The sequence below is a fragment of the Euprymna scolopes genome, chromosome 7 (genome assembly GCF_053919585.1).
Source record: "Euprymna scolopes isolate OS-2025 chromosome 7, ASM5391958v1, whole genome shotgun sequence".
Taxonomy (NCBI): Eukaryota; Metazoa; Mollusca; class Cephalopoda; order Sepiida; family Sepiolidae; genus Euprymna; species Euprymna scolopes.
This window is the reverse complement of record NC_136488.1, coordinates 163,530,354-163,602,442: the sequence shown is the minus strand read 5'-3', so window position 1 is coordinate 163,602,442 and position 72,089 is coordinate 163,530,354. Positions and strand designations below refer to the sequence as shown.

At 33.8% G+C, this 72,089-nt stretch overlaps 1 protein-coding gene across 1 annotated transcript; it reads right to left on the bottom strand.

Annotated features, from left to right (window-relative positions):
• Nucleotides 1-18,723: 18,723 nt before the first annotated feature.
• Nucleotides 18,724-60,495, bottom strand: LOC145280122 (cilia- and flagella-associated protein 299-like). Its single transcript, XM_080131879.1, has 6 exons — nt 60,172-60,495; nt 50,892-51,022; nt 47,051-47,141; nt 31,967-32,109; nt 24,249-24,375; nt 18,724-18,875 (listed from the first exon to the last, which is right to left on the bottom strand). Exons 1-6 carry the CDS (start codon nt 60,277-60,279, stop codon nt 18,780-18,782), a joined length of 696 nt encoding a protein of 231 aa, XP_079988005.1. The 5' UTR covers nt 60,280-60,495; the 3' UTR covers nt 18,724-18,779.
• Between the last annotated feature and the right edge of the window lie 11,594 nt (nt 60,496-72,089).

The window sequence follows — 72,089 nt, the reverse complement described above, 5'->3', positions numbered from 1 at the left end:
CAAGAGGCAATGTATACCCGATGAACACATGCCTATATGAATAGGTCTTGGCAGTTGGTTTAATTTGCTAACGTAAAAAAATGTCAATATTGGTTAAAATGTATCATCATCAGCATCAACAGCATCATCGGCATCATCATCATCATGTTTAACACCTTATTTACTTGTAACAATCATTGGATATTTTGGTAATATCTCCCAATGTATCTTTCTGGAGCGTTCGTTCCATTCCGATAATACGACTTAGCCAAGGTTCGATGATTTTATATTTTTCCAGATCGTACAATCCCCAATGGCCGCGATTTGTGTATATCAGTGTGTACATGATGGAACGATAAATTTGTCGCCCTGTTCGTTTTTTTTTTTTTTTTTTTTTTTTTTTTTTGCATGACCTGGTTCAAAGTCCGCACGTAAATTTCTAAATTTTTTTCACGAACTGCAAATAATTTTATAAGACTATAAAATTTACGTGTTTTTTTATTTATCTATTTTCCATGACGTGGTCTGTAGGTTCAAACTCCGCAAGTAACTTTCTTAATGTTTTTTTTTTCGTTAACTGGAAAGAAGATTATATAAAATAAATTTATGAAAGAAACTGTAAGTACAATATAGAAACTGGTGTGCAATGTAGAATCATGTATTTCGAAATAAGCTACTGCATGGAAGCATGTGAAGCTTCCCCCCGGGCGATTTCACGGATTCCGATCACAATAAAAATATAGGAGTGTAAATATTTTATCAACATTCAATCCCTGGGAATGTCGGGTCTCCCTGCTAGTTTTCTTATAAGTATCCAAAAAATAGTGAGTTTTTTTAATGAAAATATTGAAATTTTGTTTCTTATTTTTTAAACTTGTTGAACAAACAGTCTGTCCTATTAACGATAAATTAAATATGTCACAGTATTATTCATACTTTTTGGAGAGATCTTTAGTTTTCTATATCAAGAATCAATGAAAGTGGCGTTTAGTCTTGACCGTATATGTAATAACTTGTTGATTTCTCGCTTTCAAATCCATCAAATTTCATTAAAACTTATTTTATATCAAAAGAATATTCAGGAAGATTTTTTGTATGGTCCCAAAATTTTTGTATGATCCCAAATTTTTTGTATGGTCCCCAGATTTTTGTCAGATCCCAAATTTTTTGCATGGTCCCAAAATTTTTGTATGATCCCAAATTTTTTGTATGGTCCGAAGATTTTTGTCAGATCCCAAATTTTTGCATGGTCCCAAGATTTTTGTATGATCCCAAATTTTTTGTATGGTCCCAAAATTTTTGTATGATCCCAAATTTTTTGTATGGTCCCAAGATTTTTGTATGATCCCAAATTTTTTGTATGGTCCCAAAATTTTTGTATGATCCCAAATTTTTTGTATGATCCCAAATTTTTTGTATGATCCCAAATTTTTTGTATGATCCCAAATTTTTTGTATGGTCCCAAAATTTTGTATGGTTCCAAATTTTTGTATGATCCCAAATTTTTGTATGATCCCAAATTAGAGTTTGTGTTAACGTACAGTGTAATCCGGATATTAGAACCCCGAGTATAAGTGTGACCCGGATATAAGAGCGCTGTAGCCACCCTGGATAAGTTTCTTATATCCGGGTTACAGTTTTATCGAAGGTTTTTACATCCGGTTACACTATACATTAACACAGGCTCTAATTTGGGACCAGATAAAAAATCTCTCTTATATCCGGGTTATACTGTACTAATATTTTTTAAGTTTATCCTCGTCTAAAAGTATAAGAAACAAAGGTAATCTCATAATAAAAATGTGTAAACTAAAATCGTCTACATATTTATTCACAAATAGCTTTGAATTTTTACATCAACAAGTTTTATAGCACTTACCCAATTTATCAATTAATCAGTTTTTTATTACTTATGCAGAATATGGACCGTGTTTAAATAATATCCTTATTATTTCAAAACTCGTTCTTAGCTAATTTTCTAACAGATCTTTCTCTAAGTTTGATTTAAAAGACATATTCTATTTAAATTGTTTGTTTGAATTTAAATCGTTTTAATTTTTTATATTATTTATTGTTTAATACTCATTTTCGTTTTTAGAATTATTTATTGTTCGCTTTTGATTATAAGAAATATTTATCTCGCGATCTTAATTTGTTTCTATAATTAATATTTGTTTATATATATATATATATATATTTCTGTGAAAATATACTTTATTTCCTTATAATATATACCAATATTTATTTAAGAAGCTAAATGTAATTACAGAGCAATATAATGAATACTTGATAGTATGATTGATTTTGTTCTACGAAACATATACTGTCAAGAATTGTAAATGTCAACTGAATTAGAGAAATAAATTGTAAGATGGTCAACATCCTGAACTTTGGAATGTAAACTTGTTATTCATTCATTATATATATATATATATATATATATATATATATATATATATATATATATATATATATGAAGTAGGCGACATTGACCCTGGTCAATACTAAATGGGTGACCATTTGGTAATGTCAGGCGCTGTATATGTGCGGAGCATGAAGAGGGATTGTCGCTGCCAAGCTATTCTTGCCCAAGACACGCTGCATGAAATAATGCAGTGTTCCCACGACCCCGGGGTATTAAGGGACACATCCCCATTTAAAGAACCGCTTCCGAAATTGATCCATGCCCTCGAAGAAATCAAAACATTTAAAAGTAATCCTATATTTATTATCTATGACCAGCCTGTGACGAATAACCTACGATTAAGAGAGAGAGAATAAGTTGTTTGTGGCCATTTCAGCAGACTATAAGAAAGTTAGGAATTGTGTCTCGACCGCCTTAGTATCATTGTTAGAATTATGATTGATATACTTTTTCCATTGTACGTGTTGTAGTCGGAATAAAAGGGCAGCGTTTCTTGGGGGGAGGGGGTGGTCATTGTTTTTTGCCACAGTTTACATTAATGTGAGTTGCCCTTTCATCCACGGGTCGTAAAACGATATAAGTCACGTTAGGGCGGGCGAAAAAGCTCCGTAAAAAGCCCAACGTACAGATGACCTTAAGATGCACTGAGTTTGGTGCACGCACACACAGACACAGGCAAAGCAGCTGTGCACTCGCCTTACCCCGCTTGCCACCCGCTAACGCACAAAGGGAAAGAGAAAAAAAAAAAAGAACGAGAGAAGATGAGAGGGTGGAGTTATAATTAACCGCAACAGCAACAACCTGCTACCCGTATAACACATTTATTTGACTGCCGCAAATTTCCATTCATAAAAAAATGAGAGGGAAAAAAACAGAAAGTAAAATGTTTTATCTCTTCTTCTTCTTCTTCTTCTTCTTCTTCTTCTTCTTCTTCTTCTTCTTCTTCTTCTTCTTCCCGCTGACGTGCACTCACCTGCACGTGGCCTTACCGCCATTCAGAAAAAACATGTTCTACTACTGCGACCAGATTCAAAATAGCGAAGCGTGGCTCTATTTATTTATCGCGAATAGTGTTTCACAGAGAGGGTCAAATAAAAATAAGCGACACTCACTCAGCTTAAGCATCTCAAAATCAATACGTGTCAGTGTTCAATTCCTTACTATTATTGAGTGCTTGTGTTTGTACACTGAAAAACAAAATAAACAAAATCTCGGACTATTATTAAAAATGAACGCGATATTAAATTACATCGATCATTACACATGCAAGATGACTTCAATAAGTTTCCAGACGTTTTTGTATGGGCACTTTTAATGATAGTACACACATGAAAGTTTAGTCCCCTTCGAAGTAATCGCTTCCGGTTGCAATGCACTTGCTGCACCGTTCCAAATCTTCTGGAAGGTCTCATGCAAGTCCTCTCGTGGGAGCATGTCGATGACCCTTGTCACAGCCTCTTTCATTCATCTCAATTGTCTCATAATCACAGCCTCTAAGGTTTACCTTGAGCTTAAGGAATTGCCGAAAGTCACAAGGAACAAGGTCTGAACTATAGGGAGGGTAGGGAACTGTCTTGGTGCCCATCTTAGTTAAATAGTCTGTGACAATTATGGATTTGTGGACTGGTGCATTCGCGCAAATCTTCCACGTCTTCAGTTACTAGCGAATAATTGTGTGTACAGTTCCCACACCGACATTAAACTGTGCACTTGTCTCTATAAGTACGCTAAAGTCCTTATCCATGAAATTCTTTATTTGGCCAATCAACTCTGGTGTTCTGACTTCCTTTCTTCTCTCACACCTTTCATCATCCCTCACAAACTCCCTGCCTTCTTTGAATATCTTATACCACTCAAAAACTGATGCTTGATTAATGCAAGATTGTCCAAGAGCAGTCTGAAGTATTCCATGCGTTTCTGTTGTATTTTTCCCGATTTTAAAAACGGAATTTTATTGCATATCATTCTTCTAAAGTGTCCTCACGTCCAGATTGTATTTTCGAAATTTACCAGCTGTGACAATCAGGCTTTAGTAGGGTGTATTCTAATTTCCGCAGTAGCTGTTCATTTGAATCTGAAATCGTAAAAACTGATCAGACATCTCATAAGATGCATGGCAATAACATACTGAATTTGCAAGACTACGACAATTTTAAATGCCTGTAACACAAAAAATGTTTAGAAAATTATTGAAGACACCTCGTACTTACAAATGTAGGCAACTTCTAGTGGCATATTTCTGCTAACCTGCATGTAAAGAATATATATTACACTGCACCCCCCCCCACAAGAAAAGGGCTTCCTTTATTTTCTCCTTTAATCCTCATATTTCGTGAGCAATGTCTCTGATAATGGGGAAGAATTGCTGTTTTCTGGATTTATCTAACATTTATTGTTGGCTAATTTTTTACCTTGTAGTTTTATTTTTTAGCTCCTTACATTAAGTAGCTTCATGTCTTGTCTGGAGTGACTTTCATTAAAAAATAAAAAGAGGATAGTATCATGACGCACGAATACATATTACGCTACCCTCTCAAAGTATAAGGTAATGACTGTGAGGATTGTCTCCTCAACGGAACAGATACTACACTATTCTCAATAGATGGTCTTATGGCAATAAAACAAATGCAACACTAAAAATGGATGAGTTAATTCTTGGATGAAAGCATCAGGACCATAGGGCAAATAATACACTATCCCTAATGGAGTGAGTAATGTCTAGGATTATTGTATTATGACAACAAAGTCAAAGTTTGTATTACAATCCACATCGATACGAAAAAGTTAAAAAAAAAAAAACAATAATATATATAACAAATGTTATCAAAAGCAAGATAAATTACTTTTCTACCTAACTGGATAATTTTCTAGTGTTTTTATTTAATGTAAAATGTTTATTCTGTTCAAAAAAACAAGCAACATTGAACGCCGCTGGAGAACAAGCAAAAATGCCCGACACATGGCCACAGATCGAATGATTCCCTGTTTACTATGTTATATTAACTTTTTTCTTATTAATGATATTTACGATAAAAGAAGAGGTATCATTTAAAATCGCCGCAAATCATTTCTTCGTTTGTATATTTTGAATCAGAAGTGACTTTTCCAGGGCATTCATCGTCAAACCCAAATATCAACTGACGTGATATTGTAAACAAACACAGACGGAATTTGATGAACGATATTATCATTATGCTTTTTTCCGGCGAATTAGTCCATCGGGTAAATTATTCCCCGTAATATAGAGGATTGATTCTATAATAACACATACACAATCTACATGAATTTAAATATCATGTTTAAGCGTATTGTACGACCGGGAAGCGCCGTCCGGCAAGCATGATTTTATTTCTCAATTAATCGCATATCGTAGAACAAAAAAACATGGTCATCCATTAAACTTTTAGGAGATTAGAAGATGTCCCTTAGGTTTACTTTCGGTAGCAGCGTAGCTCTCGCTTTTTTTAATTTATTCTTTAATCCTTATATTCCATGAGCGAAGTTTGTGACAAAATAGGAAGAATTACTATTTTGGGGATTATAATCTATCCATCTAGCACTTATAAAGGTTAGTTTTTTTTATCTTTAAGTAGTACTTTTTTAGCTCCTTACATTAAGTGGCTTAATGTCTTGTCTGGAGGCTATTAGATGCTGACCGGACAACGCCGGATAACCTGGTTTATTATTATTATTATTATTATTATTATTATTATTATTATTATTATTATTATTATTATTAGAAAAATAAAACAATTAGATTTTAGAAAATGTGTATTTATAGCTTGAAATATTTAAATAGAAAATAAGGTAGAAATTAAATAAAGTCGATTTACGAATTTTAAAGTAGAGTTGGAATTTGGCTAGAAGTAAATAAATTTAGGCTTATGTGAGAGATCACCTGTTTTGTGTCCTTGGTTGGGGTTTGCTGATATAATAGTTAGTTAGCAGAGATCAACCTAATGAGTTGGCAAAAAACGCATTAGCGAACAGACATGTGAACGATCCTGTTGGAAGCAAGGGAAGAACCAGGAAACTGCAGAAAAAGACTCAGCGTGCCAATCTCCGACAAGTGAATCCATAAGACGGATAAAACACATGTAAATATAACTCATTGTTCTGCGTTCTTTTCGGGTTTGGACAAATAAGAAAGTATGTGATTCCTTTGGTCTGAGATAAGCAGACATATTGTTATTGTTTGATCATAAAAATCTGTCTGTAAAAGTTTCTGTCACGTTTGTTAACTACGCGTATTTTTGAAGAAGCAGCTGCACACGCGATGAACATTTTACATACACGCAGGACAAAATAAATATTTCATGCACAACAATAGATATTTTATACCACTCGAGGATAAAGGAATTCAGACACGTAAATATACAGAACACACGTATATACACACGTCATATAGGTGATTGTGACACGTATGTACACTCTCATACAATCTAACCACTAGAAGACATATGTATATATGTTATATACCCACCGGCTACATAACAGAGTTATTTCCTTAAAATTAAAAAAACCTGCATATATATATATATATATATATATATATATATATATATATATATATATATATATATATATATATATATTATTTAACTGGAATTCATTATTGAGATGAGTATTATTTAATAATTTTATTTATTGCGGACTATTATCCTCATCTTTTATTTTTAGTTCTTGTTTCGGCCAACTATTCCTCTGACCTTCAGGGCCGTGGCGCAGTGGATAGAGACGTAGAATCTCTACGGTTCCAGGTGAGCATTGTTTGAAGATAGCGGTTTCAATCCTATCCAAAGCCGTTCAGAGGCTTACTTCGCCAAAACGTGGTGAAATGACAACTATGGACGGCAGTAACTGTTGAGGATGCAGTTAGGAGATTCGGAGTTCCTATCCCGTCGCAGTAATTACCTGACGAAGGTCAGAGGATTAGTTGACCGAAACGTCGTGAAACAGCAACTAAAAAAAGAGGAGTATAATAGTCTGCAATAAAATAAACTAATAAAAAACTGTAACTTAGAGATGCGAACAAAAAAAGAGTGCGCATCTTTCTTTCTTTTTTTCATTCAAGTGTAATGCGAGTGATACTCTAACTGTTTAATCGTTTATTTTGGTTAATGTGGATTACAGAAACATCGGATTGCATGGTTCCCTTTAAACAATTAACAATATCCGATTTGGAGGGATGGGAGCAAGGACAAAATTGTAAAAACATTAAAGGTTGAGAGCGCGTACAAATCGACAATCCTGATCCATTACAAATAATGTAAAAACTTAGTTGTGTGCCAGTGCAGCCATTAACCTACGCCCGCCATTTTTTTATTTTTTTGGGATGGACAGATAAATATTATTTTAGTTCTAATCTATTATTCTGTTTCTTCTAGTTGCTTGCTGTTTTATTAATGTAAGGATATTATATCACACTAGCATAGATATCCGGTGTTGCCCGGGTCGGCATGAAGTTCGGTTTGGACACACCTGCTACACAAAAGGGTATTGAGCAGTTTTATATTATTATATGTCTATACTCTCGTTACCTCAAAACAATTTCTAAAATAAAAGAACGGATAAAACCACGCAAATGTAATCGCCTAAAAAAGAATTATGTGACAACCTCTCCATAACATAGAAAGAAAGGATATGAAGATAAGAAGTTATTCTCCGGATATTGAGCACTTTCTATGACTGTATACTAGTTTAAGCGAATTTCTTTGATGGTGCCTCAGTCTAGAAAGTTATAGTTATGGTCTGTTGCAACGAAAACAACCTGTAGATAATTGTTTCAAAAATACCAAAGTAGAATTTGTGTTAACCGAAATAAACGTTTTTATGTTATAAAATGATTAGTTTGACGTATTGCGTTATCAAAAGCAAAACAATAGCAGTTACGATGTCAACAAAATGATTTACGTAACCCTCGAAATAAGAGAAATGTTTTGTTGTAATTTAATTAACCGCCTCTGAAAAATGTATAATAAATAATAAAAAATTGAAAAACTTTTAACACTATTTAAGTGCAAAAAACGGTAAAAAAAAAAGAGTAAATGAAAGTGTTTTTGTTTTGTTTTAAATAAAAAATCGTACTTGCAGATGACTTTTTACACCGCTGAGCTGGTCTGACCGTTGATCGTCTATCTTTCTCCGAGAGGACTCCACGTGAATTCTCAGCGATCAGGCTTCGTGTCGATTCTGCTGAAAATCAATTAGCTTTGCATGCACGCCAGAAAAGATAAAACTAAAGAATTTAAAAGTGTAACGTTACCATGCAGTTAATTTAAAAGTGTAACGTTACCATGCAGTTAATTTAAAAGTGTAACGTTACCATGCAGTTAATTTAAAAGTGTAACGTTACCATGCAGTTAATTTAAAAGTGTAACGTTACCATGCAGTTAATTTAAAAGTGTAACGTTACCATGCAGTTAATTTAAAAGTGTAACGTTACCATGCAGTTAATTTAAAAGTGTAACGTTACCATGCAGTTAATTTAAAAGTGTAACGTTACCATGCAGTTAATTTAAAAGTGTGACGCTACGATGCAGTTAATTTAAAAGTGTAACGTTACGAGGCAGTTAGTTTAAACGTGTAACTTTACGAGCCAATTAATTTAAAAATGTAATGTTATTAGGCAGTTTATTTTAAAGTGTAACATTATTAAGCAGTTAATTTAAAAGTGTAACTTTACGAGACAGCACCGTTTTCGAGCCTGGCTCTAGGTAGATACGTTTAAGGATATTTTTTTTAAATACAAAAGAACAAATATTTGTTTTGCAAATTGAAAAAAAACTCTGCGCTATGACATAAGTAAGTCGAAAGAGCACAGTCAGCAAAGAATGGTATCCGGAAAAGGAGGGAATCAACTGCTGACCACAAAGGTGAAGTCGGATGACTAAAACAAATGTTATTTAACTTGGGTGTGGTTGTCACCAAGGGAATAAAAGAATTGATAAACTAGTCGACTGATATAAAAATTGAGGAGGTGCCTATTTGTGAATGCATTTAACTCTTGAAAAAAAAAACATCTGTTATAATCCTTAAGAAAAAAATGTCTCGCTTATTATTTTCTGTCGAACAAGGGAAACAACTCTGACAAAAATAACAAGAAAATAAATGTATTTGATTCTCTTTAATTATTAGGATTATCTAGACTGTGCCCATCATTTAACAAAGTACATGATTTTTAATAACACTGGTTATCATATACAACTATACCGATAAAAGTACCGGATGTTTATTTCAAATAATATTCCAACATTCTCTTACGAAAATACAGACGCAAAATTTTTATTATATCAAATAAGCAAATACATATTCGTTTTTTATATATGTTTATTCTAGGGGTCAAACGCAAACGAAAGTTTAATAGAAACACAATTATAGAAGAAAATTCCATAGTAAAATACTAACCTGACAAATAATATTTAAATTAAATTTTAAAAGATTAACAAACAATTTCATTCTTTGCTCTGGGATTAAATTTGCCTTTCAAAGCAATTTGTACATTTGTATATTGTACTGGGATTCAATTTTCCTTTCAAAGCAATTTGTACATTTGTACATTGTACCGGGATTCAATTTGCCTTTCAAAGCAATTTGTACATTTGTATATTGTACTGGGATTCAATTTGCCTTTTAAAGCAATTTGTACATTTGTACATTGTACTGGGATTCAATTTGCCTTTTAAAGCAATTTGTACATTTGTATATTGTACTGGGATTCAATTTTCCTTTCAAAGCAATTTGTACATTTGTACATTGTACTGGGATTCAATTTTCCTTTCAAAGCAATTTGTACATTTGTACATTGTACTGGGATTCAATTTGCCTTTCAAAGCAATTTGTACATTTGTATATTGTACTGGGATTCAATTTGCCTTTTAAAGCAATTTGTACATTTGTACATTGTACTGGGATTCAATTTGTCTTTCAAAGCGATTTGTACATTTGTACATTGTACTGGGATTCAATTTGCCTTTCAAAGCAATTTGTACATTTGTACATTGTACCGGGATTCAATTTGCCTTTTAAAGCAATTTGTACATTTGTATATTGTACTGGGATTCAATTTGCCTTTTAAAGCAATTTGTACATTTGTACATTGTACTGGGATTCAATTTGCCTTTCAAAGCAATTTGTACATTTGTACATTGTACCGGGATTCAATTTGCCTTTCAAAGCAATTTGTACATTTGTACATTGTACTGGGATTCAATTTTCCTTTCAAAGCAATTTGTACATTTGTATATTGTACTGGGATTCAATTTGCCTTTTAAAGCAATTTGTACATTTGTACATTGTACTGGGATTCAATTTGCCTTTCAAAGCAATTTGTACATTTGTACATTGTACTGGGATTCAATTTACCTTTCAAAGCAATTTGTACATTTGTACATTGTACTGAGATTCAATTTGCCTTTTAAAGCAATTTGTACATTTGTACATTGTACTGGAATTCAATTTGTAATTTCTAGTACATCAAGATGAAATGCATTTTCTTTGCTAATTCACATAGGGGTGCTGAAAGACTCGACACCAGATATCTGTTCGTTTGACGCCGAGCATCCCAAAGGGATAATCGATCTTGCATCTCTGTCGCATCTCAAGTCAAACGGGTTTTACCATTAGCAATATATAACTGTAATTCTATTTCCCCCTGTACAAAAAAAACAGCATATCATTTCAACTGCAGGCGCTATACATAGATAGAAAATAGCCACACTACCTATCAGTACTGGATGCATTTTTCCGCAAATTGTTAGTTTGTTTAATTCAAATTCTTAAAATCCTATATTTTATCCGAGACAAATTACTCTCCCAAGTAAGTCATATTTACAGATGTGAGGTGGATACGTACTCAGTCATTTTTATGTCATTTCACTTTCCCGGTTTATCCTGTTATAAAATATTTCATAGAGTTTAATTACACGCGTTTGTGAAGAAATATATAACAATAGATGTTTCTACAAGAAAATAAACAAGATGATTTTTTACAAATTTTTATTAAGGCCCAGAAGCCACTCGAGGATAAGGGTTATTGGATATACGGTAGTAATTGGGATAATAGTGTAGTAATCGTTAGTAGTGGAAATTTGGTAAAGAGTATTACTTAAGGGAAGGGCTCAACAAGAACTTGTTGAACTTGAAGACAACCATATTGTAGTCAGCTGGAAAGCAGGCAAATGGAACAGAGTTTCACAGGCGTTCAATTCTAAGAAAGAAGCTTTGGACATAGAATCCACTTTTAGGTTTAGGCACAGATGAAAAATGTGGGAAATTCTTGATAGTGATTCCAGCTAGACCAGGGCTTTTCATGAAATTTTGGCAAAGGGAAACCATAGTTTGGAGCTCAGATGAGCAGTTTACATAAAAATAACAATAGAACAGAGACAGGCTAGCAGCGTCTCTTCTGTAGGAAAGAAGTTGCAGAGAAAAGAAAAGGACATCCCCCACTAGGCTACGAAGTCGGTATTGGACTCTATCAAGGAAGGATAGAGCGATTCAAGCAGCTCCTACTCAGATGTGGCAACATTACTCCGTCCTATGACGTAATTGTCTCTTATATAGGTAGAGAATTGCATCTGCAGTAAGATATCTAATGGAGCGGTAGAATGACTCAACAATTTTTCCAGCAACGTTGGCAACGGATTTGATGTGTGTACTCCATTTCAGATCAGGTCAGACCCAGAAGCTTGTCAAAACATGGAGCTTCCCCAAGACGAGAGCCATTTATTTCAATTGATGCCAGATGGGGGTCTGAACGTTGATGTTTGAAAGATAGAATCTTGGTTTTAGGTGCATTAAAATTAACCAGACACCTTTTTCCCCTATTGCACCATGTGCTCAAGATCAGAGGAGAGAGAATCAGAGAGATCTTGCTCATTTACGGCCTTTGAAAAGTATGAATAAAATATGATTTAACAATTATGTTTGATTTTTGTTTTGTTTTTTTCTAAATTCGTGAAATTATATAAGCTTGTTTTATCATGTCACTATGGGGAGATAAGTGTTCTTCGTCTCTTGGGGTTTGGTTTGAGGATGATATCCACATAATTTTTCTTGAGTGGCAGTTGGAACACATTTATGAAGGAATAAAATAACGAAAATCAAATTCATTTTAAAATGTTTTCTATTAACTTAATCATATCGATTTTCCGTAGTTAGGAGTGTTCTATTTTTGCTGTATAAAACAATGGCGACAAAATTATTTAAAAATATAACAATATATCGTTATTCTCGATGATGGTTATGGGTTGATGGGTGTTAAGAGAATTTGACAGTTTGGTTCTTCTTGATCCCAAGTCGTCAACCATTAACGATATCCTTTTCGATTTTTATTATAGAGGTTCAAAAGAGAGTCGCAAATCTGATAGCCCCTGAACTGGCATCTAAGCTTCAGCCTCTGTCCCATCGACGAAACGTTGCATCCCTCTGCCTGTTCTACAAGTACTTTAATGGTGAATGCTCTAACGAATTGCAAGCACTTGTGCCCCCACGACGTGAACACCCTCGACCGACCCGACAGGCTGCAAAATCCCACCCCACACTGTGGAGATCACTAGATGTAAAAGATCTTTCTACTCCAGTAGTTTCTTCCCCAGAACCGTTAGACTTTGGAATTCCATTCCAGGCCCCTGCTTTCCCAACTCTTCTGACGTGCAACGTGAACCGACATCTTTTTTTTTTTTTTACACAGTGATCACCACTTATCAAGGCCCGGAAGCCACTCAGGGATAAGGGTTATTGCAATTACATTACGTTTGTGTGGAGATTTGATGAAGTGTTTAATTAAGGGGGCGGTTCATTAGGAATTTGTTAACATTGGACTTGAAGACATCCAAGATGTAGTCCGGAGGGAAGCAGGCAGACGGAACAGAGTTCCACAGGCGTGCAGTTCTTGCTACCCAAATCCCTATATAATACCCCAGTAGTTGTTGCCCCTGATAGTAGCCCCCTACAGCAAAGTGGCAATGTGCCTTGTTTGGGGTGAAAATGTAATAAAAAAAAAATTTTAAGAGGCATTTGGGATCATATAAAATGCCTCTTACGTAACCACACCCAAAAGGCGTTTAATTAAACCATCGTCGTTTTACTGGATTGGCCTTACTTTGATTTCACCTATGGAACCTTTTTCCGATAATGACCTTTCAAACAGCATACTTTTAGTCAAGATCGTTTTTTTGTGGAGGTGGGGGTGATAGAAACGTTGATTGAATTTTTAAATAAAATACATATGAAATACGTTTGAAAACCAAATCACAACGCAATATTATGAAAATAAAAAGATTTGTTTAAAATTAATATTTCGACGCTATACGCTATCTTCAGAATTGTATACATTTTTCTTTTGTTTTTTTCCTTGCCATAATGTTAAATTGAAGAAAAAACAGTCAGTAAAGAGTCCACGTGTTGTTGTCTGTGGTGTTAGTTTGAAATGCCAGAAAAATGTTCTTGGCAAACGCAATATAAAAACCAGGGTTGTGTTTTCCGTATTTTCAAACAAGTAAATATTTGTTTATTTTCATAATATTGCGTTGTGATTTGGCTTTCAAACGTATTTCGTATGTATTTTATTCCATCATACTTTTAACTTCTTTCTGACAATTGATCAAGTTTGTTGTTTCTTCACAGCAGGTGCCTGTCAGGTTTATAATTGTTATTCAAATTATCTGTCGGTATATTTGATAACTAGCTTATTAATAGAGCAATGGCTACAGTATATTCTTTTCATTGTCTCAGCTGATTAACTCTGTGTAACTGTGTCGAATATATACTCGAGAGTCAAAACAATGATAACAATATTCTGTTGTCATAGTTCTACTTATTACTCTTGCAGGTGCTAGCATTTGTCAAAATGATTTCTTGGTATCCACGGCCTAGATATTCCTTAAATATCAGGTTCATAATTTTTATTAAAATAATTTTTTGGTACATTTGATAATTGTTTTATTGTTTTCGCAGGTCCACGCTTTTGTCAAAAATTATCTCTCTGTACACACGGTGTAGATATCCAACAGGAATCGCATTTAGATATTTTCTCAAAAGAGATATTGAAACACTGCTATCTATCTTTATAGTTCTTGTTGATCCGTCCCCATAAACACTCAAATTCTACCCAATTTACACCATTAACGAGTATTACATTACCACCTTACATTCATTAATCTTTGTCCTCGAGTGGCCTTCGGGCCTTGATAAGTGGTCATTCCTAAGAAAAAAACGATCTCTTGCTTAAATTATACTGAAACTGTTTACGCTGTCTAATTCTTCTACTCGTAGTCACATGACCAAAATAACTATAAGCCATTAACGTTCGTTACTCTAGAACAGGAAAGTTTGCTTGATAGACTATGTCTTCAGATTCACATCTGAAGGCATGTACAACATTTTTATTCTATTTTGAAAAGCATTTTACACTTAATTTTTAAAAGCATATTACTTCTTCATAATACCTCACAATAAAAAAATATTTTTTCATATGGAAATTTCGTATTAATTCGTTCATTACACAAGTATCTACGATATGTCCTTAAAGATGTAACTTTATTTGACATTGGACCAGTATTTTATGTCTTTTTGAGAAGTTTGTTTGTGGTTGCTAAGTCAGATTGTCAAGCTTCAGTTTGAAATAGCATTTCGTTAGTCTGTCAAGATTATGTTGAAATAGCATTTCGTTGGTCTGTCAAGATTATGTTGAAATAGCATTTTCATTAGCCTTTAATTTTTTAACGTTGCCGTTACGCTCGAACTTTAAACTGCTCTCAGACCCCGCACCGTCCGGTACCGTCGCAAAGTAACAAGCAAACAAAAATAGGTAAATCCGACTCCGTTTTTTATCTGTTTTAGCAAAAGGCATTTATTACAGTTACTTTCGAAACACTACATGCTTCTTGTGTTTGTTTTTACTGTTCATTTCGTCTGCCATGAGATTAACAAAATCCAGCCGCCTTGACACCAGCTTAAAAGTCTCTCACCGACACCACGGGGTCAAATGTCCATCTCGTCCGATACACTTTTTCTCTCTCCGACAATGTTCTGTCCTTTTTTATGCAAGCCCACGCACACATGCCAATTTGCATAGTACTTAAACAACTGCTGTTGCTGCTGCTTCTAATACTTTTGCCAGCGATCTAGCCATAGGCTGCTGCTGCTAATATTTTCACACGTGCTCTGTTACAATTAAACCCTTCATGATAAAGATTAATATGTATTTATTTAAGTTGAAATAAATATAAATCCGTCCCGAGTAAAACAAAATTGCCGGAAGAAACCAATTTTAATGTGTAAGGGAATTGAAAAGGCGAAAGGTAAATTAGAATCACTTTTATTCAGAAAATGACAAATAGAAATAAAACTAGACTTTTTAACTCGTTAAAAAGAGCAAAGGTTAACTTAGAATGAATGCTTTATGCCAAATTGATGGTTGAATATCTGCTCATTTTTGCATTAAATAGCAATCCCTATTAATACTTAATCAGATTAAAGACCAAGATGAAAGTGTACAGAGCTATTGTCCTACCATCACTCCTGTACAGTTCAGAAACCTAGACTCTCTACAGACGACACTCCAAGAGATTAAACCTGATACAACAAAGGCACCTCCGTCATCTAATGGGTATCTTTTGGACAGACCATGTATCGAATTTTGAAGTAACAGAAAAGGCTAAAATGCCCACTGCTGAAGAAATAATCGTAACAAACCAATTGAGATGAACAGGACACGTCACGCGCATGTCAGACAAGAGCTTGTTATAAACAATAACAACGTTTATTAACACAATCTTCAAGAAACACCACGGAATGGGAGGGTATTTATTTGCTCCCCCACCGAACAAATTAGACACAAGGACGATTTTTTATGTGAGAAGGGGAAACGGGGACCAACTCCCTGGGGAGTAGGGGAGCTGAATAGTGAAAATTGGTATGAAGGGTTGCCGCTACATTGACCAAGATCTTATATGTGGGGTTGCCCCCACATATGGTCTTTGCTTGTCGTATCTGCCGGAATAGATACTACACTTTGATCTTGGCCCGAGGGCCAAACATCCAAAAGGAGGCGAAACTCAACATCACGAAATGGGAGTGATTGTGGTTGACTGGCGGAATAAAGTTTTCTTAGAAAATTTTAACTGCAATTAGGCAGCGTTAACGGTGCAAAACGGAGCGGCAACTGATTTAGTTCTTTAAGTGGCGACAAAAAAAGAACCAACTCAATTTTTCGCTTTGAGTATCCTCTATTTATTGGCACGAATCCATGAATAATCAGTGTCTGATTGGCCAGCCAATGGAATTTGCCGACTAATGGCTATCGTCGTAACAATCACCCTGGTTAGCCTCTGATTGGTTTTAAACAATTGGCCAATTAGTTGCAGTCATTGGGAGGGGCTATACGGAGCAATTCTGTGATTAGTTGATGAATGATGTATAGCCGCCCAGTTCTTGTGCCAAACTTGTACTCAATTCCAAGTTGGGCTGACCCAAAATGTTTGCCAACTTGGAAATATATTTATTGTTTATAATTTTGAAAATTATGATTTTCAGTAGGTGCAAAGACCTGCATTTTATTTTAGTTTAGTTTTAAAGGTCTTTGCTCGAGTCACCATCTCTTTGCACTTAAAATGTTGGATTCCCAAAACGAATTTATTTTACTTACATAATTTGTTTATGATTTTGAAAAGTCCATACCCCTGCAGATGGTTTTTGTTTTAGTGACAGTTTTATAGGTCAATCCTCTTCTTTCTTGGGTCACCATCTTTTTCCACTCAATGACAGTTTATTACACTTGCTTCTTAAAACATGTTGGCTGCCCAAACGAATTTTATACTGTTTAATAAAACAATTACTATCATAATTTAATTAATTATTAATTAATTAACTTCGCCAGACAACTTTTTGACACTTAACTAAAAGTGTCATATCTCTACTGTGTAGGGGTGGGACTTTGCTGCTCGTCGGATTTGTCAGGGGTATTTACGTCGAGGGGGAATCATACGGATTCAGTTTTCTTCATGTGGTGTTCTTCTATATTTTGTTTTACTTATGTTAAAGTTCTATATGTCAAGTTAGTGCTTGTAGATTTTTTTTCGTTAATTTCAGTGTTGTGATGTATTAATTCGTTTCTTTTTTCACTCAAGATCGGGCTTTTACACCAAAGCTAGCGAGCATAATCAAAGAGTCAATTAGATGGAAAGCACCTAACATTGGATGTTTGCTGTGCCAAGAAGAACTGACTTCTGGAGTACGGTGATGTTGTACTTAGTTCCCAAGGAGTTCCACTGATCTGAAGATGATCTGGAATTGAGCCAAGCGCACCCATGATAATTGACACGATGGAACTTTTCTTGTTCCAAACCTATGAATTTCTACTCTGAGTTTCTGATAGTTGCGTAGTTTCGGATTTTTTTTTTTTTTTTTTTTTTTGCTTGCTAAGTTGATGTCGTTTGGGCAAGTCACATCAATAATTTGGCATTCATTGTTTTTTTTTGGGTTTTTTTTGTTCACAACTACCATATCCGGTTTCCTGTACTCCTGCTATCATCATCATCATCATCATCATCGTCATCATCATCATCATCATCATCATCATTACTAGCGTGACCTGTGGAAATTCCACAGTGGACTCTTTCATATGTAATATATTGATGTTGGCATTCTGCAGATGTTAAGTATAAGCGGAGACGCTCTGATATTATTGTAGCTTTTTTGTTAAAACTGCAAACGTATTTATCTAAGCTAGCACGAACACCCGGTAAAGCCCGATCGTAAACTACGCTTAAATATGATATTTTAATTTTTGCAGATTTCTTATGTATTATTATAGAGTTAATGTTCTATTGATTTTTATATATTATAAAGTTGCAATTTCAAAAATAAAAAATATGTCTATATGACTTGGATGCATCAGCTTGAATCTAAACCGAAATAAAAACTTATGAAAAAAAAAAAATATATATATATAATTTGAGTTCCTTCAGTCATAATCGAAACCGAAACCAAAACATGAAGAATTCTTGATAAAATTATTATAAAAAAAATGGATGACTTAAGTACCATCAGCTATAGTCAAAACCGAAACTAAAATTTATGAAGGATTATTGGTAAAATTATTTATGACAAGAAATAGAAGAACATAACAAGTAAATGACCCAGATGTAAGCGTGACACAGAAAAGACACGCTATCGTATTAATATTTAGATTATTATTATTATTAATATTTTTATTATTATTATTATTATTTAGTAGTAGTAGTAGTAGTAGTAGTAGTAGTAGTAGTAGTAGCAGCAGCAGCAGCAGCTTGCAAAATATATAAACGAATGAAAGATTCTACAAGTAATTCTTTTGATTTATTTGGAGAAAAAGAACTTCCTGTAGCGTTTTTCATGACACTATATGGTCGTAGAACACAACTTGTAGGTATTTCGGGGTAACCAAGACAGTGCGGGAGAGATTCTCGTTCTCACCGAGTACGTCAACCTGTCATAAAAGAGAAAGAAAAGAATGCTCAATTATATATATATATATACATATATATATATATATATATATCTATATATATATATATATATATATATATATATATATATATATATATATTATAATTTCGTAATAACAAAGACAAAACATGTTTATTATTACACAGTGTATTTCTTCATTGGTAGTTACGGTCGTTTCATAACCATTTGGACAAGCTTAAATATTATTTCCTTAAAAGATATTCCAAATTCTAAATAAGCAGTAGTTTGCTTGAAGCATTGTTTAGTATGCATATGAAAGCAATTTGGTGTTTATTTAGAATTATAATTATTTTTAAAAAATACAAAAATCTTTATGATGCACGTGTTCAACGTGGAACGAAGATGTCATATTCCAAAAGTCATATCAATTGATTAAGTAGTTTTTTGGGTTTTTGATTTTTTTTTTATCAAAGAAAATCAAGTTTTATGACAAAGCAATAAGATTTTGATCGGCTTGTTTTTTGATCCAGCGTAAATATGGTGAGATAACTCAATTTGAACTATCAAAATCAAAACCAGCTTTATAATGGATACATTTAGTATTAAAATTGCTAAAAATCGTTAATTTTTATTTTCTTAGTTTAAAAAACATACTTGATCAATGTACGTGATTTTTGGAATATTACATCTTCTTTCCGTGACGTGTACGTATATTATAAAGATTTTTCTGTATTTGTTGTTACTAAGTGTAATTCTAAATCAGCACCTGTAATGTATAGAAAGTAATATAATGCAAAGTGGAACGAGTTTTGAATCTTTCATTTTTTATCAATATACTAGCTGGACCTGTGGAAATGCCATGGTAGCATCTTTCAGATGTAATATTGCTGTTCGGCATTCTGTGGACGTTCAGTATGAATAGAGTTTTTGACCACAGTTCCCGATGACTGCATAACGAAGGCCCACAGCCCACTCGGGAACGCTGACCATGCAGTGATAATGGTTGAAATCGCCCTAAACTCTAGACCCAAAACTGAAGAGCCAGTGCTCAAAACAACGAGATATTATAATAAGGCTGACTGGGAAGCCATCAGGGAACTAATTAGAGATACTCCATGGAAAAATATTTTCTCTCTCCCTGCTGAACAGTGTGCAAACGAGACCACTGACTGGTTCAAAACTGCAATCGAAGCGCATGTTCCCATGCGGAAATTTTATAGTAAGCCCCACTCTCCCCAATGGTTTACGTCGACTTGTGCAACTGCCATTACTCAAAAGCAGCATGCATACCGTAGGTTTAACCGACATAAGTCCAGTTCAAACAGACTGACGTATATAGAAGCTAGAAATAACGTTAAGAAAGAAATAGCGACAGCTAAGAGGGAATTTACGGAAACCACTAAAAAGCGCATCGAAGCACAAAAACTAGGAACTCGAGACTTCTGGAAAATCTACAACAGTGTAGTAAATAATGGGCAATCAACAATTCCCCCACTAACCAACAATCACGAGGTTGTCTCCTCAGCAACCGACAAGGCTAACATGCTTGCCAGTCGGTTTGCCTCAAACTCCACACTGGACCCTTCCAACCACCCCTACCTGACTTTCCTATGCGGACAGACGCCACACTAGACGATCTGAAAACCACCCCTGCTCAGGTGCATGCTATCATAAAAAACCTTGACACCTCAAAAGCATGTGGACCCGATCTTATCCCAGCTGTGCTATTAAAAAAGTGCTCAGCCGAAGTAGCTCCAGTTCTCTCCAAACTCTACAACAAATGTCTTAATGAAGCTTGCTTTCCGGGCTGTTGAAAACTGCTTCTGTTGTGCCAGTATTCAAGAATTCTGGCGAAAGGACAGACCCATCAAATTATCGCCCCATTAGCCTCCTCCCACTTTTTGCCAAAATATTTGAGACCATAATTAACCATGCTCTAGTCCATCATCTTACAGATGCTAAACTACTGACTGACAAACAATATGGATTTAGACGAGCCCGTTCCACAGCAGACATCCTCACTGTGATCTCTGAACGTATATACCATTCACTGGACAAAGCGGGGGAAGGCAGAGCGGTAGCTCTAGATATATCTAAGGCTTTTGACAGGGTATGGCATGAGGGTCTCCTCAGTAAAATCAGATCATACGGTATCACTGGTAGAATACTTAACATAATTAAATCCTTCTTAGATAAGAGAAAAATGCAGGTAGTCCTCGACGGTCGCACATCTAAACAATATGATATAAATGCGGGAGTGCCCCAGGGTTCTATCCTTGGACCTCTATTGTTCCTGATATTCATAAATGACCTCCCCGACAACATTGCCTCTGAGATGGGTATATATGCTGATGACACTACACTCTATGGCAGACACGACAGGAAGACGAATGAACACATTTCTAAAGAAATGGCAGAAACACTAGAGGAAGACCTCCAATCTGTAGTGGAATGGGGACAAAAGTGGTTGGTCGCATTCAATGCTGCCAAGACTAAACTAGTTTCATTCAATAATTACAAGAAACCCTCTCTACCACCCATAGCAATGGCCAACGACTCTTTATCTGAGAGTACATCTTTCAAACTCCTTGGCCTAACGTTCACAGGAAACATGAGTTGGAACAATTACATTGAAGGCATTGCCAGGGCCGCTGCAAGAAAGGTAGGCTCTCTCTACCGTGATAGAAAACTACTAACACCCGAAAGTATCCTGTACCTCTATAAGGCCACCATTCGCCCATGTATGGAGTATTGCTGCCACATCTGGGCTGGTGCATCTGCTACTAGTCTCTCGCTCCTTGACAAGGTTCAAAAGAGAGTCGCAAACCTGATAGGCCCTGAACTGGCATCTAAGCTTCAGCCTCTGTCCCATCGACGAAATGTTGCATCCCTCTGCCTTTTCTACAAGTATTTTAGTGGTGAATGCTCTGACGAACTGCAATCACTTGTGCCCCCACGACGCGAGCACTCTCGACAAACCCGACAGGCTACTAGATCCCACCCCCACACTGTAGAGGTCCCTAGATGTAAAAGATCTTTTTACTCCAATAGTTTCTTCCCCAGAACCGCAAGACTCTGGAATTCCATTCCAGGTCCCTGCTTCCCCAACAGTACTGACGTGCAGAAGTTCAAGTGTAACGCGAACCGACACCTTGCTGCCCAAATCCCTACATAGTACCCCAGTAGTTGTTGCCCCTGATAGTAGCCCCCTACACCAAAGTGGCAATTTGCCTTGTTTGGGGTGAAAATGTAATAAAAAAAAAAAAAAAAAAAAAAATAGAGACCCGCGATATTATTTTAGCCCTTTTGTTAAAACTGCAAAAGTATTTATTTAAGTAATCTGGTTAATGTAGTATTAGAATATATCTGGTTATTACGGTTTATCTCCAATATCCTTACAGGGGTCTTTGACTAGGTGTATCAGAATTTTGGGGGAATTTTTGACACCCCTAACACGAAACTGCGAATAAAATATTAAAAAACTCGTAATTTCTCTTTTAAAAGTGGGTTGTTTATTTTCTTTATGGATTATACTTCCAAAATAAGTATTAAAGTTGTATAAAAGTAATAGAAATATTATTTTTTTTATTTTTTAAAAGACAGTAATGAAATTAATTGAATTTTACGAGTTAAGTATTTTTCAATTTTTAAATTTTAAAAATCTATCAAAATTTTTCTATTGATTCAATTTTTACGATATTTTCAGGGTCAATGTGAAATTTTATGCTCTTTTCAATAAACCGAATATAATATTTTAGACAAACGTTTTTTTTTTAATCCACGCCCTCTATTTTGAAATGTTTATTAAAAAGTAAATAATTAATTTACTCACCAAAATTTTATATGTTACAAATTGAAGATAAAAGATCAATAAATCTATAATATAAAGCTGAACGTCTGTGTGTGAGTCTGGTTACAAATAGGCTCCAATATGGTTTACTATTATAGAAAATTGATCAGATATAATGATAGAAGATGTATCGAGACACAGAAATGGGTATGTTTGATCTGGCATAATGATGATTCATTAAAATTGTGGAGTCTGCCTACGCGCCTGGTCCACAAAGTATGGAAATAAAAAATTAAAAATTTAAAAAAAAACGTTTACAAGTGTTTTTGATATAGATGTACATAATAATAATTTGATAAGTATGTTTTAACTTAAATAGAGATGGTATAATAAAATTGTGGGGTCTGCGTTCGCTCCTGGCCTCTATAGAATGGAAATAGGCACAAACTTTAATAAAGACTTTTCATATATATATCTGCGTAAGTATATTTTGATAATTATGTTTCAGCTTGAAGAAATATGGTATAATAAAATTATGGGGTGTTCGTTCGCGCCCGACCTCCATAGAATGGAAATATGTCACAAAGTTTAACAAGGTTTTTTAATATAGATCCACAGAATATTGTGATAAGTGTTTCAGTGTGAACAGGTATGGTATAATAAATTATGGGGTTTATCTATTTTATTTTTACTTTCATCATATTTTGCTTTGGTTTTGATACCCCCAAATTCGAAGCTATGTCTTTACAACCCTTCCTTTTCATAACGTATCATACTTTCATAAATCAGAGTCCATTTTCTGTAGGCTGTTTTTGAACCCAGTCAACGACGGGTACTTTTGCTGGTAATATATAAATTTAAAACAAAAAAAAAGAAGTGTTTTTTAGAAATTTACCTGTAAAGTCCGAAGTTTAAAACCTTTTTATATTTTTAAACACGTTTTTTTTTAATGAAACCTTGGTCCTTGCTCCTTTAATTGAAAAAACAATTAGGGTTTGAATTACATTTTTCGAGTAGCTATAAGCTTGGAAAGACAGGGGGTCGAATTATTCAATATATTTCACGCATTCGTAAGGTCAGTTTCTGACACGCCTAGTCTTTGACATATTTACATTGTATGGACGTCCGACCCGAATGGAAACCCCAATATATCATTATACCATATTTAGACAGAACAGATATTACTCTTGGATCCTAGGCAGAAGTTCAAGAAGATATATTTTAGTTTCGTGCGCGGCCAAAAAGCGACATCATCTTTTTATATTTCATTTATTTTTATTTTATTTTTTTATTTTTTTACATTGCGACTTCGGCGATCAGGAGATCTTACTTGTTAAAAAGGGTGATAACATGCTACGTACATTAAATTAGCGTATCTATATGTTAATTTAATGTTTGTAGTATGTTATCACCTTCTATCTCCCTATAAATCGAATAATTTATAATCTGGTACTATGGTGTTAATATATAAATATTTTATTATGTATCAAAAATGTTAATATTTTCTTACAATAAATGAATTAAAAGAAATAGCGCATTCAACAAGTGAAACAAAACTTACAAAATAAAAACAGTATGTAAATACAATTCGTCAATACTTACGGACGGATTGACATCAACGAATTTCTCGTCTTTTCTGTTCTTAAAAAGCAAACCATGCTTTTGGACGATGACTTCAAAATTGGGACTTGAATTCGAAGTCGACCTGTTTATTTTCCAGTTGTAGAAACTGCGAAGTGAATAGAAAACAATTACACGATTCTATTTTGAGAACTTATTGGATAAATATTTTAGGAATTTATCGGATAAATATTTTGAGATCTCATTGAATAAAAAAAATGGGATCTCATCGGATAAAAAATTTTGAAAACTCATCAGATAAAAATTTTTGAAACTCATCAAATTAAAAATTTTGGAAACTCATCAGATAAAAATTTTGCGATCTCGTCCGATAAAAATTTTGGGGAACTCATCGGATAAAAAATTTTGTGATCTCCCTGGATAAAAAAATTTTGGGAACTCATCAGATAAAAAAATTATTATTTCACTGGATAAAAATTTTGGGAACTCGTCGGATAAAAAATTTTGTGATTTCACTGGATAAAAAATTTCGGAAACTCATCAGATAAAAAATTTTATGATTTCACTGGATAAAAAAATTTTGGGAACTGAGCGAATAAAAAGTTTTGGGATTTCATCGGATAAAAAATTTTGTGATCTAACTGGATAAAAAAATTTGGGGAACTAATCGGATAAAAAAATTTGGGGATTTCATCGGATAAACATTTTGTGATCTCACTGAATAAAAAATTTGGGGAACTTGTCGGATAAAAAATGTTGTGATCTCACGGGATAAAAAAAATTTGGGAACTCATCAGATAAGAAATTTTGGGAACTGATCGGATAAAAAATTTTGAGAACTGATCTGATAAAAAAAAAATTTTGGACCTTATTGATAAAAAATTTTGGCATCTTATTGGATAAAAAGTTTGGGGAATTATCGGATAAAAAGTTTGGGATCTCATCGGATAAAAAATTTGGGGAATTGTCGGATAAAAAACTTGGGATCTCATCGGATAAAAAATTGGGGATCTCATCGATAAAAATTTTGGGATCTCATCGGATAAAAAATTTGGGGAATTATCAAATAAAAAATTTGGAATCTCATTAGATAAAAAAAATTTTGGGATCTCATCAGCTAAAAAATTTTGGGATCTCATCGGATAAAAAAATTTGGGATCTCATCGGATAAAAAATTTTGGGATCTCATCGGATAAAAATTTTGGGATCTCATCGTATAAAAATTTGTATCTCATCGTATAAAAATTTGGGGATCTTATAGGATAAAAAAAATTATCTCGATACATCCATGCATTTTATATGAGGTTTTGTATGTCGGTCATTTATTTCATTGGGTCAACTTTAGTGTATGTACAGCAGATATATCTACATGGTATCTGCTAACTAGTGCGACATTCACCCTTGTCGTGTTGATTCGGTTTTCTTCGAAGTATTAATTTTCTAGGGAATTAAAGAGAATTAATTTCACAAGTGGCACCCGGTTAGAGAAGATAAAACCCTCATACCAAACCCTTCCAATCGTACCCCAAACTTACTCACATCTGGAAAACCACATTGTACGCAATTATACATTATCATGTGATCGTCTATTATCTGGACTCTGCTAATAACCGCCATCTTGAAATTCGTTTCGCATCAAAATATGTTTTTGAATAAGGACGACAATAATAATTCTAACTTACACTTAAGATCCATAATTGCTCTTATCGCCTTGTTTGTCACATAATGGACCTATGAAAATGTTTCTTTAATATTGTCCTTTTAGAATGGTCATTTTGAGAAAGGCATAGGGTACTCTGTAAAGCACTATTGCCCGAGGTCAACTGTATCAAAGAGATCCCTTCTCGTAACACGTGACCAATGTCAACAAATCAGAGCCGCCGATATATTTCAGGCGCAACCTACCCTTTCGTTTCCTTCATATGAATAAATGATACCATCTCACTTTGAAAAGATATCGTTGCCAAGTAATATTTAACAACCCAAGAGAATTGATCATGTGCATGCCTATCTGCTTGATTTGAATGTAATCTTCACGCATAGCGACAAATATAAATTGACTTCTAACTGGACTTTTTCCAATTCTTGTTATCGCCATAGGCCAGAGTGAGATCATTGTGGTTGAGGAAAGTCGGAGGAGAGGGGACACTCATCCATCCTTAGCGTCAACAGTTTTCTCTCACGACCTACTTTCATAACAGTTCTCTATAAGGCGCAAAAATAAATGGTCATCTTATCATCATTGTGAAATAATTGGATTGCCGAACTTCTGATTTAGATCAAAGTGTAGTTTCTGACCTGATTCGATAATTCATCTTTTTTTGTAATCGCTCAGTGAAGGAGAAGTCATTCTAGACAAGGACAATCTATTTATTTATTTATTTATTTTTAACTAGCTGACTGCCCAGCGTTGCTCGGTCGTATAATACGTTTAAACATGATATTTTAATTTATGCCGGTTGCGTAGGTATTATTATAAAATCAATCTTCTATTGATTATTATATATTACGAGGAATATTTTTTCCGGTGTACTAACTCGTAAAAAAAAAATTAAAAAATAATAATGATAATGTCGTTTATCAAATTCCGTCTGTGTCTGTTTACAATATCGCGTAAGCTGATATTTGGTTTGACAATGAATGCCCTGGAAAAGTCTTTTCTGATTAATGTTTAGTTTTAAAATATGTAAACGAAGAAATAATTTTCGGCGATTTTAAATCATGCCTCTTCTTTTATTGTAAATTGAACTCATTAATAAGAAAAAATTAAAATAAAATGGCAAGGTACACCGGTGATAGAACAGGGAATCATTTGATCTGTAGTCGAATGCTCTACCATTAAACTATATCACCACATTATAATAACTCTGTTTTTCCAGAAGAAAATCATTTGATGAGTGTTACAATATTTTTAATGAATAATGGGGTAGTTATTTAAATTGCTGCCCACATCAACAATATTTGGCACAAGGCCGGGGAAATCGGGAACCCCGCAGGCTCCCCTAAAGAAGGAGCACTCCTGCAATTTTAAAAATTGCCTGAGTAACCCCGTCGGCATTCCCCGGTCAGGGCGCCTCAGGCAGCAAGCAATAAACTTGCCCCACCGGAAAGCCCGGTGGAAAGGCCTGGGAAGCGGTGTACTTCAGTCCAACAGGTGAGGGGCCGGGAACCGGCCCCTCACCTGTTGGGCTAAGTGTCAAGTGACGAATCCTTGACTGGTACTACCCTGTCTCCATGCAGCCGGAGCCGCTAGGAGACATCCCATCAAAAGAGGGTTTTAATGGGGTAGATATTTATTTGCTGCCCACCTCAGCAAAATGTGGCACAAGGCCGGAAAGTGGGAACCCCGCAGGCTCCCCTAAAGAAGGGGCACTCCTGCAATTTTAAAAATTGCCTGAGTAACCCCGTCGGCATTCCCCGGTCGGGGCGCCTCAGGCAGCAAGCAATAAACTTGCCCCACCGGAAAGCCCGGTGGCAAGGCCTGGGAGGGTGGACCTCCTAGGTATTACCCAGGCGGTGTACCTCAGTCCAACAGGTGCTGGGCCTGTTCCCGGCCCCTCACCTGTTGGGCTGAGTGTCAAGTGACGAATCCTTGACCTGTACTACCCTGTCTCCCTGCAGCCGAAGCCGCTAGGAGACATCCCATCATCTCAAGAGATTAATGGGGTATGATCTCGCACAGTTGGGAGATTCTATTTATAAACGATGCTGCTAGGAACTAACGAATCGAATTAATTCACGTTCTACTACCAACCAATCAGAAACAAGAATTGCTCCATAAATATTAAACCTTTCTGTAGCAATTTCGCATATGTTTTTTTCCGTCTCGACACGGTAAGAATCTTTTGCTCTGTGGATTCCAACTCGAGAACTGTCTACTGCAAACCAGTCACCTCTCAGGACTTGTGTAGAACAACGAACCATCGGAAACTGTTCTGAAACTAATTATCTTCCTTGGCCGGGATCACGTAAAATATTCCCCTGTAAAATTTATTCTTACTTAAAGATCAAATTTTTTCGATTTTTATACTTATCGGATGAATGAATGAATGAAACATATCTAAGAACACTGCCAGATATATAAATTAGCTTTGTGTGAAATTTGCAAAAGACAGATTTAGTCATTTCGGAAACTCACATACATAAAGTAACTTGTATATAATAGCAGATGATAGAGATGGAGATATTTGTCTGACTTCAAAGTGTCACTTGTAGAGGCAATGAATTTGCACCACATTAAAAAAAATACCTTTTATCTAATTCATGGAAAGATAAGTAAATAAAAACAGAGTTGCTATTTTAAAATAGTCGAAGCGATATATATATGATCATTATTTATAATCTATATCGCTATAAAGTTGAGATTTTTCCCGCTCTGACATTGATATCAAAAACCTACTTGTTTTAGTGAAAAATTATTTAAACAAACTCCTTAATAAACATGCTAGCGACTACATGAAGGTAAGCTAATTTGCATATTTCTTTTAAAAACGAACGTTAATTAATTAATTATTTATTTTTATGGTTTCTTTTTAGATGATTCGTTTCATTTAATTATTACGCTTAATTCTACTTATGCATAATTTCTACATTCTGCATAATTGTGTAGAATTTAAGATGAAAACGTTCTAGCGCACAAACAGTGCTTTAAACAGAAACATTCATTATGAACGAGCCCCTGTGATATCAATGAACCTACTGTTGATGTTATAAGCCATGCCCTTCAACTAATGCAGCGATAAAACTTCTAAAATGCATTTGTGATATTAGAGTGTATCAATTAATTTGGGTAAAAATCGGATTCTTCCATCTGTTATTCGATTTTCTCGATGATCGATGTTCGATACTTACTGGGAGCATTCTTATACAAAATCTATCTATCTAAGAACACTACCAGACACATAAGGTACATTTATGTGAAATTTCAAAGCAATCAGCCAAGCCATTTCGGAGTTTATAGGGAACGAATTCACGCACACACTGCCTTATATATATATATATATATATATATATATATATATATATATATATATATATATATATATATATATATGTTTCGTGGTTTAATTTTAAATTCTAAAAAAAATATAGAGAGAGGCATATATTCGATTTAAGAATTTATTGCTTGACAAAGGAATATATAGAAAGGGTTATTTAAATTTCCTTAATCCACGGATTTTCAACAATGGCTCATATCATCAGAGGAAATGCTTCAAGTAATATCTATCAGGATTTTCATCTGAATTCTATCAGTATCTTATCTCGCTTATATATATCCTGGAGATCCTGTGTTTTCTTAGAAAGTCGCCCATTTTTTATTTGGACGCATTTTTTATTTATTTATTATTTTTAAAAACAGTAATACCTACCCACACGCGTGTTTTCGGGGTTCTACCCCTCTTCAGTGTAGCTTGACGGTTGTTAAGATTCGAACCTCGGACATTATGTATTTCAGCCCAGCGTCTTAATCCATTACGCTATTATGCCATAGACAATTTACTGTTAGTTTTTATCGTTTGTCTATTTACGTAGTTTTGTTGTTGATTTTTTTAAATATTTTTAAAAAAAATTTTTTTAATTGCCTATGGCATCATAGCATAATAGATTAAGGCGCTGGACTGAAATACATAAGGTCCGGGGTTCGAATCCTAACAACAGCCAAGCTACGCTGAAGAGGGGTAGAACCTCAAAACACGTGTGTACGTAGATTACTGTTTTTAATAAATAATTAAATAAAAAATACGTCCAAATAAAAAATGGACGACTTTCTAAGAAGACATTAACTTTAATATCGTTTAAAAAATCAACAACAAAATCTACGTAAATAGATAAACGATAAAAACTAAACAGTAAATTGTCTATGACATCATAGCGTGATGGATTAAGGAGCTGGACTGAAATACATAAGGTCCAAGGTTCGAATCCTAACAACAGTTAAATGAATTAAGAAACAATAAAAAAAAAAAACACCGCAATTTTACCCGTCTCATATTGTAACCTGCGTCTCCCAATCACGGAAGCCCTACTCAATTGCGTAAACAAACCGACCATCAATCAGGCTCAACATGAGGGGGGGGGCTTAAATGCTTTTAATGATGTAAAAACGATTTTAATCGACTTTTTCGATAAATTCATTAAACACAGTTTTTCATTTCATCATTCGCCCGAGGACGACTCATGGAAGTCGAAAACATTTGCGACTATGGCAAATTTCTTTTTACACTTGAACAAAATGTTTCAACATTGGAACAAATGGATTGCAAGAAAAACAAACACGAATTATCCCTACTGTTTAACGAAACATGCATAAGAGCAAAAAATGATGCCTAAATATACTAATAAAGATACTTATATGCATGGTATCCTGTCATAAGATATTGTTAACAAGAGAAACGCGCCTTGACAGGTTTTAATAGTGCAGACCGTGTGATAAGGAGCTATGATCTAGAATGTGTGAAGCAAGCATTCTCACTGAAACATGAAAGCTGATGAAGTAGACATTCTAACTTAAAATTTGAAGGTCGATAAAGCACGTATCTTCACTCGACCTATGAAGGTCGATGAAGCACGTATCTTCACTTGACCTATGAAGGTTGATGAAGCACGTATCTTCACTTGACCTATGAAGGTCGCTGAAGCACGTATCTTCACTTGACCTATGAAGGTCGATGAAGCACGTATCTTCACTTGACCTCTGAAGGTCGCTGAAGCACGTATCTTCACTTGACCTATGAAGGTCGATGAAGCACGTATCTTCACTTGACCTCTGAAGGTCGCTGAAGCACGTATCTTCACTTGACCTATGAAGGTCGATGAAGCACGTATCTTCACTTGACATCTGAAGGTCGATGAAGAACGTATCTTCACTTGACCTATGAAGGTCGCTGAAGCACGTATCTTCACTTGACCTATGAAGGTCGATGAAGCACGTATCTTCACTTGACCTATGAAGGTCGATGAATTATGGGTCACGAAAAGGCGTTGCCCATGTCTGCTCTAAAATGTTTGAAGCAAGCATTCTCACTAAAAGTTGAGGGTTGATGAAGATAGACGAGTTTTTTCATGAAAGCCGGACAAGGAGAACTATAGATTGGAACTCATACGAGCACTTGCCATGAAAATAATGATAAAGCAGAGACAGGCTTGCAAAGTCTCTTCTGTGGGAAAGAGTGTTTTTTGAGCTTCTCAGTATTTTCTGAAGAATTCCAATTCGCCACTCTAACTTAAAATCTGAAGGTCGATGAAGCACGTGTTCTCACTTGACCTCTGATAGTCGATGAAGCGCGTATCTTTACTTGATCTCTGAAGGGCGATGAATCAAGTGTTATCACCTGATATTTAAAAGCTGTGATGCAAAACTTCACAAAAAGCACTCGTCTAGCTTCAACCACTATCAACAATTTCTTACTCTCTATCTGTAACTAAATCTCAACGCAGATTCCATAAACAAAGCTGTCACTGAACTGTGGAACTGTGTTCTGCTTGCATGCTTTCCAGCTGACTACAACATGGTCAACAACGTTCAATTCAATCAAGTTTTGGATGTCTTTCCCCTTTAAATAATCAAATTCTACCCAACTTCCACCACCAACGATCACTAAGCTGTTGTCTCCGTGACCACCTTACACTCGTTAACCTTTACCTTCGAGTGGCCTTCAAGCCTTGATAAGCGTTCACTCACTTGTAAAAAGAAAAGTTCTTAATTGAGACCAGGAGATAAAAGAAGCAAGACTTCTTACCTGAGATCTGTAGGTCTAGGAAGTAACCGTTCCTTCTCCAGAAAATATAGCTCGAAATCTTCCTGTTCTAACCGGTGGGCATAATCGATGTAAGCGGATACTTCGTGTCCACGGGAGTTCTTGTCTCGGATGAAAATAATTGTCTACAAATTATAAAATAATAACATACTATATATATATATATATATATATATATATATATATATATATATATATATATATATATATATATATATATAGATAGAGAGAGAGAGAGAGAGAGAGAAATAAAAAGGAACTAACCGAGTTATGCGTTCATCAACGTTTCGTCTTTATTTTGAGAGGAAGTCTCGAAATAAAGACGAAACGTTGATGAACACATAAATGGTTTGTTCCTTTTTATTTCTCTATTTTGTCGGAATAGTATTTCCATTAGCTGTATTAATTTTTCAACAATTTTCCAAAAAGGTTGAAATACGACTTCTCCACTTTTATTTTTATTTTTATTTTTAGAGAGCTCGGAACTTTTTAGGTTCTTTTGTCTTTGGAGAGCTCGGTCTTTTCTTTTTTTTCTGTAGCGTCAAACAGTTCAGGGTCGCCTGACGAAGTCTCATTGACTGAAACAGATGGCTGTTTGTAGCGACCAAATGTAACCGTTTACCCTCAAATAAATAATAATAATAATAATAATAATAATAATAATAATAATAATATATATATATATATAATATATATATATATATATATATACACGCACACATATATTATATATATCAGTGTATAATAAGGCTGTAGCAATGTCGAATATCGATGTATTGCAGTGATGTGACGTATGAACATAAACAGAAAAACAAAGGAAGATCTTGTTGATTTAATAAATTTTCATCAATTTATTTATTTTTCTAAAATGTCTTGCATATATTAATTGGTAAATATGGATTTGCTGTTTAATAATACCGGAATGGTAAATGCCTTTTGTATTTCGTAAAACATTTTGTATTCCTATGCGTAATCAAATGAGAAATACAAAAATATATATGAGCACATTCATATATATTTTTTAGATAACTATTTAGTTGTATACCTACAGACAGCATTGTTTAATGCTTATGTAATCATCAGTGTAGGAAGTGATAATTACTACCAGTCGGGAGATTGAAACCCGGTCACAAAATCACCCTTATCTTCTAAGATTAGCTTTCTACTCCAATGTCAATAATAAAACAAATTACTGGTAGAAATCCAGCCAATAAAATTTACGGACCGTGATGAAATAATAACATTATTTAGAAAGCTATTCTTAACGTGAAGAGGGAAGTTATTTGTTAACTATTCTGTACTTTCACCTAACAATTTAATAAATAATTTAATGAATAAATAAATAAATAAATAAATAAATAAACTTTGGAAATTGAAACTCTCTCCGAAAATTATATTACTGATGAAGTTTATATCAGGAAAAGTATCTGACCAAACACCGTTTGCTGCTAACTTTGAATAGGATACTGTTCTGGTTTGCCAATATTTATAAAATTATCATTGCTGTTGTTTTGTTTTTGTTTGTTTATGTTTTCCCCAATTCGCAATTATAACTTTTTTGTTGTGAAAGAAAATTAGCTATTAATAGCAGGGAGACCCGACGTTGCTCGGGATCGAATGATAATTAATAAATGTTTCACACTTCAGTATATTTATTGTCATTGAAATCGGTGAAATCGTCCATTTTTCAATCAGATCGATTGATTGTCTGCTCTACTTGGAGACCCATTGCGGTACACCGGGAAGAAGCTTCACATGCCTCTTCACAGTGACTTAGTCCACAATACATTGTAGTCTACATTGCAAAATAGAGAAGCTAATGTTGATGTGCTAGTGCTTTGATAATGGTTTTGCTAGGGTTATAAATTGTGATGAACAGTCAAACGCATAGACATACAACAACAATAAATTTTTATAGTCCTTATCCCTACTTCTCTAAAGACTTTTCACACTGGCTTGCTAAAAGAATCGGTCAAACTAATAAAAAACATTTTCAGTTTTATGTTGACCGTGATTAGCCCCTATTTAAAAAGCCTAGCCCCACTCCTACCTATTTAAATGTCTACTAAAGATATTTATTTAATTTTATTTTGGAGGAGGATTTTAAAGTAGAGAAATGAGAGCATACCCCATACGTTTCTACTTTTCCGTTGTGTTGTCAACGTGCAATTTTTACCCATTTATTCACTGGTACCACTTTTGCCGGTGCCATTTTTATCGTACCATTTTTTCGGTGCCATTTTTATCCGTACCATTTTTATCTGTGCCTTTTTACCTAAATTCGTATTAGAATATAAGTTGGATTTTTTTTTAATAATAAACAGTTTTTCATGCGTAATTTTATGTTTATTGGCTAGCTAAGTGTATAAATGTTCTTGTAAAAATAAACGTTATTCATTTTTATTCTATTAGGAAAATATTTTCCCGGTACGCCACGGAGAGATTTATCAAAAAAGTTAGTTTTGTTTTAGAAGCAAAACATCGACCCCACCTCTGTTATTGGATTTAAAAAATAATAAGCGTGTTTTTCTGTGTAATTTTATGTTTATTCGCTAGATAAAAAATGTACAAATAAGTTTTTTTTTCTGTAGAAATTTGTTTATATGACGGAATGAAATTTGGCACACTGACTAACCAAAATGGCGGGTTGAAATCAGTCGTGCTGGCGTCCAAAAAAAGAATTACTGATTATTTTACATTAAATTTATATTCGAAACTGATCACCCCTCTTAAAAACATATTTAGGATGTTATGTGTTGACAAATGTTAGCTGATAATGCCACAAAAACATAATCGATTTTGTCGCAAGATCTGATTTTTTTTTCAAATCAACTAAGCACTTAAATCTGACCTGACAGAGAGAAACGCCCGCCATTTACTGATTCAGCAAAAATACTCTAAATCAGTTGTAGAAATCTAGACATCATTTAAAAAGTAAAATAGTGTTGCCTAGTGTAATTGATAAGTATTTCACCCCTTTATGAAGTAATTTATAATTATTTTAACCCTTTAAAAAAGATATTTATAAATTTTAGTTTACCCTTTTAAGAAGTAATTTATAATTATTTTATCCTTTTATAATGAAATTTATAAATTTTATGTTAACCCTTTAAAAAGTAATTTATAAATATTTTACCCTTTTAAGAAGTAATTTATAAATATTTTACCCTTTTAAGAAGTAATTTATGATTACTTTACCCCTTTAAGAAGTAATTTATAATTATTTTACCCCTTTAAGAAGTAATTTATAATTATTTTACCCCTTTAAGAATGAAATTTATAATTATTTTTCCCCTTTAAGAAGTAATTTATAATTATTTTACCCCTTTAAGAAGTAATTTATAATTATTTTACCCCTTTAAGAAGTAATTTATAATTATTTTACCCCTTTAAGAAGTAATTTATAATTACTTTACCCCTTTAAGAAGTAATTTATAATTATTTTACCCATTTAAGAAGTAATTTATAATTATTTTAACCCGTTAGAAATAATTTATAATTATTTTACCCCTTTAAGAAGTAATTTATAATTTTTTTACCCATTTAAGAAGTAATTTATAAATTTTACTCTTTAAAAATAATTTATAATTATTTTACCCCTTTAAGAAGTAATTTATGATTATTTTTCCCCTTTAAGAAGTAATTTATGATTATTTTACACTTTTAAGAAGTAATTTTTTATTATTTTACCCATTTAAGAAGTAATTTATGATTATTTTACCCCTTTAAGAAGTAATTTATAATTATTTTACCCCTTTAAGAAGTAATTTATAATTATTTTACCCCTTTAAGAAGTAATTTATAATTATTTTACCCCTTTAAGAAGTAATTTATAATTATTTTACCAATTTAAGAAGTAATTTATAATTATTTTAGCCCGTTAGAAATAATTTATAATTATTTTACCCCTTTAAGAAGTAATTTATAATTTTTTTCCCCATTTAAGAAGTAATTTATAAATTTTACTCTTTAAAAATAATTTATAATTATTTTACCCCTTTAAGAAGTAATTTATAAATATTTTGCCCTTTTAAGAAGTAATTCATATTTATTTTACCCCTTTAAGAAGTAATTTATAATTATTTTACCCCTTTAAGAAGTAATTTATAATTATTTTACCCATTTAAGAAGTAATTTATAATTATTTTAGCCCGTTAGAAATAATTTATAATTATTTTACCCCTTTAAGAAGTAATTTATAATTTTTTTCCCCATTTAAGAAGTAATTTATAAATTTTACTCTTTAAAAATAATTTATAATTATTTTACCCCTTTAAGAAGTAATTTATAAATATTTTGCCCTTTTAAGAAGTAATTCATATTTATTTTACCCATTTAAAATATAATTTATAATTATTTTACACGTTTAAGAAGTAATTTATAATTATTTTACCATTTTAAGAAGAACAGTGTTTTCCTTTTGATTCCGATTTATCTTGGTCCTGTTTCCAAGTTCTTTGGGAATGTTACTTATGCTCCTCGTAGGAGTCCTACAATTATTGGTATTATGTTTTTGTTCTGCAGGTTCCATATTCCTTTTAGTTTTTTAGCGAGTTCTGCATATCTGGTTTGTTTTTCTGTCTTTTTGCTCTTCACCCTGTGGCCTGCAGTGACGGCTAAATCTGCAATTTTTGTATCTCCATATACCTAAGAATTTTCTGGTTTCATTTTTTAGTGCAGTCTCCTGTTTATGTTTGGACCGTTTGCTTGCATGTTTGATGTGCAGTTATTTGCAGAGCTTCCAGTGCATTACCTTTCCCATGCGGTCGTGCTTGTCCTTACATTCCTTTTGAGCTGATTTACTGCATTCCCTTATTATGTGGTCTATCGTTTCATCATTTTGTTTATAGAGTTGACATTTACTCTTTTCGTCTGTTTTATCTATTTTAGCTTTAATGTGGTTCGTTGTATTATTATTATTTACTCACTAGGAGTAGGAACACAGGTCATCATAAAAAATTTCTTTTTAAGAACAACTTGTGGTGCTCTCTGGAGCCTGAGTGACAAGTCTCCTCAGATTTCCAGTACTCTCCACCTTTGTCGATAACCCTTGGAAAGTAATTTGCATTTTTGCAACAGTCGCTGACAATTGATTTCTTGTAGCAGTGACCATTGGTCATCATTGGAATTTGGATAGCAATAAACTTCCTCAAGGTCCCAATCCTTTTTGCCCTCATCCAGCGGAGGTCTGGTTAGTGCTTTCTTTCCCCGGTCTTTCTGTCCTCCTTGACCCTCAATTATTTGATGTGGCACTAGTTTATAGTGACACAAGAAAAAGAAGGAGGGATAGTATACACTTCTGCAGTTTCAGTTTTCGTGATTCCATTTGGTGTTTCTTTGGGTTTTATCTCTGTGGTAGTTTCTATATGCCCAGCTAGTACCTGTGGAGCATGCGTTTTAGTTTCTGCATTCAAGGATTTCCTTAATATTTCAGCCATTTTTATCATTGTTATCCACTGTATATTTTAAGTCATCCCCCGATTCCAATCTCTCCTATTGTTTTTTCAAAGTTTTTCGGTATTGTTCCTAGTACTTCTACTATTAACGGTGGCATCTTGACTTTCTTCTGCTTCCAGATCTTTTTGAACTCTCTGGTGAGGTCAGTGTATTTGCACTGCTTTTCCGTCTCCTTTATCTTCACTCTGAGGTCTGCTGGAACAGCAAATGCGGTAGGACTTTTCATTCTTGTTTACTATTATTATTATTATTATTATTATTATTATTATTATTATTAATATTATTGTTGTTGTAGTTGTTACTATTATTAATATTATTATTATTATTTTTACTATTGTTGTTGTTGTTGTAACTATTGTTATTATTATTATTATTATTATTATTATTTTTATTTTTATTGTTATTATTATTATTGTTATTATTATTATTATTATCATTATTATTGTTCTTCTTCTTCTTCTTCTTCTTCTTCTTCTTATTATTATTATTATTATTATTGTTATTATTGTTATTGTTATTATTATTATTTTTTTTTTATTATTATTGTTATTATTATTGTTATTGTTGTTATTATTATTATTGTTATTATTATTGTTATTATTATTATTGTTATTATTATTATTGTTATTATTATTATTGTTATTATTATTGTTATTATTACTATTGTTATTATTATTGTTATTGTTATTATTATTGCTATTATTATTATTATTATTGTTATTATTATTGTTATTATTATTATCATTATTATTATTAGTATTATTATTAGTTATTGTTATTATTATTAATATTGGTTTTGTTATTATTATTATTATTGTTATTATTGTTGTTATTATTATTGTTATTATTATTATTGTTATTATTATTATTACTATTATTATTAGTTATTGTTATTGTTATTATTATTATTATTATTGTTATTATTATTGTTATTATTATTATTGTTGTTATTATTATTGATATTATTAGTATTGTTATTATTATTGTTATTGTTATTATTATTGCTATTATTATTATTGTTATTATTATTATCATTATTATTATTATTACTATTATTAGTTATTGTTATTATTATTATTATTATTGTTATTGTTATTATTATTATTATTATTATTATTATTATTATTGTTATTGTTATTATTATTATTATTATTATTGTTATTATTATTATTGTTGTTATTGTTATTATTATTGTTATTATTATTATTATTATTATTATTATTATTATTATTATTATTATTATTATTATTATTATTATTATTATTGTTATCATTATTAGTTATTTTGGGGGACGACTTAAGAAAAGTTTATATTCATATTTCCGAGATTTCGTATTTAGGCTTTACTTAAAAATGAAAAAAAAAGACAAAACCATAAAATACGCTATTTCTAAAATATCTATGATAAAAGCCAGTCTACAATTTAATTAGATTCATCAACCAATCGTAAGTTCTTAAAATATAATTATTAAACTTTTGTTCGCGCGTGTCAAGAAAAGGAAATGGAGTAGAGAAACGAGAAATGGCAGTCCGGCATGTAGATAGAGAAAGAGAAAGAGGGTTGAAATCAGTTAAGCTGCGGCGCCATATTAGCAGTAAGCTACGCGGAGTTGTTCTCATGCACAAGTTGTAGATACGAGTTGTCTGGTTGATTGACCAAAGCAAAAGGGGAAAAAAGAGTGAGAACGTCAATCCAGTTCATGGAGAGAGAAGCGTATAAAGTGTACATACTGTCTGTTAGCTTTTGCCCCACATAGTAGCAGGTGGCATGAGGCGCACGGGCGAGCATGCCCCAAAACGGAGGCAGCTGGTTCATCGAACACTCGGCTCGGAAGGTGAGTCGGAAAATGGCAGGAAACAGCTTGTCTCTTGCTTTTATAGTTGTTTCTGGTGGTCTTTTGCGTATGTGTGGATTTCCTTTGAAAGGGGAAGTGACATTGCCCATGTGTGCGTACGTGTGCGCGTATGTGAGTACATGTGTGTACGTTAGTGTGTGTATGTATACATGCGAGATTAGAAAGGGCTCGTACAAACTAAGAAACTACTGATAAAAACAAGTACTCATTATTGAAAAAACTCTTTATACTCGTGAATAAATAATCTTTACTTCTTATTAAAGATATGCTATTTTTAATTTCCATATTAATATTTTTATATGTTTATTTTAATAATTAGCATAAGAAAAAACGAGAAAAGGAAAATTATTAATTTAAATCTAATTTTCGATCTTAACCTACTGTAAAGCAAGCAACGTCTCAAGGTAGATAACTGAAATTTTTCTTAGAAGATATATAAGAGTTATTCCCCCTGAATGTTTAAAATTCAATACGTAACAGATCTCTAAAAAAATGCTCAAGTAAATACAATTTGGAATTAGCCACTATATATATATATATATATATATATATATATATATATATATATATATATATATATGAAAATATGAAATTATTATATGTACTTATATTTTAATATCATTATTCATATATGTATTATCTATTATTTATAATTAATGATTCCCATATGGAGTTAATTTTTTTCCGTTTCTGTTGATTCGTTATTTTACAAGACAACCTTGGAAAACATAGTGTTATTGTCAATTTGCGTTTGTAAATAAAAAAAAACAATCGAGGAATAAGAGAGAGAAAATATAAAAAGAGACAAGGAAGAAAAAAACTCGAAAGTAAAAATTAGAAATCTATATTTAAGAATTTTTTGTTTATCTGACTATAGCTCATTTTTTTTATTTTTCAATATTTTAACCTACTTCGCTTCAAACACCCCACTCGGCACGACCATCCATCTTCACCTCCTAACCTCACCAACATCAGACTTTAAAAAAAAATGCGTCTATATTCATTCTTCTTTTACTCATGCATTATGTTGAACTTTTCTCCAACAATTACTATTAAATCTTTCACAGTTATACAACTGCAAACAATCGCACATACGACTTACTATTGTCGAAATTTTATCTTGCTTCCAGATAAATTCAACGCTAAAGGAACTAACCTGAAAAAAAATGACAGCATGGAATAAAAAAGGGGAGGGGTAAAGAATAAAATATAAAGGTCTTGCTTTGAAACGAAGAAGAGATTTTATTCACAATAAATTTAGTTGCAAATTTTTCCCTTTGCGGGCATTAAACTTATGAAAGGCCAAAGTAACATGTAATGAAAAAATAACACTGGTTCTTATAATGAAGATGGTGTATCCATTAACGAATACAATAATAAGATTCAAAATAGTATCTCCTAATCACACTCGCATATGAAATAAATTTTAGGAGCGTACTCACAAATTGAAAGCCAGTCAGGCGCGTGCCTTTTTTTCTCATTTAAAGTCCTTTTAGAATTTTCTCTCCCTTCATGTTTGCGTGCAAACCGTAGACACACAGATGGATTTCAGAAGCAAGACCGCGTCGCTTGTCCGGGGTTTTCTTTACCGGGTTTTCTTCTTTGCAGGAGGTTCCAAAATTCCTTGTCACATAAAAATAAGGTATTTTCTTTAAAATAATTCCACTCCTTCTAAAATACGTGAAAACCCATAGTCACGTAGATAGTTTTCAGAAGTATGTCTCGTCACATACCCAAGTATTCTTGCCGGGTTTTCTTCTTTGAAGGAGGCTCGTCAAAATTCCATTTTCAGCGCTGGGCAATGAAACAAACGTCCAATCTCTACGTCAGCGGAATTTAAAAAAAGCAAGAATCTCGCGCTGGGCTTGTGACGTCATCACAGAGCTAGCATTTCCCTTTTCTCCAAATTAAAGGGAGTTTCGTACAAACCCAAAATGTACGAAACTAAGAATCAAAAAAAGATACAAAATACAAAAAATCAAATACAAGAACCAGATAAAAAATAATAAATGTAAACGGGGGGGGGGGCACCATTATTGGTACAAAAAAATTTCCAACACTATAGATAGATACACTTACACCAGATTATAAACAACCGTATTTGCATATATTCACCGACGAGGGTCGTTCCAAAAGTAAAACCTTCTACTTTTTAACTCAATAAATTGAAGGGCTACAAAAACAGGAGTGGTACCATTAAAACAAACAAGCTTTTGTGGTCTAGAATATTTTTTCTACATAGCCAACACCATTCTCAATGCACTTTTGCTAAGAATCCAATGATATATCTTAGTCCATTTCTTAATGTCTCATACCGTCAATATCTACAACAGGGAGATGAAACCTTCCTTGTAATCCAAACTTAACAACAAACTTGCAGCTCCGTACAAATTTCATTCCAGAATATTTTCGTACTTCCTAGATTTATGTTAGTTTTTCAGGTTTGTTTATATCTGCTTTTCTGTATCCGTTTATTGTGTTTAATTAACATTTAGTGCGATATACTTTTATGAGGCTATAAACCAAATGATACGTCACTTTATTTAGGGACTCCCTTCTCAGGTACCTCCACCAAACGGACATGCAGGAAAACACCCAATAAATCTACATCTTTCAACCAGATGTGGACGAAATAAGAAGAGAGATGAAAGCCTGAAGTATTAGTTTTGTTTTTCTATGAGAAGGGTGCTAGTACAGATGTTAAACCGGACAAATGCTGATTAGGTTAGAATTAGTGAAGTTAGTTTAGGGTCAGTTTAAAGTTAGTTTGGAATTAATTTAGTGTTAGCGCTAGTTTGGAATTAGGTTGGAGTTAGGGTTTGCATAGAGTTTGTTTAGGGTTAAGGTTAGTATGTAATTAGTTTAGAGTTAGAGCTAGTTTAGGGTTAGTCTATAGTTAGTTTAGGGTTAGGGTTCGTTTATATCTAGTTTAGGGTTAGTTTATAGTTAGTTTAGGGTTAGGGTTAGTTTAGAGCTAGTTTAGGGTAAGTTTATAGTTAGTTTAGAGTACAGAAATAAGCAGTCTGCTTTTTGGCCTGTACAACAACACCAATAATCAAGTAGGACACAGATCAGGCATCTTTATAGTGATCACTAGTTGCCAGTTGGAGAAAGTGGAGGTGATCCGCTAATTAAGACTATAATTGGTGAATGAATAAATATATATATATATATATATATATATATATGTGTGTGTGTGTGTGTGTGTGTGTGTGTGTGTGTGTGTGTGTGTGTGTGTGTATGTGTATATATATATATATATATATATATATATATATATAGTTTGGTAAAAATGGTAATTAGTAAAACCTGAAGAGAGTGCTCAATACTATTGCAGAGCAAATATCCGTTGTATTTTTTATTACCGTTTTATCTGTTCGGTTGCCGGACCATATTTACGAGCAATTGCCCTAGAAAGGTTGCCTCCATCGAGAGATTGGCTAATCCTATGAGATATAACTGTAAGCACATCTGATGTAGATCTAGCAGAATGGAAACCATATTGAGTGTCACTAAGGTTATTTTTGTTGAGATGGTTGATTACTTCTGTATTTAACACAGATTCCAGCAACTTACTCATGACGCACAGGAGACTTATTGGCCTGTACTGAGAGGGGATGAGCGATCACCTGAATTCCTAAATACAGGGCATATTGATGAAATTTTCCACGGAGATGGGAAACTATTCTCCTTAAGACAACGTTTAAACAGTTTTGTAAGTATGGGCGCTAGTTCAGGTTGAAGTTTTTTGAGTACTATAATTGGAATAGCGTCAGAGCAAGTTGCTTTACTGGAATCAAGGTTTTTGATTAGCTTGGCAACATCACGTACAGATATACGTATATCACATAGCGTGTTTTCTGATACAGGAGGAAATATTGGGGGTTGCCGCTTATTCTTAGGTTTTCATTAACACCCCCACCCCAAACCGACCGCACACACCCAAATACACCCGGGTACCCACCGATTTTTAAAATTTTAATATCGAAACAGGCTTATTTAAGCCATTTTTCACGTGTTTTTTTTTTTTTTGGTTTTTAGTTTTAACGTTCGTTTTTCTGTTTTCGTTTTTGTTTTTGTCTTTTCGATTTTTACATTTAACATCATTTGTTTGTCTTATGTTAGTTTTTTTTGTGGGTTTTTTTTTTCGATGTTTTGATTACTGAAAAATGAACATTCGAGGGGTATCCGGGGAGGGGGTTCCCGGGTACCCATCGAATGTTCGTTTTTCTGTTTTCTTTTTTTACTTCACTTATTCTTAGGTTTTCATTAACACCCCCACCCCCCTCCAAGCACTCGGGCAACGCCGGGTACCCCCCCCCCCGCTAGTATATATATAAATATAAAAGTTAACGTGTCTGTGTGTCTGTTTGTGTGTCTGTCTGTGTACATTTCCCTACGCAATAACCCTGTCAATTTTTAGTCTACAGACTCAAAATTTGATATACAGGGTATTGAGATTTGGGAAAATCTATGTGATCTGTTTTCGGCTAGAAATTTGACTCTTAAGGGGTCAAAGTTCAACGATTTGAACTTTGAGAACTCTACCAAACTCCTCCGACAATTTTGGATTTTAACACTTGACATTTTAGATATATGTTCCTTGGACATGGTCTAACTTAATAACTTAATTTGAGCCCAAAACAATAAATGTTAATGGTCATAATAGGGGTCAAAGTTTTCAAAAAATTGACCTCTGCGGTCTCTACAAAATAACTAAAGACAATTTCTGGTCTAAAAATTTGAAATTTTACATAAAGGGTATTCAGAGTTAAGGCAAGCTTTTTAATTGGGTTGGGTCGAAAATTTGAGCTACAAATATATAAATCTATGCATGTATGTTTGCATGTCTGCCTAAAACTTTCGACAGAGGCGATGGATTTTCACAAGATCAGTATCGTTTGAAGCTCGACTCTTCAGACGACAAATACCGAAAAATTGGCTAAAAACATTAATTTCTTCACTCTCAATTGGGCACTTTTCTACAGAGAGGGATTGCTTTCTTTGCTGATATTTTGGAAAGTTACCCCTCTTTTCGATTGTCTAGCCTTAATTTAAACCTACGTTACTTCCGGTTTGACCTTGGTCGAAACAGCAAAGAAGTCACGTTTTTTTCATGTTCTTTTCCTCCTTTGCGATACGAGTTCGAGCCTGCCTTCCTACTACCACTTATTTTTTTTTTTTGGCTCAACACACACCTTCAAACACCCGGGCAACGCCGGGCACCCATGCTAGTATATATATATATATATATATATATATATATATATATATATATATATATATATAAAGATATTTCAATCTGTGCACAAACTGGATGAACATCTTTATTTGTGGTGATTTTTATCTCGAAAGAAAAATGCAATTTTAGCAGGAAAGAAATATACTCGAAAGTAAACACTGAAAGTTGACTTAAGAGAGACAGCTTTGGAAGAGAAGGAATAACAGTAGTGTATATTAATTGAAACATTTTACCTGATGTAAAGTGGGAAAATATGTTCTGCCAGCACGTTGCTAAGATCTATACAAAATAAAATGGCTGCCGCCATGCCTTCTCTCTATATATAGCTATCAAGGGAGGTCATCCCTGGTTACTTCCCGTAATCAGGGGAGATAACTCCACAGGCACTTCCTGTTGTCAAGAGCAGATGACTCTTTCATTTATACACCTAAGAAAGTAACAATGGTATACAATAGAAAATGCTAAATATTCAGAATAAGGGGATTAAGAATTTGTTTTGTCGCAAGAACTTATCTTAATGAAAATTGTTCGGGTAACAGCTTAACATGCTTGGCTCTGACAGTCTGGTCGTTTAAGGCATAGAAGGAATGGGTTTCGTCTGTAAATTCCCTTTTGGGAGATACTGTTACAAGGCAAAGTCAGGTCGATATCAAATGAAATGGAGCAACTAGAAAAGAACAACGACTGTCTCCGATCGTGTTCGGTGGGCTTTGTCGCAATACAATCAAACCACCATCCAGGAAAAAGATGAAAAAAGAATGGCGCGTTCAGCATTTGAGTTTATATAGTCTGTCTTACATGACCCATAAGTGATCAGGGATTGATTACCTTTTAACCAATCCATGTGGCACTTCAAGAAACAATGGCGACAACCACTGATCAATCTATGAAAGTTTTATAAATTCTAATACATTAAAATAAAATTGCTAGATGACTCAGTCTTTGTTTTGCCCCTCTTTAAAACTTTTACAACGTTGGATTAGGGTCATGCTCTACTAATCCTATGGTCGCGACTCACATTATTTCAATTATATAAATAACTATACTTCCCTGCGCAAAAATATCTATCTTATTTACGCCTGCAAAGTCGTTTTATTGCTGGACTCGAGCCATTAAAAATGAAAACTTAGAAAGGCGGAGCCGAAGGGAGGAGAATCATGCTGAGGAGGTGTGAGGAAGGGGAGGAGGAAGAGAAGGAGAAGGAAGAGTTAAAATACATACAATCACCAGATGCAAATAAAATTCAATATCAACGGAAATTGAAATCAACGGAGGCATAGTATTGAACTATTGAACGATTCCAGTATTTTTCCCGATTCGAATACAATTACAGATTCCAATTCTGATTCTTTATTCATCAATAAATATTTAACTATGAAATGGTTATTTTGTGCCGTTTACCGTAAAATCACAGCTTTATGTGTATATATTTTCTCAAATGTAAAAACACGCATGTAAGTGGGGTGGGGTGATCAATAGATTTTAGTTTTGCTGAAAGTTTAAAATCAATAAATATTTATTATTTTATTATTGCTATCACCAGTCGAAGTTACATTTTTAAAACAAAATTAAATTTAAAATATAATTAAAGAATCATTTTTGGCACAAAACAAAAGACTAGATGTAACCCACAGGTGTTTGCACAGAAACAAATATTTAATTTCACGCACTAGAGCGGATTAGGAGAAAAAAATGCAAGGGAAGTAATCCTAGATAAAAATTGATACCACGAGAGTGACCTCTCCTGCATCGAGTTATATAATACGAATTCAAACATTAAGCAAACAAAAAACAATATTAAAATAAACACGCATAAATATAGGAATAAAATTATATAAAATTATATGATAATTGGGAAAAAAACAAATAGGAAAAACAGGGGAAATTAAAACAAAATAAATAATTAATGAATAAAAAATAAAAATACGAAAGTACGGGTTAAAACGGAAAACTATCTTTACATAACACCAAAAGATGGAGGAAGCGAGGAAGCATGGCTGTGGAAATCTTTTTACCCGAATACGATGTCAAGCATGTTAAAAATATACCATTTGTTGTAAAAATCCAATGGATAAACATCTGAAGAAGTTGGTGGGGAAAGGATATTTTTTACGGAAACATAAATCGTAAAATTGCCACTCATTAATGAAACAGCTGTATTGGAAAAATCCAGGAAATAAACGAAGGTTATAAAAAAGAAAACGTGAGTCTTTCAATTTTCAACAAAACTTTGCACTATATATATATATATATATATATATATATATATATATATATATATATATATATATATATATATATATATATATATTGGTTTCCATCATAGAGTGGGTCTTTTTAGTAAGCATTTAATTAATCAAACAGACAAACGTATTCAGGTGTATATTTTCGTTAATCAGTAATAATATGTTTATTTTGAGGTAAAGTTCCTTTTAAATGCTATTTCAACGCCAATCACTATTGAGATATAGTAATTGGAAAAGTTTTGAAATTTAAAAAAAAAAAAACTTACTGCAATTTCACCATTCCTGTTGGCTTTTTCTCGTTTTTCCAGTTCTTTTAAAAACGGATCGTGTAGTTCTTTCCCAGCACTCGCCAAAGTTCTTCAAAACGAAAAGAAAATCAAATATTCGAAATTGTTTCTCTTTTTTTTTAAGAATGTATTTTGCTTGTGGTTTTGATAATAACACAGTAACATTAAAACTCATAACACTTGATAAATAAATACGGATTATAACGATATAAATTGTAATTTTAGTCTGCTTTTTTAATTTCTTCATGAACTCCTGCTTAATATTTATATTTTTTTAGTAAATATTAACTAATACACATCAGCCGATTATGTATACAAGGTGTCCCCAAAAAGATATACTCACTCTTTGAAAGACAATTTGTATTTGATATTTTGAAATCCACACAATTAATCATGTATTTTTTTGTTTTTCAGATGCAACCAAATTTTCATAATTGCAAACGTACAATTAACATTTGAAGTAAAACAATTATATTAAAGTGCAACTTTTTATGGGGATATCTCAAAGATAAGATTTACGGTGCAAGACTAGCGCCAATCGAGCATTTGAAAAATGGAAGTCGAATATAATGTTTCGCAATTCCAAATGAAGCGTTCAATAATTTTTGTGAAAGAACTTACCAACTCAATTACCGCATTATTAGTCTTCTTCAAGACCTAAATCAACCAAGCACTAGTCCACGATCTCATAGATACGAAACTTCTTTCCGACCGACAGTTTAGATTTACGCAAACTCGTTCTACTGCAGATAGCGTAACTCTAATCTTTTAACGTATCAGGTTGACAAGTTCTTGTGGTTTTTACTTTTTAAATTCACATGAACCTATCTCTGTTCAAACAAAAATTTATTGATCGGAATAAGCACTATCAGAATAAGTACATTTTTGTCAACGCAAAACAAGTATATTTATGGCAGTAACATAAAAATCTTGAATTCTGGTAGCGATGAAGTCGCTGAAGACGTTTTTGATATTGCTTAAGGTTTTAAAGCATTTCTCATGCAGAAAGTTGTCAAGATGCTTGGAAAAGTGGTAGTCGGCAGGTGAGATGTCTAAAGCGTATGGCGGATGAGGCAGAGTTTCGTAGCTCAATTCATTCAACTTCCTCAGGGTCGGTTTAGTTTGGGTATTGTCGTGGAAGAGAACTGAGCCTTTTCTGTAGATTAATACTGTGTGTTATTTTCGAAGTTTCTGGTGCATTTCATCTATTTGTTTACAGTATTCCACCGTCGTAATGCATTTAAAAAACCTTCTTTTGTTGCAAATCTGGCTTTGAGAAGTGTCGTGAAGCTTCATCAGCATCTTACCACTGAGCTGAGCATCGCCGGTTGTCGTAAAGAATCCATTTTTCATCACAACTCACAACCTGGTCAAAAAACGGGTCATTCTTGATTTGCGTAAAAGAAGGAAAGATAACTCTTCACAACAACGTATCTTTTGGTTGTTGTTCAATTTGTGAGGCACCCATTTATCAAGTTTTTTTTGTCTTTCCAATCTCTATCAATTAGTTAAAAAAGTATTTTCTCCTCTAAAATTCAAAAAAGTTCTTCAACTTTTTTGAATTTAAAATTTTTTCTTGCCTAATGATATCAATAATGTTCGAAACGGTTTGCACATCGTAGCAAGATATGACTGTATTTACATAAAGAAAATAAAAAATTATAAATTTGCTCTCTTTGATTAAGCACTATCAACGACCCTTTGTTGGAATTCTAATCTTTGGAATATTTTCAACCTGGAATAAATACATACATACATACATACATATATATATATATATATATATATATATATATATATATATATATATATATATATATATACTAGCAGTTCAGCCCGGCTTTGCTCAGGCCGTATGTACTGTTCATAATATTTTGTGCCTATGTATATATTAAAAAGTGTGCATATGTACGGTAATGCCTTTCTATATAATAGGCTTCTTTAACTACCATAGAGAAAAGTTGGTAGAGACACGAGAGGTTAGGTTTTTTTTTAATTTTGACTCCCTTAACATTGATTTGTTTTGGGCTCAAATCAAATAAAAATGTTTTACCCATGTCCAAGTAACCTACATCTAAAATTTCAAGTGTTTAGACCCAAAATTGGCAGAGGAATTTGGAAGAGTCTGCAAAGGTCAACTCTTTCAACGCTGACTTCTTGGTAGCGAAATTTTTGCCCCAAAACGGATTAAAAGCTTGCTGCATGTCTGAATACCCTTTATGTAAAATTTCAAATGTGTAGACCCAAAATTGGCTTAATAGTTTGCTAGAGATCGCAAAGGTCAAATCTTTTGAAATTTGACCGCTTGGTAGCAAAATTTTCGGTCAAAACTCGATTAAAAAGCTTGCCCTATGTCTGGATACACTCTTTGTAAAATTTCAAATATTTAGACTAAAAATTGGCTGAGTAATTTCGTAAAGACTGCAGAGGTCCATAGCATTTATTGGTTTGGGCTCAAATCAAGTTATTAAGTTAGATCCATGTCCAAGTAACCTATATTTAAAATTTCAAGTACTTTGACCGGAAATTAGCGGAGGAGTTTGGTAGAGTTTTCGAAGGTCAAACCGTTGAACTTTGACCACATAAAAGCAACATTTCTGGTCAAAACCCGATTAAAAAAAATTTCCCAAATCTCAATACTCCTTATGTCAAATCTCGAATCTGTAGACCGAAAATTGACAGAATTATTTGGTAGGGAAATGTACACAGACAGACAGACAGACAGACAGACACAGACACACACTTTCACTTTTATATATATATATATATATATATATATATATATATATATATATATATATATATATATAAAGTGATGGTTGTGTAGTTCCAACGAGAGAAAAAATATATATTTAAAAGAGTGTAGCCATCAACAATTGTGGGGTTTTTTTTAAAGGTTTTCATCATATTTTTATTTTAAAATATTTTTATAACGCGTTTCGAGCTTAGGGTGTGCTCTCTTCAGATGTTTTCGTAAAAAGTTTTTCTTTAAAATGGGAGTTTGAAGAGTTATTTTTACCTCCGCTGATGCTAAATGTGTTTTTCAGAGTGATGTGTGGTCTCAGACATTCTGTCTCCAACTGTAAGTGTTCAAAGTGTCCGGTCAAAGTTAGATTCAAAGAGGGCGCTTTTGGTCCATTTGGTGAAGGTTTTTATGGTTTTTTTAGGGTTTTTTTTTTAAAGACTTTCTTTCCCCATGTAAGGGCACACACTCACACACAATCACACACGCATACATATACATACATGTACATGTACACATGCACACGCACATGCACGCTGGCACACACACATACACACACGCACATACATAGAAATATATGTAGGAGCATACACACATACATACCCACATACACACTCACACGCGTACTCACACACATCCACCACTAACACATCAGGCACATATTGGTTAATTATTTTTATTTTTTTATTTTTTATTTTTATATATATATATATATATATTTTCCCAACCAAAACACGCATGTATATATGCGCTTAATCATTCAGACATAAGTACACACACACACACACACACACACACACAAGTAAGATGGAGAATAGGTAGGAGAAGATATATATACACACATATACACGCACATACACATATATATATATACATACATGTATGTGCATACACACTCACAAACATCCACATACTATGCAGGCACATACACATACATGCACACACATGCACACACATAGATATATGCAGGGGCTCACACATACGCGTATATCCATATCCACACGAACACATTTACCCACTCATACATATGCATACATATGTATATATATACACACACACACACATTCGCTGACGTACATTTGTTGTGTCTTTCCCGCACTAGTTCTTGCCTCAGCTGCCTGTTTTCTTGCTTCAAACTCTTTCCGCTTCATAACATCGCCACATCTTAGGGAACCCAATTCAGCAAGTTGACGGGCAACTTCTTTGTCCTTCCGGTCAGATAAGAAGAGAGAGAAAAAAAGAAAAGTATTTTTTCTTTTTAAAAAATCAACGAATTAATCTAAAACATACAAATAAATAACAGAGAATAAAACAAAGTCACGCATGTAAAACAGAACAAACGAATTGATTCTCTAAGATGTGTCCATTTATTCTACGTGTTTATTGATGGACGTGCTCTTATAATTTAAATGTAAATTTCATAAATAAAGGAAAATCCCGTGATGATTAAATCGCAAAGTGATTCTTATGAATGTTAGATTATGCCAGGGCAACATCGGGTGGCCTTACTGATAGTCGACTTAGGAAAATCGACTATTATTATTCTTAAAAAGTTAAAATATAAACATTATTATTTTGTTGCTATGTAGAAAAAGTTATGCAGAGAGAATGTTCGAAACAAAGGAATGTTTAATGAAATATTTTTGGTCAACTTAGAAACAAGTCTATTGCCAAGGTCGCTGGAAAGATGGTGGGATCCTTCTACCGCTCCAGAAGATATCTCACTACTGATGCAATTCTCTATCTATATAAAAGCCAAGTACATCCAAGGATGGAATACTGTTGCCATATCTGGGCAGGAGCTGCTAAAAATAGCCTATCCTGCCTTGACAGAGTACAAAATAGACTTCGTGGCTTAGTGGGGGATGCCCTTTTCTCTACCTTGCAACCTCTCTCCCACAGAAGAGACGTTGCGAGCCTTTCCTTGTTTTATAGTTATTTCCATGGCAGGTACTCGTCTGAACTCCAATCTCTGGTCCCCCCTCGCCAATCTTTCACGAAAAACACCCGCCTAGCTGAATCCACTGTGAAAAATTTCAGGGATAAGGGTTATTGCAAGTACATTACGTTAGTGTGGAGATTTGATGAAGTGTTTACTTAAGGGGGCGGTTCATTAGGAATTTGTTAACATTGGACTTGAAGACATCCAAGTTGTAGTCAGGTGGGAAGCAGGCAGACGGAACAGAGTTCCACAGGCGTGCAGTTCTAAGAAAGAAGCTTTGTTCATGGAATCCGCGTTTTGATTTAGGCACAGATATAGAGTGGGGGAAAATTTTTCACAGTGGATTCAGCTAGACGGGTGTTTTTCGTGAAAGATTGGCCAGGGGGGACCAGAGATTGGAGTTCAGACGAGCACCTGCCATGGAAATAACGATAAAACAAGGATAGGCTCGCAACGTCTCTTCTTGGGGGAGAGAGGTTGCAGGGTAGAGAAAAGGGCATCCCCCACTAAGCCACAAAGTCTATTTTGTACTCTGTCAAGGCAGGATAGGCTGTTTTTAGCAGCTCCTGCCCAGATATGGCAGCAGTATTCCATCCTTACTTTATCTTATTTAATTTATAACTTTAGAATTATATAGATGGTTCTGGGCTGAGAGAAGGAGTTCAAAGGGATTCCTGTGGATTACTAGTAAACTACGTATGTGGCTCTATGGGGTTTAATACTGGTTAAAATACAATAAGAAAATAAAACAGCAGAATTACTTTAATGTAATAGTAGGAAGACCCGACGTTACTCGGGATTTAATGAAAAACACTATTATGTTTTTTTTTACTAACACTCGAAACATTATATTACTTTCACTATGCTCATAACACCATATAATTTTCTTTTACTCTTTTTTTAAATGCTCTTCCCCAAGTTTTCTGGCCTAATATAGATGGAAGAAACTGAAAGTTTTGGAAAACTCTGAATTCATGTTCTACCCATCGAGTTAAATATCAGTTTCGGTGTTGTTCGCAAAACGTTTCGGCCGCTGTAACCACCAACCTTCTTTAGGTGTATCTTTTCAAACAAGAGAAAAGTCCAGGTTTTCCTTGATGGTCATACGTCAAAACAACGTGATATAAATGCAGGTGTGACACAAGGGTCTATCATTAAACCTTTATTATTTCTGATATTCATAAATGACCTTTCTGATAAAATTGTCTCTGAGATGGGTATATTTGCTGATGACACCATGCTCTAATAATAAACTCGAAAACTTTCTACTCTAATAGTTTCTTCCCTCGAACTGCTAGACTTTGGAATTCTCTCCCATGTCCATGCTTCCATTGTTTTCCTCAGAAAATGTTATATATATGGTTTAACTTTCATCAAAATAGAATATATAGAAATTTTAAGAGCGGTTATTCCCCTTAATAACTGTATGGGGAAATGTATAGATTTGGAACGACTTCAATTTATTTCCCTGGATATCGTTACATATATATATATATATATATATATATATATATATATATATATATATATATATATATATATATATATATATACACTTCTGGTTTTTACAAAGATTATCAAAACTTTTTTTTTTATGGCGAACGCACACACAAACATTGATATTTATATAGAGCGATAGACTAAACCATCTCTTACCCGTTGGGTCAGTGTTTTTTATGCATCTTATTACTTATATAATTGCTTAATTTTGAAATTGCCTGACGAAGCAGCAACAGCTAGTAGTTATGGCCGCTATTGGAATATACATGTTATCAGTTTTTCGTGACTACTCTTCGTTCTTTATGACGTCACACTGCTTTTGCCAACTACCATTCTCCTTTAGTACATTATTCAGTGTGCACCATGACACGACTCAAATTTGAAAGGAGGATTTCAGGTGAAGATCACAGTGTAGTATCTGTTCTGATGCTACGTTTAGTCAATGAATGGGAAACCCTTCCATACTAAAACAATTTCTGTTTTTGCCTGGGTTCAGAGTGCCCCTTTTTGGGAAACTGGTTTTCCTCCACATAAAAACAACCTTGTGTCACATTTTGCTTTTGTGGGAAAACAAATTAATTAATAAATTCGTTTTTTGCTTTTTAATTTACAGAGATTTTAAATCATATGTTATTTCGATAAAACGTCATGAAGACATGATTTGGGTAAAATTTAAGCAAAACAATATATTATATCTATTAGCACTTATATATGAAAGGCACTTTATCTGTGTTTGTGTGTGTGTGTCTATGTGTATCTGTGTGTGCGCCTGTGTGTGTGTGCCTGTGTGTGTGTCTGTCTGTCTGTCTGTGTGTCTGTGTGTTTGTGTTCATTTCGTTACCCATGAACTCTGAAAAGACTGGTCTTATTTTTTTTTTAATTTTCACACAAATGTACATTTTGTGTCTGGGGTGTTCATGCATAAGTTTTGTATCGGAATGCCTCTGATAAGTATCAAAAATCGATAATCAAAAACATCATACAACCTAATATTACAAGTGCTTTTGAGAAGTTTTATCAGCAGCATAAAAAACCAACAGTGAGCCATGATGATTGACTTTTGTATTTAAAACTTTAATTCAAGCCATTATATATAAAAGAAATAATTCTATAAAATCAACAGTAGGTTCTCTACAGTCCAAGGTATATTACAACATATTGTGAACTAAGTCGCTACGGGGAGGTATATGAAACTTTCCTCTTGTGCACCACGATGGGTCCCCGACTAGAACAGGCAATGAATCGATTTGATTGAAAAATGGGCGATTTCACCAATTTTGATGATAATCAAAATATTGGAAGTGTAGAACATTCGCTGATTATTATTCAATCCGGACATCGTCAGGTCTCACTGCTAGTGTAGATATATATATATATATATATATATATATATATTCCTGTGGAAATATTTTTATTCACTTATATTTCCTTTTTATATATACTAATCCTTATTTAAGAAGCTCAATATAATTACAGAGCGTCTAATAAATAAATGAAAAAAAGTCTGTATTCCAAATTTCATGATGTTGACCATCTTACAATTTATTCCTTTAATTCAGTTGACATTTACAATTCTTGACAGTAGCTGTTTCGTAACACAAAATCATTCACTTAATTATTATATCAATCAATGAATCTATTTTGTCCTTAACTCATTTCTAAGTTCAAAATGGCATAATGTAAGCAAATAATAAAGTAATTGCTGTTTCTTTTTCTTTTTTTTTTTACATAGGCATAACCACTTATCAAGGCCTAGAGACCACTCGAGGATAAGCGTTAAGAGTTTACAGCAGTTAATTGGACAATATAGTAGTTGTTAGTGATGGAAATTCGGTAAATTTTTTAACAAGTGGAACGGCTCATCAAGAACTTGTTTACGTTGGGCTTGAAGACAACCATATTGTAGTCAGCTGGAAAGCAGGAAAACCGTAAGACAATTCCACAGGTATGCAGTTCTAAGAAAGAAGCTTTGTTCATGGAATCTACGTTTAGGTTTAGGCACAGATAAAGAGTGGAGGGAATTATTGATAGTGTTTTCAGCTAGACGAGTGTTTCTTGTGAAAGTTTGGCGAGGGGGTACCATAGATTGAAGCTCAGTCGAACACTTTCCATGAAAATAACGATACATCAGAGACAAACTCGCAACATCTCTTCTGTGAGAAAGAGGTTGCAAGGAATAGAAAAGGACATCTTCTATGAGGCTACGAAGTCTATTTTGAATTCTATCAAGGCAGGACAAGTCCTTTCTAGCAGCTCCTGCCCAGATGTGGCAACAGTATTCCATCCTTGGACGTACCTGGCTCTTATATAGATAGAGAATTGCATCAGCAGTGAGATATCTACTGGATCGATAGAAGGATCCCACCATTTTTCCAGTGGCCTTGGGAACAGATTTGATGTATGTGTTCCATTTAAGATCAGGAGTAAAGGTCAAGCCCAGAAGCTTGTCAAAACTTGAGGCCTCCCCAAGACGAGAGCCATTCATTTCAATTGATGCCAGATGGGGATCAGAACACTGATGATGATTCTCTTCCAATTTTCGGATTTTTTAATCATTCCTAAATGCATTTTGTTTTCTTTTGGTGAATTGATAGTTGTTATTTCTTCTGGTGAGTTAAGGACAAATAAAACCTTTCTATCACAATAAATTCAAAAGGTATGATATGAGCTTTATAGAGACTTTCCAAGCGAACTATAGAATACTGATGTGTAATCAGTAAGTATCTACAAAGTGCGACACAGATGTATCCTCTCTATATGTAACATGATGTAACTGTAATATAAGTAAATATTATCATTATAACTTTTGTAAGATTTTAAAGAATAAGCCGAAAATAAGCTAATCTAAATTTTTTCAGTGTACTTATCAAGGCCTGGAAGCCACTCAGGGATAAGGGTTATTGCAAGTACATTACGCTAGTGTGGAGATTTGATGAAGTGTTTAATTAAGGGGGCGGTTCATTAGGAATTTGTTAACATTGGACTTGAAGACATCCAAGTTGTAGTCCGGAGGGAAGCAGGCAGACGGAACAGAGTTCCACAGGCTCTAAGTAAAACAACACTACAGCTTTATTTTAAAACATCAATTCAGGTAACTTTGTTATGTTGTAGAGCTGACATTTATTTAATGTAGCCGCCTTCAGCCTCAATCACCGCCTCGATACGGGTGAGGTCGGGAGATAAGGGGGGGGGGCAGTGAGAGAAGTGTACAAAGTCATAGCATTCTTTCTAAAGCCAAGTCTGGGTCTCTTTGCATTTGTGGGCCGGCGCGGAATCCTGCTGCCCCACGCAGGGTCTGCCATCAGTCACCTGATTGCACCAGGGGATCACCACACTCTTCAGCACATCCAGGTACACTTTGGTGTTGACTTTCCAGCCGATTTTGAAGATGTGAGGTGGCATGATGTGGGCTTCACTTGAAATCACACCAAAGATCATAACCATGGCCGGAAACTTTGTTTTCATTTCCTGGGCATTCAAGTATTAAAAAGTCCAGATTTGCATTTTGACGATACTAGCAATGGTTCTGTTGTCACAACTTGGATATGCTAGAGAGCATGAGTTGTACAGAGGCGCATCTCCGATTCTGCTTGTTGAACATTGTGTTCCTTTCAGACATGATAAAAGGCTCCTATCGCTCTTGGGATTTGTACACAACTGGCCAACTAGTAGATGCTCTGCAATAAAAAAAGAAAATCGGTTTTCATCAAACGGAAATGGAATCATGTCGTTTTTCTAGGGCGATAATTTTATCGTTCCACTCTGTAATAAAAATAGGAGACTAATATCGTGTTTACATTATCAACGCTTTAAAACACTGTTCTCATGTATTTGTCATTTCTAACTCGTAAACATACACGTGTTTAATAAATGTAGTAAAAATCAACTTATAGTCAGACTTTTGTGAAATTTTCCATACTTATTAATTTTGGAATTAATTTCTATTTAAAATGCATTTTTTGTAAAATATATAAACAGATATATTTTTGTACGTAGCCTCCTCGTATTTTATTTTGGGAAGTCTAAAAAGAAAAATATTATAATTTATTGGAATTTCAAAATTATATCCAGCCTCGATAGAGTTCGAAACCGGCTTCAAAACCTAGTAGGTGATGCCGTTTTCTCTAACCTGCAACCTCTTTTCTACAGAAGAGATGTTGCGAGCCTTTCTCTGCTCTATCGTTATTTTCATGGTAAGTGCTCGACTGACCTCCAAATAATGTTTCCCCTTGCCAAACTTTCACAAAAATACTTGACTAGATATAACCACTATATTTCCCCACTCACTATTTGTGCCTAAATCTAAACGCAGATTCCATAACAAAGCTTTTTTCCCAGAACTGTCCGCCTGTGTAACACTGTTCCGCTGGCCTGCTTCCTGGTTGAATACAACACAGTAGCCTTTAAATCCTTTAAATTCCAGTTCATGTTGAGCCGACCCCATAAATAATGAAATTCTAACCTATTTACACAATTAACGATTGCTACACTATCACCTTACATTAATTAACCCTTATCCTCGAATGGCCTTCAGACCTTGATAAGTGGTGACTCTCAGGTAAAACAAAAATGCTGAAGAGTTGAAAAATTTTTTAAATACTTATTTTTTTATGCTTAAACATTCTTTTTTCACTTAAATTTGTAAATGAAAAAGAAAAATTCGATAGTATTATGTTTTGTAAAAAAAAAAGTTTCTTTGAGGCTTGTTAAGATGTAGTCGACAAACCTATTTTTTAATGTACCGTTTTAAGCAAAAACAATATTACATACTTAATTGTCATGTCGAAAATAGTAATATATCCAAAAAATTACGAAAATTCATTGAGTAGAACAACTGTAATTGTGTTTAAAAAAAAAAGTCTATCGCTATAGACAACAAATTTTGCAGCCATGACACAAGTAATCTAAAATATTTCTTTCGGAGTTATGTCCCCTGCGTTTAGACGCTTACGTCTACATTATACTTGGCCTTTTGGTCAAGATCAAAGTGTAGTATCTGTTCTTCAGATGCTGCACTTCCATTTCTTGTTCTCTTTCGGTGGAGGATCAGTAGCAGTGTCAGAAATTTCGTGAAAATAGTGAATAATTCCACCCCATCTTTCCAAGCTTATAACTCCTCGAAAAATGTAATTCAAGCCCTAATTTTTTTTTTCAATTAAAGGAGTAAGGACCAAGGTTTTATTTAAAAAAAAACAAAACAAAACAATGTGTTTTTTTTTTTTTTAAAAAGGTTTTAAACTTCGGACTTTACAGGTAAATTTCTAAAAAACTGATTTTTTTTTTGTTTTAAATTTGAATATATTATTTATTGACCTTTTCTCTTCAATTTGTGATATATAAACCTATTAAACATAAATTAATTATTTACTTTTTAATAGACATTTCAAAATGAGAGGCGTAAATTATTCGACCCCCTATCTTTCTAAGCTTATAACTCCTCGAAAAATGTAATTCAAGCCCTAATTTTTTTTTTCAATTAAAGGAGCAAGGACCAAGGTTTCATTAAAAAAAAAAAAAAAAGACAAAAAGAAAAAATGTGTTCTTATAAAATAAGGTTTTAAACTTCGGACTTTACAGGTAAATTTCTAAAAAACTGATTTTTTTTTTTGTTTTAAATTTGAATATATTATTTATTGACCTTTTCTCTTCAATTTGTGATATATAAACCTATTAAACATAAATTAATTATTTACTTTTTAATAGACATTTCAAAATGGGGGGGGGCGTGAAAATGGGGGGCGTGAAAATGGGGGGGCGTGAATTTAAAAAAAACGTTTGTCTAAAATATTATATTCGGTTTATTGGAAAGAACATAAAATTTCACATTGACCCTGAAAATATCGTAAAAATAGAATCAATAGAAAAATTTTGATAGATTTTTAAAATTTAAAAATTTAAAAATATTGAGTTTAAAAATTGAAAAATATTGAGTTCGGAAAATTCATTACTGTTTTAAAAAAAAAATAAAAATATTTTTATTACTTTTAAAACAACTGTAATAGTTTATTTTGGAAGTATAATCCATAAAGAAAATAAATAACCCACTTTTAACAGAGAAATTACGAGATTTTTATATTGTATTCGCAGTTTCGTGTTAGGGGTGTCAAAAATTCCTACAAAAATTCTGATACTGCTAGAGGATCAGTCCTTCACGACTGAGACAATTTTTATTTTTGTACCTATTCTCCACGTTAAAAAACGACCTTGGTGTCTAACTCTGTCCCGTGGGGAGGCATAGTAAATAGGTACATTATAACGTTTAAGGAAAATGCGATTTTACCCAATTTTCTGTGAAAATTACTTTTAACTATAAACAACGTTCTACCTGATGGTTTTTCGTAATTTGTGGATATATTACTATTTTCGGCATGACAATTAAGTATGTGATATTGTTTTTTTGCTTAAAAGAACATATTTTTAAAAAGTCAATCTGTCGACTATATCTTAACAATCTCAACCTATATATTCAACAACTTTTGATCTACAAACTTGAAATTTGGTATATAGGGTATTTAGACATGTGGAAAACTTTTTAATCCATGGGGAAGGAGTCTGTTTTGAACTATTCTGTACTTTAACTTAACAATTTCAAATTCTTAAAGATAAGTCTTCCAGCACACTTTCACCGAAGAAGAAATTTTTTTTTTTTTTTTTTTTTTTTTTTTTACAAGGTCACCACTTATCAAGGCCCGGAAGCCACTCAGGTATAAGGGTTATTGCATATACAGTACGTTATACATTAATGTTGAGATTTCATAAAGTGTCTACTTAAGGGGGCGGTTCATCAGGAATTTGTTTACGTTGGATTTGAAGACATCCAAGTTGTAGTCAGGTGGGAAACAGGTAGACATTCATTCATCTTCAATATTTCACCGAAATCTTTGATATATTTTGGCATTATCGAAAATCTCTTACCTCCAAAAAATCCAAATCCATTGATGTTATTTCAGAGTCCAAATAATCTTCATATGTGTTGAACTCTGCAACAACGTCGTCACTCTTTGGGGGACAGTCTTTGTCCATTGTCTTTGCACGCCTAGGTTAGAAAACGATTCAATTTTTTTGGTCAACAATAAACCTTGCGTATCGCTCTACTTGGTGCGATTGATTATTTTATTTTATTGTTTTTTTTTTTAGAAATAAAGTTGCCAAATTAAAACTACGAATTCCATACACTTTAAAGATGACTTGTCCGTAAGATTATTACTTCAAAGTATTAAACAAAAATAAAATGATGACGCCTATGTGTAAAAATGGTTGTTATAGCAACAGTCGCTTCCAATGTATCGCTTTCCAGAGAAAAACTGCTTTAACGATATATGATTATTTGTTTGTCTGTTTTTTAATCACGTTCACCTCCTAACAAGGCATGTTGTCACTTGGACATAAGGGGCTACTATTTGGGACTATGCCTAGGAAAGATTAACAAGATGTTCGTTTATGTTATATTTAAATTTCTACATATCAGTACAGTTAAGGAAGCAGGTAGCAGGAAGGGAATTCCAAACGGTAGGCATGACACACTTATCTTTGTACTCCTCGAATTGGTGTGTATAGCTGTCATCCCAGGAGGGAGCCTCTTCTGAAGGCAATACACAAGAAAGCTCGCAAAAAGTTTGCTGAAGACATGTCAACAAAACCCATAGATTACTGGAACCATGCCCTATGGTCTAATGAGACGAAATTTAATTTGGTTCTGATGGCCTTAAGTGTGTGTGGCGGTGACCAGGTGAGGAGTACAAAGATAAGTGTGTCATACCTACAGTCAAGCATGGCGGTGGGGATGCCATGGTCTGGGGCTGCATGAGTACTGCAGGTGTTGGAGAGTTACATTTCATTGAGGAAAACATGAACTCCAACACATACTGTCAAATACTGGGTTGCAGAGCAGTGTTCTAGCATGACAATGGCCCAAAAACACACATCCAAGACAACCACTGCTTTGCTGAAGAGGCTGAGGGTAAAGGTGATGGACTGGCCAAGCATGTCTCTAGATTTGAACCCAATAGAACATCTTTGGGACATCCTCAAGCAGAAGGTGGAGGTGAGCAAAGCTAGCTCTGCAACATTGTAATTGAAGAGTGGAAGAGCATTCCAGTGGCTACATGTGAAGCGCTGGTAAATTCCATGCCCAGTAGAGTAAAGGCAGTTTTGGATAATGATGGTGGCCACACAAAATATTGAGAGTCGACATGTTGTATGTTAATATTGACAACTTTTCATAAAGGGTGGACTCATTTTTGTTCCCAGGGATTTAGATTTTAATGGCTATATTTTTAGTTATTTTGAGGAGAAAATAAATTAACTCTGTTATATATGCTGCAGACAGACTACTTTTCATTGCGTCAAAAAATCATTTTTTCAGTGTTGTCCCATGAAGAGATATACTTAAATATTTGAAGAAATGTAAGGGGTTTATTCACTTTTGTGATACAGTATATATATATATATATATATATATATATATATATATATATATATATATAGATAGATAGATAGATTGATAGATAGATAGATAGTTGGTAAAACTGGTAATTAGTAAAAACATGAAGAGAGCGCAGAGCAAATATGTGTTCTATTTTTTTTTATTACCGTTTTATCTGTTTGGTTACATATGTTTCGGATGTTGGACCATGTCTCGTCAGACCTTACACAATGCCGGGTGGCCTGCTGATATATATATATATATATATATATATATATATATATATATATATATATATATATATATATATATATATATATATAACTACTTCATTTACTCACATAAAATTAATATACAAAAGTATAGATTTATGTGTAGACTTTAAGTATTTACTTCAAAAGTGCTCAATACGTAGGTAGAGCTAGTTAGTAATTTATAAAATATATATGGCGATTAAGCTACACTGAATATTCGGCTTTTCATCCACTCTAGGATTCGTCAGGCTTATATATATATATATATATATAGTCATCCACATACAGTGCTGTTTCGCTGTTTCACAGCTCATCAGTGCGGCTAGACAAGCAACTACCTCAAGCTCTTTCATAAAAATGTTTCTGTTATGTGACAAAAAACTATTTTCTTTCCGTCACAAGTGTCACGCTCACACATTAATTCCATAGCTAATATAACATACTGACTCAACGGGTCACGGGTAGTCTAGTATTTTATCACCTTTAATTTGCATTCTGAAAGATGTTAAAACGACAACTCTAAAACCATACCGTTTCATTTTTGTAAGGGGGAGAACTCTAAAAGTATCAATTTTAAAGGGGAATAACTCTTTGCAGATTTAAAATTAATTTTACTGAATATTAGTTTTTTTATTTCCTATTTTAGAGTGGGTACTGCTAGATGGTTTCGTGTAAAAATCATTTTTCCTTTAAATTTGAGGCAGAAATGTGTCATTCTACTTGAATGTTTCTTTTTATGCTTGCATGTAGTATTGTTGCGACATCTGGGAATTAGGTATACATTTTTTTAAGAGGTCAAATATTTTCTGAATGGGAAACACTTTTTTCATGCTGAATTCAAAATCGCATTCATGTTCTTTGGATATTGAATAAAAAAAAAAAAGAAAACAGAACTGTTAAGTATTGTGTGTGTGTGTGTGTGTGTGTGTGTGTGTGTGTGTGTGTGTGTGTGTGTGTGTGTGTGTGTGTGTGTGTGTGTGTGTGTGTGTGTGTGTGTTTCCATATAACTTAAAACTGGAGAGACAATAATTTAATTATAGGCTTTCGCTTAGATTCACACTTCTTTGTTTACAAAGCCATTCGGCGGAAGTGACGTCAGACAAATTTTAAGGTACGGATGAGTATGAGTGTCAGAAATAGCGAATAATTCCACCCCATCTTTCCAAGCTTATAACTCCTCGAAAAATGCAATTCAAGCCCTAATTTTTTTTTTTTTCAATTAAAGGAGCAAGGACCAAGATTTCATTTTTTTAAAAAAAAAATAAAAAAAAAAAAAAAAAACCTGTTTTTTTTTAAAAAGGTTTTAAACTTCGGACTTTACAGGTAAATTTCTAAAAAACAGTGTCTATTTTTTTTGTTTTAAATTTGAATATATTATGTATTGACCTTTTCTCTTCAATTTGTGAGTAAATAATTATGTACTTATCGGGGTCTAAATTAATTATTATTAGACATTTACAAAATGGGAGGCGTGAATTATTCGACCCCCTGTCTTTCCAAGCTTATAACTCCTCGAAAAATGTAATTCAAGCCCTAATTTTTTTTTCAATTAAAGGAGCAAGGACCAAGGTTCCATTAAAGAAAAGAAAAAGAAAAAACAAATAACGTGGTTTTAAAAAAAGGTTTTAAACTTCAAACTTTACAGGTAAAATTCTAAAAGAACACTATGTTTGTTTTTTTTTTAATTTGAATATATTATGTATTGACCTTTTCTCTTCAATTTGTGAGTAAATTAATTATTTACTTTCGGGTGACTAAATTAATTATTTACTTTTTAATAGACACTTAAAAATTGGGATGGGGGGGGTTCGTTAATTTAAAAAAAAAAACGTTTGTCTAAAATATTATATTCGATTTATTGGAAAGAACATAAAATTTCACATTGACCCTGAAAATATCGTAAAAATAGAATCAATAGAAAAATTTTGATAGATTTTTAAAGTTTAAAAATTGAAAAATATTGAGTTCGGAAAATTCATTACTGTTTAAAAAAAAAAAAAAATATTTCTATTACTTTTAAAACAACTGTAATAGTTTATTTTGGAAGTATAATCCATAAAGAAAATAAATAACCCACTTTTAACAGAGAAATTCCGCGATTTTTATATTGTATTCGCAGTTTCGTGTTAGGGGTGTCAAAAATTCCTACAAAAATTCTGATACTGCTAGATGACCGACACTGTATATGATGTAACTTGTTTTTATTTTTTTTTATTTTTTTATTTAAATCAAATATAAAAATAGAAGTTTTATTCAAACAGTCTTTATTTGAACTTTTATAATAAAATTATAACCTTTATAATAAAAATATGTTTATGAATTATTTTTTTTTATTATTAACATCAGATGTTGGCATTTTTTATTTATTTATTTATTTTTTTTTTTGTAAATTTTTACATTATGTCCACCTTCACAATTTTATTTAAAATAACGATTTTTAAAGATTTTCGACTATGCTGAATAAGAAAATACCATTTAAATTTTGCAGAGACAAGTAGTTTTCGAGATATCAAAACCTGTAATATGCACTGTAATTCATTGGCCGCCATGTTTGTACGCACGCGCAATAAATAAATCTACTTCTCTACGACCGACACTGCCACCTCCCCCAATTTTTTAAAAAGTATTTGCGGGTGGATTTTTTTAATATGCTGATTCAAGCAAAAACAATAATTTGTACTTAATTACAATGTCGAAAATAGTAATATATCCAAAAATTACGAAAATTCATTGCGTAGAAAGTTATTTCTAGTTAAAAGTAATTTTTACGGAAGATTAAAGCAAATTGCATTTTTCTTAGAAGTTATGAAGTAGACATTGAAGAGTTCACACATAGGAGACATACCTTGGAACGAATATTTCAGATTGCTTGTTCCTGGCGTACAATATGTGTTGTCTTTAGCGTGTAGTAGAAATGATGACATGAAATATACTATTTTTACTAAAAATACAATAGTAGTTGTTTTACTCGATGAATTTTCGTAATTTTTGGATATATTATTATTTTTGACATTACAATTAAGTACGTAATATTGTTTTTTTGCTAAAAATTAAATATTCAAAATAGCGATTAAAAAATCAATTACATATATTTTAAATAATTGATTATTTATAAATTTTAAACACGTGCAACGAATCAGTCAAAGGGAAATAACTTCTATATAAAAACACAAGGGACGTTACTCTGGTTATCATACCAGTTATCACAGGTGCCACAGGACTTATGAAGAAGAACCTGAAGTCCTACCTAACTAATATTCCTGGTGAACCAAGTGCAAAAGAGATTCAGACAATTGCACTTAAGGGAACAGCGAGGATACTAAAAAGAGCTCTCGGTTGGTTTCAATAAAAAGGCGGGGCAATGTTGGCAGCTGGTTTGGCTGCCCCATACCCAGCATTACAATCTTCAAAGGAGGAAAAATAAAAAATAAAAAGTTGAGTAATACCATACAGCTTTGATATCATTGACTGGTCACAAAAATACATCAACCAGCTAGATGTAAAGACACGGAAGCTACTAATGCTTCATAAAATAATATGAAATCAGTGTCTACCAAGGCTGTATTTGCCCAGGGGAGAAGGAGGTCTGGGGCTCTCAGAGATCAATCATCAACATAGGGCTAGTATTGTGAGGACCGGTCAGTATCTGAGAAGCTCCCAGAATCACACCCTCTCAATAATATACGAACATCAAGAGACAAGAGCCAGTAGAACATCAGTCACCCAGCTGGCCAAGCATTTTGGCCAGGGCTGTCTCTCAGATGAGAACGAAACACCAAACAAGTGTGCCACAAAAATAGCAAGAAAGAGCTGGCAGAAATATACCAAGACTTTTCAAAGGATGAACCTTAAAGAATGGGACCAACATCAGCGTGCAAAGTATTTTGGGGGGGAACTCTCTCAGGAATACATAGACAAAGAAGGTTCCTTGGATTGGCTCAAAAGGGGAGCCCTCCACCATGATCAGGAAAGGGTCATAATGGCTGCTCAAGACCAGATCAATGCATTCAAGAAGATGGCAGGGATCAGTAATGACAATAAATGCAGGTTCTGCCATACAGAATTGGAAAGTGTTAGTCATCTGATATCAAGTTGCAAGGTTCTTCTAGGGGACGGCTACTATACAGCGAGACATGATGGAGTATGTAAGTACCTCCACTGGACCATCGGTAAAAAATTAAACATCCAGTGTAGCAGCAAGTCCTGCGAACATCAACTTGAAAGAACAGTTGGAAATTACTTATATACCATACATTATGACCATGTAATCCCTACAGCCACCTACCTTGAAAATGCTGCTGTGAAACCTGACATAGTTATATGGAATAAGTCAGAGAGAGTTGCAACCTTGATTGAAGTGAGTGTTCCTAATGATGGCGGTCTGAACAGAGCTGAAAGAGAGAAACGGACCAAATACCAAGGTCTCATGATATGAAAAGAAACTGGAATCTTAAGGCGATATCAATCATAGCAGTTATCATAGGTGCCACAGGGCTTATGAAGAAGAACCTGAAGTCCTACCTAACTAATATTCCTGGTGAACCAAGTGCAAAAGAGATTCAGACAATTGCACTTCAGGGAACAGCGAGGATACTAAAAAGAGCTCTCGGTTGGTTTCAATAAAAAAGCAGGGCACTGTTGGCAGCTGGTTTGGCTGCCCCATACCCAGCATTATAATCTTCAAAGGAAGAAAATTAAAAAAAAAAATTTTTTAATTGATTTGTTAACAAATTAATTAATGTTCCTATTTACAATGCCTCCCCACGGGACAGAGTTAGACACCAGGGTTGTTGTTTAATGTGAAGAAAAGAAACAAAAAATAAAAATTGTCTCAGTCGTGAAGGATTTCTCCTCCACTAACAGAGAACAAGAAATTGAAGTGTAGCATCTGAAGAACAGATACTACACTTTGACCCAAAGGCCAAGAATCGTTAATGTTTTGGCTTAAAAAAAAATCGTTAAAAATGAAAGCTTGTGAAACTCTCTTCTTTTGAGAATTTTTTTCTTTTTTAACTCCTTTACTATGGAGCTGGTGGTGGTGGGGTGAGGTTAACACATTTCTACTGTTAGGATTAGCTATCCGGAGCTTGAGAGAAAGTTGGATTTTGTCTCTGTAAGGTTGACGATAATGTACTCGAGGGACCTTTACACACCCCTTTCCTCCCTTTGCTCTTCCCCTTCTTCCAATTTCTGTTATTACGATTTCTTCAACAATAGCCTCGCTGACCAGACGTAACATTGGGTGCACCATTGAAATTTCAGCGTATCATCCCCCTTTAATTAAAAGACTAAAGACCTTAACGAAAGGTGAAATTGCAAGAGGGCTACACAGCAGGTGAATTCATTGGTTAAAATACCCTTTGAAGGACCATTTTTATTCCTAAGGAAAGCTCAAGAAGATTTTGAGGAAACTTTTTTAAAGTCAAAGAGTAAGAAAAACTTTGGGAGGGAGAACGCAAGCAAGGGAAACTCTCAAAGGAAGGTGTGAAGATTAAAAACTGGTGTAGAGGTCCCGAGAGAGATTTCATTTATCGGAGAAAAAAAAGGGAGGAATTTTAATGTGAGCAATTTTTTATTTCTTCTTTGTTTGCCCCACCTTTCGTCTTAGCTTTGTTGAGTTAGCCACGAAGGACTTTTGATTGAAAAAAGAATAATTCCTTTTTTTATTATGTATAACGATATATTTTTTTCAAGGACTCTTTTGCAATGTTTGATAATAGGGTTAAAAGTGTTAATTATCTATCTGTCGATCTGTGTGTCTATCCATCCATCTATCTATCTATCTATCTATCTATCGATCTATCTATCTATCTATCGATCTATCTATCTTTCTATATATCTATCGAGTGATCTTGCTAAAACAGTCCATATTAAGAATTATTGTTTAAAGAAATAACATTGGTCACTGGAATGTAAAAATAGGGTTTAGTTAAAGGTTTATAAAATTACCATATCTAAATATAAGCAAAATATAAGGTAGATTGACCTGGAGAAGTTGGTGTACATGACCAGAGGTCACACGTTAGTGAAACGTGTCATTGAATTGCTTACATCACAGGAACTCATGAAGGATGGCGTACCAGAACTGACATTTCAAAAAATTAGAGTTGAGGCTAGGAGTTGTCGGCAAACCATGCAAACCGTGTAAACATGCATTGGTACAATGCTGAAGCTGGGAAGTGAGGCTAGATGAAGACAAGAATGTAGACACATAAAGCAGACTTCCGTGTGAACTCTGACACAAATCTGAAATAAATTTATATGAAATATGAATTGTTGTCCTAAAGAAAAGTTTCAGGTATGTCTCATTAATTTATTGTGTTCATATAATGTGCATTGCACAGCAGCCCAACGGTTGAAGACAGAGGACCTCCAGACAGAAAGGTATGAAGCTTCTTCCATATTCCCTCCCTTTTTATATTATATATCCCCGTTTTGAACTTCCACAATATAACAGCAACTGTTCTATGTTTTATAACTAATTTGTGTTAACTCTGCTTAGGGAAATAAAAACAATTATCCCTTTTTATGTTAATAAACCGAATTGAATGACAACCAGGCTACCATTTTTCACTTCTTTTTGTCTGCATTTATTTTCTCCTGTTTTTTCTTTTTTTTTTTTTTTCCTTTTGTTATACAAAAGTCGAATTTTGTTAACGACCACTAAAAATCTGATATTCTTGCTAACCATTTTCTACATACTTATAGCATTAGTCTTTTTTTTTTAACTAAAAACAATGGGCATCTCCTGTCATTGCAATGATGATCTTTCATTCTCGTTAGTCAGAACTCCATGATTGTGGTAGTTTGCCTGTTGAAACGATAAAAACCATCTCACCTTCGTGAGGATGATGGAGGACTTGTGCTGGGAGTTTGTTCAACGTGAAGCTGATTTGTGCAGATCAAGCCTCACTCTCTCATTTCAACGACAGGACAGGGTCGAGACAGCTGAAGGTCAAGTGAGATGCAGCAACTACTGGAATTGTCAATGTTCTCTTACATACAGTGCTTGGTTATCTCAAATGGTCATCCGTCTGGTACTGACCAGGCTCAAGATTGCTTAACTTTGGTGATCTGAGAACTGGTGTGTCAATGTGTTGCATATTTCAAAGTATGTACAGCATAATCATGTTGATACACCGGTTCTCGTTAGATCACTGAAGTTAAGCAATGTTGACCATGGTCAGTACCAGATGGGTGACAAATTTGGGAATTCCAGGCGCTGTATGTAGGAGGATGTCAACACCTCCCTGCAAGAATCGCAAAAAACCTTACATCATCATCTCCCCATAACGGGGATATACATGCGACTGGGGACCACTTTTGAATTTCATATTCTCGTGGAACTCTCCCCTTTGGAGGAAGCCAGTTAAACCTTCATAGGGTTAATGCCCTTTTCCAGTTGTCAGCAAACTGTGCAGACGTGCATTGGTATCAACTCCGAAGCCAGGGAGCGAGGCTAAGCAAAGACAAAAATGTAGACACATATAGCAGACTCCGGTGAGAACTCTGAGACAAATCTAAAATAAATTTACATGTATAAAATATAAATGTTTATCCTGTGGTTCAGAATCAGCATGTATGACCAAACGAAGTAGTCCAGCAGGTTCAAATCGGGGAGGGGGGGGGCAGTGAAAGAAGAGTACAAAGAGAAGGGACGATTCCAAAATATTTTTTGATTCTGTTCTAAATTCTAGATTCTGATATAATTACTAATTCCGATTTGTTTTTTACATTTCTAAATATAGAGTTGTTTTCTATGTGTGAAGGGTGGGGGGGGGGTCTGATTACCAAAAAAAAAAAAAAAAACAAACATATAATATGTGCATATATTTTTACAAGTGTAAAAATACACATATGGATGTAACCTATAGATTATAGTTTTATTGGTAGTTTAAAATCAACAAATATTTATCATTTCATCATTGATAGGAGCTGTGAAAAAGTAAGTAATTATTAATGCCTCTGGAAATTTCAACTTTAAACAAAAACAAAGAATTAAAAATAAAAAAAAAGAATTTTTTTTCAGCATAGAAAAATTAACAATAAATTTGTCTAATTCCTTAAAAGTTCCGATGGTTTTAATTTCTGATTTCAATTAATTGTCTCAACACTTGTTAACATGCATTTATCTAGAAAGAAATTGCTTTTATGATCAATCATCTATGTTTAAAATATCTGTACAATATATTCCCGGCGCTTAATTTTGAAGTTAATGCACTTTTTAGTGCAGCCTGTATTGCAGAATCTAACTGGCAAAATCAGATACTGCGTTGATCTGATGTTCGCAGTCGACCTTTATTATTACCATTCCTTCTTCATTGTGTTAATTTATTAAAATCTATTGTTGCTTTACAAGGGAAGAGAAAACAAAAACAAAATCACATGCGGTAGCACAGTCTCAAACAATTTCATCCACACGACCTGACACAATCATGAACAACTTCATCAATTCGAACCTGAACACTTCCGTTGATCCTACATGACATGATCCTGAACACACCATCGATTCAAAACAATGTGATCCTGAATAACTCCATCAATCCAAACCTGAACACTTCCGACAATTCGACATGACACAATCTCGAACAACTCCATCAATTTGACATGATATCATCCTGAATAACTCCGTCAATTCGAACATGAACACCTCCATTAATTTGACATGACACGATCCCGAATAACTTCATCAATTCAACATGACACGATCCTAAATAACTCCATTTATTTGAATCCAAACACCTTGATGGTTCGACACAATCCCAAATGCAATGACTCAACATGACACGTTACCAAAGCAACCTAGGGCGTTACTCGCTGAATGACTTTTATCGGCTTTTTTTATAGCCGTTGGACGAACTCATTTTTGCCATAGGTAAGCCTGACTTAGACATTGGCATACAATTCTTGAGTACTTCTGCGCATGCTCGTCACACGTATACCCTACAGTGTAGGTCACTTAAATAAATATATATAATTATATAAAGATTACATCCTATAAGTTCATGGTTACTAATTTAGCCTGTAATAAGTAATCTGTCACCAAATACAAAGAGGAATACTTGTTTTTCACATTTTAAGTTGTAACGCTTGTACAAGTTTTCTTCTCTGTTATTAAATACAAGAATCATGGCTCATTTGAATAATAGATCATAAGCCTCACTCATTTTTTACTATTTTTTATATTACATTTTCACCCTAAAGAAGGGACATTGCCACTTTGATATAGGGAGCTACTATCACGGACCTAAGCTACAGGGGTACTATGTAGAGAGTTGGGCAGCAAGATGTCGCTTCACGTTACACTTGAACTTCTGCATGTCAGTACAGTTGAGGAAGCAAGGATCCAGAAGGGAATTCCAAAGTCTAGTAGTTCTGGGAAAGAAACTATTTGAGTAGAAAGCTCTTTTACATCTAGGGATCTCTACTGTGTAGGGGTGGGATTTAGCTGCTTGTCATGTTTGTCAAGGGTATTTACATCAAGGGGTACAAGTGCTTGCAGTTCATCAGAGCATTCACCATTAAAATACTTGTAGAACAGGCAGAGGGATGCAACGTTTCGTCAATGGGACAGAGGCTGAAGCCTGGATGACAATTCAGGACCTATCAGGTTGGCGACTCTCTTTTGGACCTTGTCTATGAGTGAGAGACTAGTAGCAGATGCACCAACCCAAATATGACAACAGTACTCCATACATGGGCGAATAGTGGTCTTATAGAGGTACAGGATACTTTCAGGTGTCAGTAGCTTTCTAGCATGGTAGAGAAAACCTACCTTCTTCGCAGCGATCCTGGCAATGCTGTCAAGTAATTCCCTCTCAAGTGTCCCCTGTGAACATTAGGCTGAGGAGTTTAAAAGATGTGCTTTCAGATAATGAGTCTTTGGCCATTGCTATTGATGGTAGAGAAGGTTTTTTTGTAATTATTGAAGGAAACAAGTTTAGTCTTGGCAGCATTGAATGTGACCATCCATTTTTGTCCCCATTCCACTACACATTGGAGGTCATCCTCTAGTGTTTCTGCCATTTCCTTAGATAAGTGTTCATTTGTTTTCCCCTCGTGCCTATTATATAGCGTGGTGTCATCGGCAAATCTCCCCATCTGAGAGATAATTTTGTCAGGGAGGTCATTTATGAATATCAGGAATGATAAAG

Coding starts and splice junctions, on each gene's coding strand:
- LOC145280122 (XM_080131879.1), bottom strand. CDS start 60,279: ATGGACAAAGACTGTCCCCCAAAGAGTGACGACGTTGTTGCAGAGTTC. Junction 32,110..47,050: donor ACAGGAATGGTGAAATTGCA/GTAAGTTTTTTT, acceptor TATAATTTGTAG/ACAATTATTTTCATCCGAGA. Junction 18,876..24,248: donor TCGTTGATGTCAATCCGTCC/GTAAGTATTGAC, acceptor CTTTTATGACAG/GTTGACGTACTCGGTGAGAA.